Below are 58,262 nucleotides of genomic sequence, written 5' to 3'. Positions count from 1 at the left end.
AAATGAAGGTTGATGTGGATAGCTTTTTCCTCTTAAAAGAGGGTTTTGGTATTTACTCAGGTTAATCGTTTAATCATATTTGAAGAAAATTAGAATCCATATGTGATGTAGTCAAGGAATGCATCTCCACAAGCTGTCCTTTCTACTACATGGCTTTGTTTTAGTTTACCTTTCTGGGGCCTCCCTTACGTTTTACTCAGTGTTGGGCTCTTTTTTCTGTCAGACATGTCGGTGAAGGGTATTTAAAAAATGCTGCATAAGGCCTTTTATTATATTTACTAAGCTCTAATTATTCACTTTGTCAATATTTTGTTAGTGAATAGCTATTAACTAGCAATCAGCAATGGTTAACAAAGTGCATCGTTTGAAGTAGTACACACACTAAATGTCTTTTTAATGTGGCTGGTTTCAACAGGATGAAGATTCCTTTTCAATGAGGTAAACTGCTGCAAAGGCTTCATGCAGGTGCTTTGGGTTAATGAAGCAAAAATAAGGTAACAAGTGACTCTTTGTTTTGCTGATCCTAGTGGAGATGCTACTTCTCTGTGTCTAGCAGTAAAGTCTGAACAAGATAATAAACCACAGTGAACCTGAGAGATGAACTAGAAGCTTCAAAAACAGGGATAATAACTCAGATGGGGGGCTTATTTTCTGCTTGAGTAGACCCGAGGCACTCAGGCAGCACTAATAAGGGGTGAGGGAGGACTTGGATCAAGGTAGCTTAATGCTGCAATGTACTGTTATGCTGCACAGGGGGCATATGAAATCCTGCCAGTTTTAGGATGATATTTATAAAACATCAACTTCTTTCACTGCAGCTCTTTCAGACGCAGTCCTGGGACCAATCTTTCATCTCTAAAGCAAAACATTTGATTAGCTTTACTGAGGAGATAATTTCAGTTAGTAAAAATCTCTGATCATAAAAAAAATAGGAGAAAGAAGCATATGTCATATAATTTTCTGTTTGACAATAGAATGAAAAAATGTTCAACATATGCTCCATGCCATATTCTTTAGTTTTTATATTTCAAATGTCTGAGATTAATGAATCAATGCATATTAATTGTCACATATATGTTTTGGCCTTCCATTCTGCCTTGACAGCAGAAAGAGACAAGTTCTGCAAGTTGTCTTTGTGACAAAACAACAAAAGAAAACTGAATGACTGAGCTCCTTTACAGAGAGAAGCATCAGAACAATCGGAGAAGACAATGAATCACCCTTAGTGCACTTACAACAGTCAGTTCAGTGACACTGAGGTGGATGTTCTGAGAAACTAAGTGTGATGAATGTGTTTTAAAGACATTTTTACAGCTCACCATCAACATTAGGGGGCAGTATAACACTGGATCAATTTCCTGCAACAGCCACGCTTTACTTCCTCTCGTTCTTTATATTTGTCATTGTTGGATTTTAAATGAATAATAAATGAAAACTTATATAAGCCTGTAAGCATGTTGTTGCAATCAGCAAAATGTAATATTTTTTGGACGGAATCCCTTAACATGAATGTGATGAAAATGAAATGTGGTTATTCGGGAACATTGCTTATTGGCAGGGACTGTGTATTCTTAAGTAATAACTCTTTTCACATTCCTAAACTAACAAGCTGTTTTTTTTAGTTTAACTAAAGAATCTTCCAAGAAATAACATTTACATAAAAATTTCCCTGCTTTTGCCAACATAACTCAAAATTAAGCTGTTTCCACTGATTGTACTTGAGATTTTTTTAGCGATTGAATTGAGTCCACCTGTGATAAATTCTGTTGATTGGACCTGATTTGGAAAGACGCACACCTTTATATATAATGTCTCTCAGTTCATGAGAAACCCAATGCTCTGCTCTGATGAAACAAATAATGACCTCTTTGGTGTGAATGTCAGATGTCATGTGTAGAAGAAACCAGGGCAGGGCTCGTCATCTGGAGAATGGGGGCAACATCATTCTACAGACATTTTTTGCAGCAGGAACTAATTAGGACAGAGGAAAATATGAATGCAGCAATGTCCAGATACATCCTGAATAAATCCTGCTGCAGGATGTCTTCAGTCTGAGGCAATGGCTCATTTGTCAGCAGGACAACAACCCAAGATCTTAAAGGGGTGGCTTCAGAACTGCCTGTGAATGTCATGGAGTGGCCAAGCCAAGTCCATGTGAGTCTGACTCAACACATCTGGAAAGATGTGAAATTGACTGAAGGATGTCTGTCATCCCAGCATGATGGAGCTGGAGTCGAACTGCATAAAGATGGGTGTGCTAAGCTGTGACAATTTTATTTATTTATTCAATAATCATTTGACCAGTAAGTAAGTGCTGATGTTAATAATTTCAACGCTCAAATGAACAATTTCTTCTTCAAGGGAGATCAGGCAATGATAGGTAGCAGCATAAAGTATTCAAAAAATGTGGAGGTTATAATTTCTGCCAGAGGTTTAGCAAAGTGTTCGGCAAAGGCTGTGAACTCTTACTTAAATGTAATTTCTTTTCTCTATTTTTTACTTCTTATGTTGTAGAGAATAAGAGGTATTATTTATTTCAGGTATTACTGAAATAGATCAAGTGAAATGCTGCCAACAGGCAGGTGTTGACGTGATCTGCATCTGGACCTAAATCTGCAGAAAAGTTAGTGGATATCTTCAGGAAAGAAGACAGACGGAGAGTCTTTTGCCCAGACCAAGACTTCTCTTCAGGCTAAATTGCTGCTTGGTGTAGTCTGAACAGCTTCAATGCAGTGATAGTGACTGAGTGAGGGCAAGTCTGGTCTGAGAGTTGGATGTGAAATGACATCTCCATACACTGAACCCACCAGCCCGTTGCCTTCAGAATGTCTCATTTAGCACCAGAGCAGAAATGCAGAGAGAAACGTTCAGATACATTAGTGTTGTGGAAATGGTCCAAGGTTAACAGATTGAATCATCTGAGCTTTCAGGTCAACAGTAGTACTTTTTTTTAAACTGAAAGAAAGATAACAGCTCATGTTTTCTCTTGAATGTCTCGCCAATTACATTTAAACCAGTTCAGCTGCCACTTCATTTAATTGATAATCAGGATTTTTTTTTCTTTTATTACTATTTTGCTAAAATATCAAAGGGTCTGTTTTATTCAGGCCATTCAATTAATTGCACTTAGTTCTATGTTCACTATCAAGCTGAAGTATAATACCCAACACATTAAGTTTGATGGGAATAAAAACTGATTGCATAAAGTCACGTATGTAAAGAGACTTTCTTCATGTTAATAGATACAGTATGAAAACATTGCTGACTGTTTTCATATGAATGTGGTTTTACAGAAAGAGTTGAAGTGAAAGATGAAACTTCATAGTTTGCTCTGCAAACTTCATTGATTGAATCCCATTTAAAATGTTCAATATATTCCAGGAAAATTTCCTCTATCCTAAACATGTTCTTTGAAATGTGCTCGTCAGAACATCTGTCTGTTTATCTTAGTTATTGGACTCATCATTACAGACACCAAGGGTCGTTACTTAGAAGTGCTGCAATGGATGCTTATTTGGTTTTCAGTGAAGATTGTTGGACCAAATTGAGAAAACCTTGAAATAAACTCCAGTACTTCTATCAAACATCGCAGTGTCATTTTCAGGCAGATGTTTCCTGAACTGTGTTAACCATTGACTTATCAGTTATCATCAATGTGTTTGAGATTAAGTTCTTCTGATGATACACGTTATGAATAATATTACATAACTCCTGGAAATAGGATGCATATCTTTTGATGTACATTGCTGATTGTTTTCATTTGGACAGATCCTGTTAATTATTCTATTTCACTAATTGCATCAAGCACATAAAGTTGGTTCTTCAGCTTATAGCTAAAAGATTCTCTGCTAATAGGAAAATTACCCCATAAAATTGTTTCATCTCAAAGGTATGAGACTGAGAAATTGCCTCTAAAGCTGTGCATGTGTACAGAAATTATTTTTAAAAAATGGAAAGGAAAAAATATCCAATCCAAATCTATTTCCAAAATTGTTTTCACTCAGTCTTACTTATGTGCTTTGTATCATTGTCCCATGCACAATCAAATCACATTTGAGCTGCAGATCATGAATGAATGGCTAAATATTCTCCTTTAGAAATATCCGATTCAGACTCCTGAATCAGCATCACAACTATCACCATCATACTATCAACATGGAGGTGTCTTTAAAGGACAGACTCTTTTAAAAACGTCTACATTTGCTTCAAACAATTTTGACAATGATTTAAAGGTTTCGAGCACAACTTCACCTCCTTCCAAGATGCATGGAGAAGGACAAAGATATTGCAGTGAAGAATGCCTAAGCCGAACATGTTCCTCTGTTAATAATGTTGGTTCTTTAGTACGTACGGTAAAGTGTTGCTGGAATCTTGAAATTGAGCAGTAAGTTGTGCTAAATGTCTTTAGATCCTCAGGGCATGAAGTGTTTGGGGGAGAGGCAAGGTAAATCCTGGACCGGCTGACAGTCCACCACAGAGTTGCATTTCAATACTGAACCAAAAAAAATGTGGACAGTCACAGTTAGGTCATAATTTATAAAGAGGAAGTAATATACATTTTACATTGGAAAATAAAATTGTATCTCCGTTTTGAAAAGAAAATTCAAAACTGCTAACCCTCATTAAAATTTGTTTTATTTTCAACATTTTAATGTTAAAACAAGAAAAACCTGACGACACTTTAATAGGTGAATACTCTTTACTTTGCCATGTATCATCAGTTCCCACATTTTCTTACTGACTTATTCTAATTGTAGTAAAATATTTTACCTGCTATTTATACAATACCATAATATTTTCCTGATTTCTTTCTTATTTTGGTATACGAACTTGCAATCAGAAATATTAAAATATGTCCCCTTTAAAGGCATTGTGGCGATGATGTGGATGAAGTATTAAGTTCGTTAAACTTTGAAGTTTAAAGTAAAATATAAACCTCTTGTGTAACAGTGTTACATCCTCGAGTTCAAGGCATCTTTTAGCTTTACAACTTTTTAAAGAAGTGTTGAAAAGCTTCAAACACTTCAGAGTCAGATTCTGAGCTCAGACTCAGTGATGTTTGATGTTTTTCTACCTGCCCTCTTTAAATCACGCAAACTTTTTCAATCACATTTAAATCTGGTGACTGGCCAGGCTGCTCAGGTCAAGCGCTTGGCTGTTTGCAAAGCACGCATACCTGTGGTTAATAACTCCAACAAGTTCCAGGCTGGTTTCTGCAGCCCATAGAGCTCTCTCCCAAAACACTGTACTCCTCTTCAAATCCTTGTGGTCCAAAATGGTCTGGGTTTTGGAGTCCATCCACAGTGCTTTTTCTGTAGTGCATGTTTTATAGCTGCTGCAGAAGCCCGTCTATCTGCCCTTATAAAGTGTTTTCTTTTATATGGATGTTTTTCTTACTTGTCCTGATTAGGTTGCTAAGAACTCGATTAATTATTTTTTACCGCAGCCAACCAGGTTTGAATGACTTGTACATTTCCTAAAAATTGTCTCAATAGTCTTGAAATGTTTTTTTTGTCTGTTTTTTTAGCTTTGTATACAAAATGTCCTTCCATTAAGATGAATCACCATCCTCTCCCAGTTGTTTTGGCTCTTCCTTTGACCTTCATGATTTCAACTCACTTAGACTATCTGAAGTCATGAATTTGTTTGTGTACTACATTGCCACAAATTTACGTCACACATGTAAACTTCTTTTACATCTCCAGAAAATTTTATATGACATTGGCCCAAAATTCACCTCTAAAACTATAACCTGTCTTGGAAGGGACTGCTCAAGGTTTGGAATGTGTTTATGAAACTTTTTAGCCATTCTTACAGATGCACATTTGCGAGGTCAGACACAGATGCTGGACAAGAAAGCCTGGCTCAGAGTCTTTACTTTAATATAACCTTAAAATGGAGGTCAGTTAGGTATATTTAAGATTTGCCACCAAAGTGATTGTGGATTTCAGCTTTACGAGAAGTCCAATGTACCTCTATCCAGAAATGTCACCAATTTTTGCGGTTGGCTGTCTGCTTCCTGGTGCTGGATTTTATATTTATGTGAACACAGAATGATTGAAACACCTGAAATCACTGATCTGCAGGGTTGAGCAAAAATATTTTGCTTTTCAGAGTAAATTATCAATTTTCAAAATAAATTGAAGTCGCTGTCAAATTTAAACCAGTCTGTGGCATGGCAATCTTAACAACTTTGCCTTTGTTGGCTTTATGCACCCCTTAATTCTAACAGATATTAGCCAAAGAGGAATTATGTTCTTTGAAAATGAGTTGATGAGTCCCTAAAATTTTAAGGAGGAAGTTAAAGATTTCAGATTTTCTCTGCAGACTTTGGGACTGTAATGAGCTTTACTGAACTGAGATTTTACAATCCCTTCTTACTTTTATTTAGCAAATATCAAACAGATGGCTTACAAAGACTTATGATGGCCATTTATTTTTGATTGTTGTACAAGATTTAAACCAAAGTTCTGATTGAGGATGACATTTCGGAAATGTCAGAAAGGGTAAGGAGTTCAGAGCTTCGGGTTGGCTTATCTTTTGTTGGTTTCCTGTATTGCACTGTCTCAGGTAATGACTTTATTCACAGGGAGCTGTCTCAAGGTTCTTCCCGCCGGGAGTGGAAAACAAAAGCAAATTGCAAAGTCTATGGCTGTATTTGAGCTAAAACTGCATATTTATATAAACCTGCTTATATGGCAAAGCTTAACCAAGGCTGAACCTTGAAAACCGAGGGATCAGTTTCTAAAGCTGTAGTGATTGTGAGTTTTTTGGCTACTAGCTTATCTAAGCAATATTGGAAAGATTATCTTATTATACTCCATGTGCAAGGTTCTGATCTTTATCAATGAATGGAAAATATTTCCATGTTTACAGTTGAAACAAGGATGTTTCTGTTATACATAAAAGGAAAAGTCAGTAAAGTCCATACACCGTAGTTTATGTCAAAATTTATTTCCACAATATCTGCACAATGCAAAGTATTCTAATTTATGAATTCCAAATACCTTAATATCACAATATGTACGAGATAATAAAGACAGATAGATATGACAAGACATTCATTTCGTACTGATTTGTGTTTAAATTTTTCATATTTCTCTCTCAAGTTAGATCAGATGACTTGAGGAATTATTTTTTTACATTAAGTAAACTCAGTAACATTCATCTTTCAATGCCTTTTCTATAATCTCCTAATCCTTTAGATGTTGCAAGACTGAATGAGAGACTGGGGACAGCCTTCACAGGTCGTAAGGACATCTGGACTGCTCTCTTGTTCTGGCTTCTATTTCATAAGGCATTTCCAGTGACACTTGCAGAGAATGAAGATGCATAAGTTGACCAAGTGTTGGCACAAAGCACATATTTGGAAGACTATGCAGCATCAAAGGAAGAGAAGGGGAGTCTGGAGCCATGTGGTGCAGAATGATGCTACCAGAGTACTTTTCAGGTGGGCACTGATAAGACATTGGTGAGCCCTGTGGCACAGGCCCAAATTTGGATGGAACCAGCTGAATTAGCCGCTGCGATTTCCTCCGCATCAGCGAAAGAAAGGGCTGGCAAATTAAGTAAGGACGATGAAAAGGACCGGAGGAGGAGAGCCATTTTCAGAGTACTTGAATTCCAGTCACCAAAACAGGAAGTGCCACAGCCCTTTCAGATACAGCTTCCGGTTGCCCGCACCGCGCCACAGGGCCGGGGCGGTTGTGCGCATGCGCGGCTCACCGCAACAACAAATAAAGCGGATGTGGGGTTGGACAACTTCCGGTGGCTATAGCGTTAGCATTAAAAGGCTAGGAATATGGCTCAGTCTCGGCGCAGTTGGTTTTGTTCAGTCCCTGGTTGTTTATGTGGGGCAAGAAAACAGCCATATCTGTTATATCATGCGTTCCCGACGATCCCGGACCAACGGAGGCAGTGGATCCAGGCGATCCGAAGAGACGAAGGTCCGAACTTTTGCATAAAGACGGGGAGCACTTTTGTATGTAGCCGCCACTTCACAACGGAGGATTTTGTTAGCGGATCCACCACCAGCCACCTTAGAAGTGGAGCTGTTCCTTCCCTGTTTGCCTGGAATAACTTCACTGCACCGGCAATGAGAGAGTCTGCTTTCGAGAGGGCTAAGAAACGGCAGTTTGTCCTCTCAGAAAGCTAGCCAGGCTGAAGATGCTACTGCGGACCATGACTACACGACACATCCACCCGCAGGTAAACGTCTAATAAAGATAATACATTGTATATATTTTTCATGTAAGATAATTTCAATAAAAATATAACTGTTGCTATATTATTATTATTATTATTATTATTATTATTATTATTATTATTATCACATAATAATGAAATTATGAGATTATGTGGTTATGTATTTTGTGGAGAGATTAAGTCAATGGCTGTATACATACATGCTCTGACTCACATGTATTGATCTTCACAGAAGTAATGTTTCAAATATATAATTAAAACGTATTGCTAACCGTATGTTTTGCTAATTTATTTTGTGGTTTTACAGGTGCACTTGATGAAGCTCTGGATTACATCAAGGAGTTGGAGGCCAGACTTTAAAAAGTGGATTTGTCTGCCACACTTTTTAGTCGCTACTGTGCCTCTGATGACCAGATCCGGTTCTACACCAAATTTCCATCTGAATGTGTGTTCCGGATCTTCTGGGAGTCCATTGTACCCTCTGCATCTGCATCAGACCCCGACCCCACTAGGGACAAAGGTGTAAAGAGGATGGCTGGATGGAATTATCTGAAAAACTTTGATTATTCTGCTATTATATAAATAGACATAACTTTAGCAAACCTAAATGACATTATAATCTGCCTGAAATAAAAATGGTTATTGTTTTTTTTATTATTTTCTTTCATGTAAATATCTAGTAACAGGCATCTTCCATTCATTTTAAACATGTATTTAGATATATATCTTAATGAACATTGAGGAAGTTCAGATTTTAAACTTGAATTGTTGCATTGAGGTGGAATAATATGCTTGGCTAGGGAATTAGGCTTTGTTGCTTTTTGGTCAACCCCCTGTTCTTAGAAATTTAATCTAATAAAAAATAAAATTTTCTGAATGGCTGTGAGGAGGTGAAGCATTTAGAAGAGAATAACAATCTATTAAAACTTTATTGGTGTATGCTGTTAATTTATGGCTCTTGAAATGCATTTTTTTTCTCTCTTTATCTAAGAGGAAAAACATCAATATGCTCAACTCAATATGGCTTGTTCTTTTGTCCCCCCATCTCAGTCTATTAAGCTGATAAGTTATTTCAAGTTAAGCTTCACTTACTGCCAACAACAAAAAAACTTTCATTTTATCCAGATTTCAGTTACTTATGACTTTTCTAGTTATTTTAGAGCCACGTGGAAAAAAATTACTCCCCAATAAAGTTTTTGTTTTTTCCAACTTTTTACTATTGTATGTTTAGTTTTTTATTATCAACAATTAATAACATGATTGATACAGCAATGTATTATTTTAATGGAATGCACCCCTTTTAATTAAACTGAAATTTTTATAAGTTAGTTTTATATAAATTCTACAAAGAAAAATAATGGCATAAAATGTTTGTGGATGAATTTTTGAAAGATTCTACATAAATTTGTGTTATGAAGTGTTATTGCTGCACATTGTTCCTTGAATCTTTCCTTTTTTATAAGGTTATAAGAGGACAAAACAATACCTATTTGTCTAACCAAAAACTTTTAAGAAGCAGATCATAACAGAGTTCAATAGTAAAGTGGTAGACGAAAATGTATTTTAAAATTCAGAACAATCGTTCTCAATAAATTTTGTTTTCGTTTGTCCTACCTATCTTGACCCAAGCAAGCAAAAAAAACAAAAAAACACATTTGCTCATTCAGGAGCCAGGGCATTATCTTTTTTGCAAGGAGAATACACGGAATAAATTATTAAATAAATAGTGTGTTAGAATATTGTCCCCGTTGCTATTATACAAAAGTAACTTAAAATAACCAAAACAGGTGTCTGTAAGTATCTGAGAACTTTTATTTAATACAACTCTGCCTCTGTTCAGAATCCACTGCAGGTCCCCGAACACAAAACCCATAATCATCCTTTACTGTCAGATATCTAATAGGCTCCATTCTGGTGTTGGTGAAAACTAAATATGTCAAATTTGTTCACTTTCTTCTTTGGCAGAAAAAAAAAAACAGTGTGCAGCTTATAGCAATGTTCACTAACACAATGAGAAATAAAAGGGTATTACAGTCACAAACACAAAGCACAGCAGCTACAGGTAGACCTACAGCTTTTCTGGTTATTTCCCTTCAAGTCCAACAACATGTCTTTGCAGATAAAGACCACAGACCTATATATTCTATAAATAGAGGTGTTATCGCAAAAGCACAACAGGCTTGATGGAAAGTCCTGTTACTAAGCTCTACAGTCTTGACAGAGATGGCAATAACTATGCCAGAGTTGTTTATGCACTTCAGCTGGAGGCATCTTTTGTAGATCTTTCTGGACTTGAAGTCTGTGCTTTAGTTCAGGATGTGTAAACAAAATCTATTTTACTTCTACTCCAGCATTGTGAAGAAACAAAGCTCCTTATTGAGCCAACTAAAGAGAGTGGGAAAACTCCATCTTTTCCAGGACAGTTAAAGCAGACACAAAGATCACTGGTTTTCTTCAGATATTTCCCTTTTCATTTCAAAAAACAATATTTTTACAGGTATATATTTAATCACTTGGTACATTATCACACATATCTGTGTTATATGTAGCATTGTTACACAGCTGGGTTAGTCCATGAAATTGTATTTTAATTTCATTTCAGCTTGCTTAAACACAATGTACAAATGTACACACTGGTGCCTGACTGCAGAAGGTTGCCCACATGTGTGGAGGCAGACTGTTTTGACACAGAAATTAAGAAGAAAACTGTGCCACTGTTCATGTTTAGAAGAAGGAATAATAGTCCATGTCAGTTTTCTTCTGTTTCTTCCATCTGCTTAAAGGGTCCTCAGTGAGTTTCCCTGCAGCGTTTAATGTCCGTAGAGGCAATGGAGGAGCAACAACAGAATGCTGAAGGCAGCCTGAAGCATTTGGTTGAGACGTGGGGCCAAATTTGGGAGACTATTGGAGGGAAGAGTGTCATGGCCCACCAGTAGTTCATTTCCCAGAGCCTGAAATGGAGAAAAATGTAAATATAGTATAATGTTGAAGGGGACAAATTATACAAAATTCACATTTTGCATGATTTTGTACTTCCATTTGGGTCTTTGCTGCTTCTAAAAACAAGTACAAGTACTTCAAAACTACTCAGCCAATTTTTGGAAAAATGACTGGTTTCAAAAACCTCTGGGATGTAACGTCACAAATCAGCAGGAACAAAAGCCTCTGGGAAGCCCAGCTGGTTACTTAGCTACCCCAGCAAAGCTCAACCCGTCAACTAGAAACCTAATCAGACCGCCACGACATTTGGTCAGCTGGTTTTACTGCTGTATTAACAGTACAATGGCTGCTGGAAAAGAGAAGTGTGCTTTTGTTCATTTACCATCCAGAAGTCATTAATTTATACGTTATTCTTTTTCTGTATTGAAACAGAGTCCTACAACTACCTACTATGTTTTGCTTAATAGTTTATTAGATAATCATATAAAGGTTCCATAAGCTCATGAGATTATGAAGAGTAAATAAGATATTCACTGAGTCATTTTGGTTCAGCTATTTTTTTTTCTTAAAATTTCACATTTTCTTTCAAGTGTTTTGTGTGGAAACATTTTTAGTACTGTGTTATGCAACAGGAAAACCGTCACCAGTGATGCTATCGTTGCCATCTGCTCCTGAGTCTCCAATCAATATTAAGTAAAGGACTGTTTCCTAGTTTTTAATGAGTATAGACTGCATTTGATCAAGTGAACAAACACACACTGACCAGAGGTAAACTATGTAATTTAAGAGAAATTATTTTAAAGTTAGTCAAAGATTTAAGATTTATAATTTTTTTCATTTGACAGAATTTAATTTTTAGCATTTTCTTAGTTTTTTTTAAAAAAGCATAGAAGCATAAAATACAGTTCATAGACTTGTCTAACCTGCAAATGAATATTACAATATAGAGTATTTCAAAACAAATGGAGGTTATTTTAAAAACCATTTTATTATTTGTGATTTATTATGATTTTAATGCTTTTAAACTAAAATTGTACCTTCATTTTTTTTTTTCTAAAAATATTGCTAGCACCTACTATTGCATATTACCTTGTCACCAATAATGTTGTTAATGGTGATGGTTTGATTTTGAGTATTGGAAGTAATTTGAAGTACTATAAACACTAGCTTATACACACAGTTGGGGTTATCTGTGCAACTTTGGGTGCTGAAAGTATTACATCTGTAAACCTAAAAAACACAGGTCAGCAATTTTTTTTTCCAAGAATATCTTGAGGATATTCAGAGATGAAATTTATACTTTGATCAACAGATAACTTAGCAGCAATAATTTATCGTACAGCAATGCCTAACAACATCTTTGCTGTATTAGCCAGGATGAAAACAAATTTATGTAAATGCACTACAGGTATTACGTTTGTTGAAGTAGGTGTATGCTTTGTCTAGAATTGTAATTTCTAGATCAAAATCTAGAATTAATTTGTATTAATCCTAGATTTTGGTCATGACACAGTGAAGTGCTGCTGTGGTGAATATGACAGAATGTGTGTGCACACCTGTGTAGGTATTATAGGTTCCAGAATGTTTCCCATAGTTCCAGTGGTTTGTGGTTGGGAAGTGCTGCTCCATCTGTCTCCTCCACTGTGGCTCGGTGTGCTCAGAGAAGTTTGTTCCTCTGATTCTCTTCCAAACATTTTTAAAGCATTTTCTGAAACAGAATATAATAAAGCATTATCAGAGTTAATCGATTTATTGTCTTATTTACTCTTCCCCTGAAAGTTTAATTCAGTAATTTCACCTCCAAATTTCTCTGATTTTAATTGCCAAAACTTCTAGTTGCCAAAACAATTTCGGTCAGCAAAGGGGAAAAATCAGCAAGTACTCAGTCTTAAAGTATATAGACTGCATCTGCCTCGTCGCATTGACCTCATTAACTGTTAAACCATTGGGACTGGCTAAATAATGCTGAAATCCCTCTTTCTCTGTCTTTTCCAGGCAGGAGGCCGGAAAAAGAGTTCCCAAAGATTTATCATTGCAAAACAAGCAAAGAAAAAAAAAGACTCACATAGGTCAGTAAGAAGGACATTAATTATTTACACTTTAAGGAATAGGTCATAAGAGGTCTAAAGCTAAAGCAACTAAGATGGAAAATTGAGGAGATACAGCAGAAGAACCGAAAATGCCATTAATTTAAAAAAGTACTTTAAAAGTTCAATAACTAAATTAAAATAATTTATTTTGCTAACTATGACATCCTTTGAAAATTGTTTTTCAATTGTGATAGGTAATGAAATGCTAATTAAAAGTTTTATTGTCTGTCAAATGAATGTTTGTTTGATCTTATGACATTATGTGTTATTTCGCAAATTCTTTTCAGGCCTTTTCTGATCCGTCTTTTCCCCCCATGCTCTACAAAATTGTTAGTTACAGCTCAAGAACAAGTGAAAGGTCACAACAAAGAATATCACGGTCCACTCCACCTCAGTAGGTAGCTATACAGCCAAAACCACAATAAACTGTAAGAATACTGAATTGCTTGGTACAAAGCAAAAAAAGACAAGTCTGCTGAGCTCACATCATAGTCATAGTTGTTTTCAATTAGAAATGCAAACTCTGGATTTTTCTAGACTAAAAAAGACAGTTATTTTGTAAAATAGTTCTTGGTGTTGCACACTGAAGAGAGAGATTTATCTCTTTTGTCACAATTGCACAATGATGTGTTGCTCTTTAGTTAATGGTTTCCTAGTCACCTGCACTTGAATGAATAAAGGCTGCATCACCTGATGATAAAATGAGGAAAGCAGTCAAATTACTTCAGTGACATAACAATGGTTCCATCCTTCATGGGAACGTTGTATAGTTAAATCACAGGAGCACACATATAAGATGACCTTGATTGCAGGACGCTGTTAGTCATTATGAATGTTTTTTTTATGGCACATCAACTATCTGAGACTCCGAAAGGTTAACTGAGCTAATGGAACAGGTATGGCTTGAATTGCAATATAAAGATTAAAAGCAGCCCGCAAAGTTGTAATACAAGACCATATTACATTTGTTCCTTTTAAACATGTAAAATGAGACCCCCTGTTTTGAACCTAATTCAATCACACGTATCTATTAAAGTTCTGCAGCTAAGCAGAAACAGATACAAATGAAAAGAACAAAATGTTGTTTTTACACTGAATGCTTGTCATCTGTGGCTCAGTTTGGAGATGAATTACATCTCATTAGAGCACAAGATTCTTCAGCAATAAAACTTTCAACTGCACATTCACATTGATGATACTTAAAGACTGTTGCGGACAGAGTTTTCCCCAATTCCTATACCTTTGAGGCACCAGCCAGGAAATAATCTTAATTTTTTTTTTAAATTCCCAGTGCTAAACAGCAATCAGCAGCATAAAGTGAAATGACTTGTCATTTATACCAGTCATTTTCAGCCTGCAGATTAGCAAAAATAGAAACCCTGGTTTAGTCAGACAAGCTGTCTTTGACTCAATAAATGAGGGTAAAATAATGGCCCATTTGTTACTGTAATCATAAGTATTCAAATCAAGAGCAACACCAGCTTTTTCCAGTTTTCAGACAGACAAAAGATAACAAACTAACTCAATGACTGAACTTAAAAAGTATTCAAATCACCAGGGATACTCCTGTACTTTCTTTTTTCAAATGAAAAAGTAAAATCAGTACATTTGGTTGGAGAAAATATGGAGTGACCTCACATTTGCAGGGTCACTTACTTGTAATTCATAGGAACCGACTCTGTGAACTCTCGGGTAGCATTATCAAGGTAAGCAGACAAGGGGGGATACTAATAGTGAGGACAAACTGGGCATATAAATGGAAAACAGAGAGCAAACGCACGCTGATAATGCTCCTAAACCCACAAAATGCCTGATTTAAATATATCTCGTTTTGCTTCTGTTGAAGCCTGCTGGGAAACATCTGCGTAGCAGAATCCAAACAACTTCGTCCTATCACTTTTTGCAGCCACAGACGCTTTTTGATTTTCACATCAAGTTTATTTGAATCCTTCCTGTTTCAGCTTATCTGTACGATTCACTCTGATTAGTGAATATGATTTTTCTGTTTCCTTCAAAAAACGAATTTGCTCTGCAGTGCGATTATGCATTTAAAAGAATATTATACAAACAAAAATCACATGTTGCCTTTTGTTTCTATGTAGCTGCTTATCATACATAATAATAAAGTATGTCCAGAAGCTATACACCATAAACAAATTAAATGCTTCAGGCAGCTTTACATTATTTCTTTGTAAAATTTGATTAAAATAAAATCAGGAGGTTTTTGTCCTAATCAAAACAGTCACAATCTGTTTGAATTGTAGCTGGAGTTTGCTATTTTTGTCTGCCCATTCTCTGACTTAGCTGTTACTGTTGAAGGGCTAATTATGCAATGATCAGCAGCAGATTTTCAACAGGGTTGAAATAATATTGCCTCTGTAATATTCTTAATAGAACAATGTCTGTCTAACTCTCCACCAGTCACAAAAAGCTTAGTAAATCATTCAGTATGACTGTAGAGAGCTTACGATGGAGTTTCTGTAAAGCAAAGTTTGTGAGGAGAGCTTCAGATTCAAGGTCTTTTGAGTGTGGATAAACTGAAGCTTGTCAAATATTTTATTACCATAAAGTTGTAGTTAAGAAACCTGGTGCATACATAAATCAGTTCAGGGTTGTTTTATCACATTTTTCACCAAAATATATCCTATGCCATTCACTTTGTCGACTTTTGTGTCTAATTAGGTACAGTCAGTTCAAGCCAAAGGGGTTTAACCATCAAGGCCTGAGGCCAGAAAATAAACAGCAAGAGTCAGAACAAAACAGAAATAAACCATGTGCAAAAGTTCTACAATTCATGGCAGAACTAAGCAGTTTAAGATTGAAAGAAAGTGATGAAAAAAAACAGGGATGCATGACTTAAATCAAATGGCTATAATGGGTCAGTCACTAAGGCCAAAATTCTGTATTAAATATGGTGATCTAGTGGTCTGATGTAGTAATATAATATTAAATGTTATATTTTCATTAGCTGTAAGAGGAACATAATCATATTTAACAAGGTTTTCAAACATCTATGTGTGTATAATTAATACATGTTCCAGAAATAAATAGGCTTTTCTGTAATATTCTAATCTATTGAAAGTATATGTAGTCTCATTTCTCACCAAAATAGACAAAATGAGAGTATATAGTCTTACAATGTTTTCACACCCTAATAATCTTTTTTTCCAATTTTGTCATGTTACAAATACACATTATGACAGACAATAGAGATCAAAAGATCAAAATCTGAAAAGCCGACCATTCATATGTTCACTGCTCTCAAGAGTCAGTTGTTTGTGGAACCAATTTTTGCTGCTGCAGTCTTACTTTCTACTGACTTTGAACATCTCCAGATGGAAATCTTTGCCTGTGTTTCATAAAACACCTCAAGCTCAGTCAAATCGAACGGAAAACATCTGTGACAATAATTTTAACTGAATTTAGGTCTGAATACTATCAGGGTTTAGCCTTACTTTATGTAAGACTTTAAAGTCCCTATAAACCCAGTGTAATATGTGGTTGTGATGAAGAATGAAAAGGTTTCCAAAGCTCTCTGGATAGATGCTAAAAGTGTTCAGTTGCTATGGACTCACGGAGACAGCTGTTGTCTGTGAAAGATCCCAGGAAGCGATCGCATTCATCCCTCGCGCTTCCACTTGGTGAGCAGGAGCACCATGGAGCCACGTTGGATGTTGAGTTGTCAACATAGTTGGGAGTTATGGTGCTTCCTGCAGACAGACAGCACCAGAGTTCGATTACTATTAAATATTCATTATTCTCAGAATTGTTACACTGCATTCATACTGCTTTATTTTATTTTTTTTCTAAACATTAATGGACACTGCATTTCCTGTTCTGTTGGGAGGAGATAATACCATTGTAATATTAGAAGTCTAAGACCGTGTGCACTGGTTTTATACTTTAATTCCACCTTTTAAAGTCTTGATTGTGTTTTTTATCAGCATGGTGGAGGTGGATTTCCAATTGCTTTAGTACATACAAGGCAGGTTTGAAAATGCCAAGTGAGTGTTTCTGCTAAGGGGCACTATTTAAAGTTATTGAAATGCATTAGGTCAGTGTGGGAAATGAGGCAGTCGTTCTTTTCCTTTCTTATAAAAAAGATTGCATCTAACATTACATAAAAGGCCTTTCAACAAATGAATTTATATTTTCACCTAGAGAGATGCTCACAGTAAACTTTTGTTTTGTTTTAGTTTTTTTTTTAATCAAGTCTCCCACTCACTCCTAATGTGTTTTGTGTACATTAATTCCTCTTCAAGCAAGCTTCTGCTCATTCCTATCTGTTTACCTCTTTCCATCTCTCACACAACATATGGTGCACACTTCCATTCATACATCACCATTTTCTCCTGCAGCATTTCTTACATCGCTTCGTTTTGCACATGTTTTCCTTCTCCGAGTAACATCTGAAATGTCTACCCACCTATAAGCCCTGTGTAGGCGAGGAGACACGCTCCATAGTTCCCCTCCTTGCAGCCACTGGCAGATGTTTTTGAGGGTTCGCAGTCAAACTGAAACTGTGCCAGACGAGACCTGCAAAAGCACAACATGGGTACAAGTCAGCAGGAACACGACAGAAACTGGTAAAGTTCATACAGAATCTTTCCAGTTTTTTTAAAATGAATTATGTCACTCTGTCTTTAATTAATATGACATGAAAGATATATTGTTTGCAATGCTAAAGAGACTGAAACTACTGAACTGTAGACAGAAAGTGATAGAAAGAATAATATATTTCATCCCCCAGACCTGGGATCATTAGTAAAGCTCTGTGAGTGTAATGGGGCTGAGGAAAAATAATGGCCTTGCACAGGAGATAGCAATGAGCAATAACTCTGATCCATCTGCTTCTCTATCTGAACTAAATATTTAACAGGTTATTCTGACAGTCTTTCTCTAGGGTGGCTAATGGAATGGTGGCAGAAAGCTTTAAGGTAAAATAGTCGTCCATTCAACTGATTGAATTACTCTTTCTTCAGTTACCGCTTACTAAAAACAGCTGGGAATTGCAATTCTATTACAGCCTAGAATGTATGCAAAACAATAAAATGCTCCAATTTTGCTCTGCCCTAACCTGCAAACATAGTCTGCATCACACATCTTCTTCTGTGTAATGCAATTAGGTTTTTCCCCACTTTCATAGGAACAGCTTGGCACAATGGTCTGCCTCCGACGCTCCGCGCACGCCGTGTCCGTACAGGGGCAGAAGAGAAGCTCATGCGTGTAGTCGGCAGGAACACGGTCAAAAAACCTGCGTAGGGCCTTGTTGCATTTAGGCCTGTTGCACAAGCCAGATTTGGCAGTAGGTTTGATGCAAGCTGAGACGTATTCAGTGCGCAGCTTCTGGCACAAGTCATCCACGTTGCAAGCCTTGGCTGCATCCAGGCACCGATTCACAGTTGTCATGCCAACGTCCGAGTCTGTGGATGAAAGCAAGCTCAAAGTCAAGAAGTCAGTGGAAAGGTAATAGCAATATAGCAAGAAAGTTTTGTGTTTATGTAAATAAGAATGACCGGTGGCAGCTACTCAAATTACTCATCATTTGTGCTGAGATATTTTCCTTCACTTAATAATTTCATGCAAACTTTCATTAACAGAAGAAAAACCACAGCCATCTAAGACTCCTGCAGATAGTGCTGAGACATACATGGGACTTCAGTGTGAGAGCATTTGTGAGGAATTTATCATCACAAAAATAGTTGAGAAGAGCTCTGTATGAAAAGTGTCATCATGTCATCATAGCATTTTTAGGGCTGGCAAAAAGAGCAAAAAGAGTCTGGGATCCTTTCTTTGAGGGTCCCAGACATTATTGTAAAAGAAAATAAATGAGAATTAACTTTTATCTGTCTGGAATCTTTGTCTCTACCAGAAATATAATGTCCAACATTCTCTGTTTTTGTTTTGGTTTCATTAATATGTTCTGTGATTTTATTGTTTAGAAAGCCCTAGGCTATGAAGGAAACACAGGATTTAAAATACTGCATGACTAAAAGGCTGATGGTTACAGCATGCAAATTCCCCATTAGCACACTGTAACACACAAACATAAATATGTTTTTTTTCTAGACTGGAATATAAAGGAACTTTGCATCCAAAAATACTCACAATCCAAGCAAATAACTTTGAATTTGGAAGTTATACAAATATTTACACATTTTCTTAGATGACTGCAACTTTGTTTGTCTTTGGCATTTTTCCAGGGAAGTGAGTGGATTGTGTACCTTATTCCCACAACAAAATATCTTTCAAGGACGAAATGCTATAAACAACAGGAGGAAAGGTAATAAGAGGAAGCTAGCTAACCTGCTGTAATAGATGCCAAGCGAACATAATCATAATCCCTCTGCACTGTCTCGTAGGGATAACTCTCCACAAGGTTGAGTCCTGAAAGAATAACAGATGGCCTAAATTAATGATCAGAGGATGAAGAAAACATTTAGAAAATAAATATGTTTATATTTAGTCACTGAAAGATCCCAAAGGATGAATTCATAAATTAATCATGTAACTTGGTCAGTCACTCGATCTTTTATTTTTTTTAAAACATTCTTTCTAAAACAAAACAAAACAAAAATGACAGACCATGAATGATGGACTGATGAAGACTCCAGTAGATGCTGAGGCAGTTCTTTTCCTTCTTCATTCCTCGTTTGCACTGGCAGCCGCGTAATGGGCTGGACAGGAGGGCGGACACTGCGTTGGCACACTGGCTTCTGGCACCGGGGCCCAGCTTCATGCTGCCGTTGCCGGCCACACACTGCCGCAGCGTACGTAGGCGCGGACTACAAGTTTCGTCACTGGAGCACGAGTCTCCAGCCACCAAACAGTCAGTTCCAGCCAGTAAAACGTCTAGCAGAGCTGTTTCAGAGGAAGAGAAATCACAGCAGATGGATTAGGATATTTGAGGTCCGAAGTAAAACAACAAGATTAACTTCGGGAGCTGAAAAAACAAAAAGTGAAAAGCCTTTTAAGGGATAAATATGATCCCTTTCTATGGAGATGCTGAACAATGTGTTAAATAAGCCAGCAGCTTATTGTAAAAATGAGCAAATCCTGCAGTGATTATGCCACTGCTCTCATACAACATGCTGAAAATGTAATGTGTGCTGCTCATCTTTAAAAGCTGGAATATATTAAAGTTTTTAAACTTTGTGGAGCACTGAATCACCACATCCTACTGGCTTTAGGTCAACAACAAAAAAAATCCTGCAGTACTGGTGGGATGATTCATTTTTATACAAAAATACACTTGTTATATATTCTTAACAAGTGTATAATAAAATTGCTGGTTTTATCCACCTTTTCTCATGCAGTTTCAAACAACTAACTTTGGCAAAACTTGGATTGAAAACTATTCTCTTTGATTTAATTATTCACTAACTGAGACTAATTTATTCATAATTATTCTGAAAAAATGCCCATTTAGTTTTCTTAAGGACTAAACTTAGAAACAAAATGAATGGATTTGTAATGTCTGAAGTTATCCAAACTGGACATATGTAAGAAGTAATAATTTTTGTATCATTTATTTATTTTATTTAAGTTTCACTGTAACATCTTCATTTGAGGCTAGGAGCAAAAGGGTTAAGTCTTCGGCAAGGTCTTTAGTAGAAACATTAGTTTAAATGCACATTTACATGCACATGGAAAATCTGAGTGAGAAGAGTGGTGACTCCAATCCCGATGTATAGTTTTTTTTTTTTCACTTCCTATATAGTGTATGTTTGGGCAGCTGTAGTCTTTCACTAATCAAACAAAAGAGATGAATAATGGCTTTGAAGAACAGTTTAAAGAAAGACACATGGATGGTCGGTCTTTAAAGGCCTTTAAAGTTGAAAGACATTCGCCACTAATCTTTCTTTAATGAGCTGTACTACTGATTCCTGAAAACTTCATCAGTTTATTTATTTTTTTGTTAAATTTTAGGTGTTTTAGATTGGTCCTGATCAAGCCATTTTATAAATGAATCAAGTATCAGGAGACTGCCTCTGTCTCCTGATACCTGTTCATGTACAGTCTGCCAAGTTGGATTTGGGATTTTGTGGCACCCTGTGTTGAAAGACAAAATTGATAGTTAGAAACACATTAACTTCAAGGTGTTACATGCCTTGTTTACATGGTAAAATAAAAGTTATTTACATCATTCCTGGAAAAAGACTTTACCTATGCAAAACAATAACCTCATATTTTGGTACATATAGTCCTTGTGTTCTTGCATATCTATGCCCTTTCTAAAATCTGGTTCAGCCATCTGTGAATTTACGTCAACTGCACCCCCAGCAACTAATGATTTCTACCTTTATTTTGAGGTACCAGGAAAATGTGACTGTAATATACGACCATGACCTAAAACAGAGAAAATGAATTTAAAGTGTCATGTACAAATATTTAATACAAAAGACAAAAGTAACTAAATTATTACTGCGTTTAAAATGAAAATTTTGACAGACAAAACATTGTTTACTATTTAGCAGCTCATTAAAGGTAGATACATTTATATTTATAACTTTACTATATGACTCCTTTAAATTTCTTAAGACATTAATAATTCAGATGTCTGGTCTGTTCCTTGCAGTCAGTATAGCTCAACACAGAGACAGTTACCCAACACAAGCTTTAAGGGTAGGCATTAATGCATTGAGTAAAATACTTTCATTAAAAATTGATCATCTCCAAAATCTACATAAATCCTCCAAACTGATATTATGTAATTTATTACAAAAGGTCTCTTATTCATCAATATAAATAAGTAATAGAACAAAAAGACAGGTATCAGAACAAGTCAAAAAACATGCAAAAGACATGAAAAAAATCACAATACCATTAGAAAAATAAACACACAAATAAACTACTTCTGAAGCTCTAACAGTAAAGATTGTGCACATCAAAGTAAAATTAGATTACTATCACGTCACAGCAAAATAATTAATCTTTGAACAGTTTTTAGAAATTTAATCTAAGCTGTGTCTTGCATGACTCAGGTTAAAGAATAACCTTAAGTGAAATATATTTAAATAGTGTAGTGTAGTAGTGGTATTTATTTAATTTCTTTAAACATCCTTTGATGCATTTATTTCAGTTTCTGTAAGACATAGCAATATATATCACACAATAGCTTGCCATACGTCCATCACTCGTGCCAACAAGTTGCCAACTACTAACAACATCACTGTATATTTGAAACTTTTGCAAAACATACAGATGAGATTTAAATCTCCTGAGTGCAACTGTTAGCAATCTTTCATCATGAAGGTTTGCATAAATACATGTAGAACGCCTTTACATATTTTTAGTTCAAAGAGCTAGAAAGAATATTTCACTTCTAAAGTTATTTTCCCTCTGAAATTGGGATATCATACTTTTTAATTTGCTGTACATTTTTTGCCATTTCAAATCTTCAGGATTTTCTTGCATCAAGTTTAATTTATTGTTAAGGTTGATGATCAGACATTTCTCTCATGATTAAGAATATGAGGAGGCGTTTAAAGTGTTTGTTATAGTTGGTGAATTCTTGCTGTGACTTTGTTTTGTTTTAATCTATTTTGCGTAGTTTTGGTTCTCTCACTTCTTTGCCCTGAGATCCAGCTTTCCACAGTTGTCTTCATCATTTCTTGAAGTTAAAAAAAGTAATATTCCACTTATTCAAATAAGACATTAATTAACTTTACTGTTAATTATAAACCAGAAAGGCACAAATTAAGCTGACTTTATTTATTGTTACTTCTACTAGAATGTTCAACTATCCAATAAGCAGATCTTTAGTTAAGATTACTGTTGCTGAAGAAATGCAGCTTTGTGCATTACCCACACTCCTACAATTCTGAAAATCATTCTCATAACATATTCTTAGGCACGATCTCCCTAAAGCTGAGCAAATATTGAAATTGCATGTTATATTTTTGTTTACTTGAGATATTATATTTTTGCTTACCATGTCCCTGTATAAAGATTTATATTTCACACAAATCTTCCCCAAGATTACACCGTGGTTATTTCCACACAGACATTTCTCTACTGACATTGCATTGGATAAAAAATTACCTCCTTTGAAAATGTTCACATAGTGTCAAGCTACAGCTCCAAATATCAAGTATTTGTATTTTATATGATAGACCTACCCAAAATAGTCCATAATTGGGAGGTCAAAACAAAAGTTAACATACTTTTTTAAATGTTTTTTTTTTTTTACAAAAAAAATCCAAAAGGATAGCATACTTTTGTACTCATCTCCATTTACTCTAATACCCTTAAATAAAATCAGTGAAACTTAGGAAAGAAACTCCTGTGCAGAGACGTGATCGAAATACTAAATGTAGAAGGAAATCAACACTGTACACTATCCTGCACCCACCTTTCTGCCCAACAATGCATGGAGGTGGCAACATCATGCTGTGGGCTTGCTGCTCTTCAGTAAGGACATAGAAGCTGATCAGAGGTGAACTTGGATGGAGGGAGTTAAATTTCAACTTCTGACCAAAATCCAGTTGAAGCTGCAAATTACTTTTGACTGACACAAGGACTCACCTTGCAGCACCAGGATTTAGATTATAGCATATTCATGTGTTAAAATGACTTAATTTAATTGATAATCTTCAATAGAGCTTGATGTGTTTTATGGAATGGACAAACAGTTCAGTCTCTGAACAATCAGTCCACAAAACATTGTCAGGTTTGACGTCAATAAAATGTTGAATACAGCGGGGGAGGGATTGTTGGTTTTTAAGCACACAATACTTTTCAGAGTTGAATGAACAAAAAAATGTTAAAACTATGCACCACTATTTTTCTTAAACTTTATAATCATGCACTACCTATCACATAAGTTTGAATCAAATACATTTCTAGTATATGTGTATAATGGGAGGAACACACGATTGGACCTTTACCTAAACCACAGGGGTGTTTTGACTCAGTGATAACACAGGATAGTTTAGCACTGGGGTCGGCACATGTGGCTCTGGAGTCGCATACAGCTAAACTGCTAAACTTTAGCATATCCAATCCTGACAGAGAGGGAACCTATGCAAACTCAAGGGCCAGACGGTCAGATGCAAATCCATGACTGAAATCAGAGATCCTTCTTGTCTGGCTATACGTGTGTCACTTTGTGTTGCCTGGGCAGATGCTGTTATCAGCGCCATACATCATGAATGCAAATGAGTTGCTTGATTTGACATTTCCAATAAGGTCGTCTCAATCTACCAGTGGGCATAGCCTATTAAATGTGTCAGTAATCGCTGTGTTTTAAGGTTCAGTAAGTCCTCAGTCTGCCTGCCACATAAATCACTGCAAGATTAGCTGCAAGATTGTACCTCCATGCACCAACATAATGATCCACTTCACCACAGATACCGTCGAACGGTTCCTAATGAAGTCAGCTGGAATAGTACCTTCATGTACTCTTTGCCCACACAGATGTTAAGTTGTGGATAAAAATTGGGTTTATTGGTGCACATGGTATTTTTTTCTTTCTGTGCATTAGTTTGTTATTTAAAGGGGATAAATGGATCAAAGGAAACAGACACATTTTAACTGGTTAAAGCTCCTTAGTTCAAAGTCTTATGGATACTTAATACGGTGTTGCATTACCTTATAGGTAAACAGTTTCCCACATTAGGAATGTTTAACTGATTTGTACTCTTATGTCAGTGTGATAAAGCTCACAAATACCATGATTTATTTCAAAATAAATATGTTATTTATTATTTGATACACATTTAAGGACAATTATGTTAAACTACATATATATGTCATTTAAATGTGTGTGAAGAAAGTTTTTCGCGATGATGAAATCTATTTAAATGTAATGCAGTTTGACAGTCAGGTTGAATGTGTATTATCCTCAGTGATAAGTGGATGTCTTTATTTGAACATATTACAAGGTATTAACAACATTTCTTACTTAAATTATAAAATATTGTCAGTATTTTTTGCATCTGGTAAATCTAGATCTTTAACAGAACACAACTATTTATTTATTTCAAAATTAGTTTGGCGTTGCCTCTAGCATCACAGACTGACAACAGACCACAATGGAGCATGTTTTTGAAAACATTCAAAAAATAATTAGAGTCAATATTTCCATCTAAAATACTTTTATGATGTGTTTATGATGAAGAAATAAAGACTGCAGTGTAGTCAGCTTTAATAGTCTGCAGAGCTCTGAAACTAGATTCTACATCTGCTGCTATGATCCAACACTGAAAACATGCCAGAGGCAAAAAGATTTACATGTGTTGTGGATTACATGATCCTGGAATGGATGAAACACAATCTGTTTGTTTGAAATAATTAAGTTATTAAAGTTTTGTGGTTTAACCAACTCCCTGCTCCTCATTAAAAAGACTAGCAAAACTTTGCAAACAACTCTATTTGTTACATTTTTCTGTTTGGTCCTCACTCCTCACTCGATTTCATACAAAATAATTGCATAATTTTTGATGGAATTATTACTACAAACTACAATGAAAGATTTTCAGTATTTCTTAACACAATTCTATGGGATATACCAACACAAATTAGCTCTTTACTGGTAGTGGAATTGAAATCATGCAGTGATGAAGTTATTTTTGTGTGTGTGTGTTATGTGAAGGCATATGAAGTTCATGGGTTATGAATAACTACAAGGTGCTGTATTTTCCCGCTGTATACATTTTGCTTTAAAGATAATTCCTAATAACCGAAATATAGCTTCGTTTGCAAAGACATATTGCTCCTGTTCTCTGTGTAGGACAATATTACGTTTTCTGCAGCATAAATAAGCAGCTTTACAGATCAAAGTAAAGCAGATTGGGCTTGGTGAAACGAGACAATGAAATCTAGATCTGGCAACGTCAGCGCCACCTTTTCAACAAGCATCAAGCAAATAGACGACCCAGAGATCCTCTCTAATTTAACTTCAAGGTGTTTGAAAAGAAAAGCATTTGCACTTTCAGCAGAATATAAGGTAACAGCTTTTAAAATAAGTTCATTTTAATTCCTCCTCAACAGTATCTTATATAGAGGTACAATGTTCTTTGTAACACAAACAAGTGAATTATTTAAACCAAGCCTCTGACAAAACCAGCTTCCAAAATGTAAATTGAAAAATACAAATATTGTGAGCTCTAATGTAGACTGAGGTTTAATCCTCATGTATTTTAACTCACCACTCCCTGACGTGTGTAAAGAGGTGAAAATAACATATTAAAACAAACTATTTAGAGCAGGGACAGGATGTCAAAGGAATGACCACACAAGCGAATAAGGTATATGAGATACAGCATTAGTAACCTGCGGGGTTTAATGTCATATTATATCCTGAAGAAGACTGACTGGTTTCAATGGATGATTAAAGAAGTCAGACCTGTCCAAGATGACATGTCAAATACTGTCCTACTCTGACTGCTTCAACTCAAGCTGTAATTTTTGCTTTTCTTCATGTTTTCATTGACTAGCAAAAATTAAGACTTCAGCTTCATTAGCCATCAGACATTTGTGATTATTTGTTGCACATTTGGATCATTGCACATATTTATTAAATGTGCATGAGAACAGTGAGTCTGTCCTTTTCTGCTCTTTTCTAATGGATAGTCATATTTTACTTCAAAGGCAAATTACACACCTTGTCTCAATGACATACAGCATCAAATTGGATTTCAAAACAGCAGCAAATATGACAAAATAGGAGACAGTGGGACAACTGCTTTATTTCATAAAAAAGAAGGTCCCATTTCAATTCCACAATTCATTTTCAGTTTGTTACTTGTTATATTAGTTGTCTTATTAGTTTTTAAAATTCTCTTTTATTTATCTTTAGCAATAAATATGTATTATTTCATACTTCATGTGATTGTTTTTAACTGATGCTTTAAAAAAAGTGTTTTTATTTTATTGCAAAACTGTTAGACTTGCTTGTTTGTAATTACCATTGAGATTGGTTGAGCAAGAATTACATTAAAAGTCATTTGAAGAGGCTGAAAATCATTACAAATAACAATAGTGCCATCACTGTTTTCACAATGAAATCACAGCATTCTCCCAGTTATTTTTAATTAAACACTATATTTACCACAAAAATCTGATTTTCATGCTAAAATGTACAATATCCTTTTAGTTTTGTCTATATTTTTTACTAAAAAGATATGTCCCATCACTAAAATCTCAACCAGTAAACAAATAAAAATATTGTTTCCAATTTTGGTAGGAGTGATTAATTAAATGCTTCTCAAAGATTGCTACAAACCCTTTATGTTTTCTGTCTTTTAAGTATTTTTATATGTACTTGTTAATCTATTTTGGCCTCACTTTCTCCTAATTACATTGATGAAGTTACATTGAAATTAAACTGTGAATAAGCTGAGCACTGTTGCACTTTCAAACAGTAATGTCCAGTAATGTCCAGTTCTGAGCAGTTTGTTCAGAACTGCAGTTGTACATGCGCCCCATTTTGGAGACAGTGACAGATGTGCAGTAAATCTCTTAAGTGTCTTTATTTTTCTAAGATGTTAGAAGTCTCCAAGATGGCATCAAATCCTAGATAGTAACAACGCTGATAACCATCTCCCATTTTCACCCAAGACCAGCTTTTCAGAAATGTGTGGCTATTTAACAGACGTGTTCACTCAGAGGAATTGGAGACAGAAAAGAAGACATATAAACTCTCACTGAATCACTATCACTTATCTAAAAATGACCTTTAAACAGTATTATTTGAGTTAAGAACAGAGAGTATCTGCTGGGAATTCAGCTTTTCTGAATTGAACACTTCAAAGTTCTGAGGAAGAAACAAGGCAAATCATCATTTTTAAAAGATTATAAACACATGTAAAGAAGTTGGTTTTACATAAAAACAAGGGCATAATAACTTTTTAAACTGCTTTGTACTTTTTAAGTAAAACAATTTTACAATACTGGGCCCATATTTCGCCTTAAGTCTAGTCTGGTCTTTGAGAGCCAGTCTCCTGCAACATTTATTTAAAGTAAATAAATGTCTTGTTATCAGGCCTCTGCAGAACTGTATGACATGCTGAAAAGAGAATTAAGCTACTATCCAAAAGTTGCAGGAAAGTAGCTTGCAAGGACTGCATTTGAGCATCCAGTCCTTATTCATTTTATGGATTTTGTCCCAAAAAATGTATTAAATCTTCACAACTATGAGTTAAATTGTGAAGTCCAGATGTCAGTGGAAACCTAAGGTGTGTGTTTTGTGATCTTTGAGTTTTGCTTTATTTTGGTATTTCGCAGGAGTTTATATTTTGTTCCATTGTTTCTTATGTGTTCTTTCAGCTACTTCTCCAATATCCTCAGTTCTGCTTCAAATACTTGCTTTCCATCATAGTGCACCGTTTTTATAATAAATCACCTGTTCCTTGTTCAATGATAAACTCAACCATTTTAATATCACTCCTGATAACATCTTTTTTTATTTTTCTTCCCATCAGGCTGTTTCTTTGTGACAAATTACTTTGAATTCCCTTTTTGAAGTAAAGTTTTTACTCCATCTGCCTCCTCCCTGCATTTTATGTGCATGAGATTTTTACTTAGGTGTCATTGTAAAGAAGTATATAACTGATAAAGAGAACTGTCCTGGAACACAAAAGAAATTAAACATTTCCTTCTTCCTATAAAAATGCTAAACTGAGAATGAAAACCATCTTTGAACTGCAGTATACCAGCACTACCAATGTAGAAATTGGTAAAGAAATATCTGATGACAAATTGCAAATTTAGAAGCTAAAAAGGGAACCTGATTAGTATTACAGATTTTTTACTTTTCACAGTTCATTTAGAACTGTGAAAAGTACTTAACAAAAAAAAAATCATGTAAAAGTCCATAAAAGTGAAGACTCCAGCAACATTTTAAGTTATAGAAAACAACTTTATTGAAAAAGTTTCAGCTTGTGGCCATCAAGTTGTGTCAGAAAAGCTTTTAATTTATGTAAATTACCCTAAAGATCTTGTTTTATGTCTACTGTATGAACATTTTCCCATTTTTGTGCTTAATTCTTCTTTGACTTGGTTGAAATTTAGTCAAAGGCTTTTGTATTGACAAAGATGTTTACTTTCTTCCAACTGTTCTTTGCAACATGGACATGTTTCATGCTGCGCTCTTTCCCCTTTCTCACATTATTCATCTGTAAATCAAACATTCGCTAGCCCAGATCCAAACTGCAAAAACAAAGCAACATGCAAATTGATCCACAAACTCAAAAAGCTGCTGTGTGAATGGAAAGAATAGAAAACAAAAGATTATATCTGAATGAGACAAAGACTGTGGTTGGTATTCATGACTTGTTCTGCTGCTTCAGGTGAGGATCTGTGCCACTTCGATCCAAAGATCCAATGCTGTAAAACAGATTGATAGTTGTGAAGGTACCTTAGCATTAGAGTTTGTTTGGCCTCTTTGAGGTATGACTTGACTATTAACAGCTCGTTTGCCTTACCCTTTAGAAAACCAGAGTGTGGTTTAATCTCTAAAAGTGAACATTTTAGCAGTCAAGAGTTTGCTTCAGGCAAAGTTAGTCCTGAAACATTTAATTTATAAAAGCTGTAAGGTGTGAGTTCCATCAGGGTAAGTCATATTAAATCAAATTATTGAAATAATGTCACTGCTACATAGGAAATATGAAGGCTTACATTACTGTTAAACTGTTGCAGAAAGATTATGTCATCTGATCAAATCTAATCACAATGATTTTATCCTGCCAAAGCGTTTGCCATGTTTTACAACCTTCCATGTTTTAATTTGTTCTGACTGAGAAGAACTGGGGCTTGCGAATTTATACCCATTTAATTTGGTTTACATTGTATCATGGTACAACAACAACAATGTTGCATGCATTTTAGTGTGTAATTGTAAAATGAGTGGAAAATTATTCAGTATATTGATAAGTTGTGTGTGTGTTTCTTACAATTGAAGAGCTGAAAAATGTGGTGTGCATTTGTATTCAATCCCCCTGAATAAAAATTTGTGGAGCCTTTTTAATGCATGTTTGTTGAGCTAAGCCTCCAGCAGCTGAAGCTAAGTAGAGAAAACAGTTCAGTAGATATATTAAGGGTATATCACATTATTAAGCACGGTTAGCAAGTTTCATAAAGATTATCACTTTTCAGACCTCTTAAGATGGTGCTGGAGTAAATATGTTTTCGTTTTGCTTTTCAAACTGACTGGATATCAACATTTTGTTTAATTTCTATCATCCAAATTTGAACTAACATAAACTTACTTGGATGATTGGTCAGGAGAATTGTTACTGAAAATGAAAATGTAACAAAAGATTATTTTAAAAGAACTATTTGTTTTTTGCATGTCCTCTTTCAAATTGAAGTTGTTTCTGAGATGTCATGGCACAGACTGCCCTAACAACTTACTGAGAAACTTTATCATAAATACAAATACATAGCTACATATATTTGCTGTGATAGTGATGACAATGGCAAAAAATGACTTTCTAAGAAATACTAACACATTTGTTTGAAGTGTGGTAACTGCAATTATCAAGAAGTGAAAAAAGTAATGCAGACTTTATTTGTCAGTCTGCTTTTCATTTGTCAGAGCAGACTTTGGGATGTGTTCCCATATAGAGGTGTTTCTTCTGCTTTTCCAACAAACTGTTGTTTTGTTGTAAATACACTTCCATTTAAGTATCAGAAAAGTTTCTTGAAAACATAAAAGATTTTTGCATCTTTTTTATGCAACATGAGTCCTTAGAGGCTTTTACCACCCTCCATCTTTGTCCAATATTTCTGAATCCCCTGAAGCTGAATTTCAGAAAGCAAAATTGTATCACCAACAACATGCTGACACGAACAGAACTACTGACATCAAGCCTATTATCTCTAGATGAGTCAAATGAAAGGCTAGAGGACAAAGACTCTGTGGGAATATAACTTCACTGGAGATCTTAATTAAAGGCAGGATGATACCTAGGAGAGATCTTTCATATTTCGATGCAACTGTAATGTTACCCAGTGTGAGATATAATATTTTTGTCTAAGGAGGGGAAGAGAGAATAAAACCTGAACCCAAAGTAGGACAGAGAGAAATGGATGCCTGTTGAGAACAATTAAGACCAAGCTGAGGGGGGTTTATAGTAATCTTTAGATTCTGTTCACAGCTAAACAGCAATAAGTGAATGTTTCCTTCTTCAAACAGCAAATGTAGGTTTTAATGAAACTGAATCTCAGTTCATCATAAAGTCATAAATAGACTTGCTAATAGTTGTGAATTCTTAAACCTAATTTTCTGCAGAGGAGACATGTTGGTTTCAAGCTTCAAGGATTTATGTGTAGGTCTTCGGGCCACCTTGTTACCAGTAATGAGGCAAAAAGTCATGAAAGGACTCTTTTGATATGCAGAGTATTTTTGATCAGACTCACTCCGAAAAGTTAAACAGTATTAATTTTGTTAGATCTTTTCCGAAAAATATAGGCTGTGATTACTGAGAGGCAAAACTGAAGGAGTAAAAGTGTATGTGCTTGTGTATTTTTTCCAGAATTGTGACACTGGGTAAATCATCTTGTTAATGAATCCATATGTGATTCATTGGAAGTATGCAGAGAGAATCATTCATCACCTTATTCTTCCAGAGTTTAAGTGTTGCCTGACTGCAGCACTGAGCAAGACTTACCTGCCAGCGAATGCATGCAAAAAAAAAGGATCTTATCAAATAACGTGAGCAAAACGCAGCACTGGAGACAACACTAGTCTGATTCGTAATATATGTCACACTACAAGACGGCTGCCAATTAAATCTTGGCTTAACAACAAGATCAGAGAGTTTCATAAACAGCCAGCAGCAAGATAAATGTCTGTATTAATTAGTTCTCAGTGCTGCTAGATTCTCTCTATGGGTTTCACAGGAATAGATGAAACAACTAGAGATTTCTTAACTTAAAATTATGTCAGAACAGGTACAAATAAAACTCAGAAACTTGATATGTCACTTCTACAATACAAAGTTTTTTTTTTTTCTACATTGTACTTTTTGATGAGATGTGTCAAGTATTCTTCAGTATAAGTTTCTAATTCTTAAAAATCAGTAAAGAAGAAGCAAAAAACAAACTGAAAGACTGGGGTAATGTTTAACATCACATTAACACTTCTTCAAGGGTGACCCAAGATCTAGTAGACATGAATAATGTCAATGTTTAATTACTACATTCTAGTACTTCCATAACCTATGCTGTATTCATATATACAGCAGTATATGTCTTGTCTGTCAGGCAAAATAAGATTGCCTTCTGATGCCATCATAAAGTTACAACATGTTACATAATGCTGTGCTTTGGTCACAATGTCAAGATCAGTTTAGTTGAATACCTTGATGGATGTTCACTGTAGAGAACATTACCCAGTGAGCAGAATTCACACTAACGATGACAGAAAATTTCAAAGAGTGAGGAGGATTTTTCAAAATATAAATATCCTCCATTGTCCCACAATGTGGACATTTCTGCTATGGTTTCAAACTTAGTTTTAGTTTGTAGCATAAGGAGTATCTCAAGAAACTTCATAGAGCTTCATTTCTATATTTAAGCAGCATCTATCCATCTCTGTGTGTGTAAACTACAACAGGTTGGCAAACACTGCCTGCATGGCTCCATCATCTCATCCCAGCCTTACCATACAGGGTGTTTGTGTTTTCAGGATACACAGAACATAAAAGGCAGCCTATCAGCAATGTTACACTATATGTGCATAAATAATTAATCTTATTGATCAGTTAAGATCAATTTATATAGACTTACCAGAAAAGGGATACATTTATTTTCTTTGCAAAATAAAACATTTTATAAAGTTTGTCTTCACAGTGAAAAGGTAATATATTTGAATATACAATCAGTACATTTGGTTCCTGAAAAAAAATAAAATAAAATTTCTTAGCAGCTCAAGAAAATAAAGTCAGTAATCACTTCCTGTGTGTTTAGCGGTTTTCTTAAACCGTAACTAACCCCCAAGTCAAGTTTTTGTCAGTACACCTCCAATGTTTTCAGAGGCTTTTTCAAAAATTTTTTTTGAGGGGTTTGAAAAGACGCTTAGCATAGTGACAAAATGGATAAGTTGGCAACGGTGTATTTTTTGTTATAACCGCAGCCCCACTCAACCCCATCGATCACTTACAATAGTAAATACCCTCGGTATTTCTTTGAATCACCCACTTTGTGGAAATTTTTTAAAAATTTGTCAAGGGTGTTACTTTATTTTTATATATAAAAAGAAATATCTTTATATATTTGTGTTTTATAGCACTTTGCAAAAGCTATAATGTTTATGATTGTTACTGTAAGTAGCAGACAGTTACATTTTTCGCTCAGCTCTCTTTTCATCGTGTCAGACCAGCACAAGGCTTGCATCACTATGGACCGCACACCAGTCCACCAATCTAACTCAAACTCCGCCAGGAGCTAATCAATATATTGCCTTTGTTCTATAATATGCTTAAGATAATAATATGGTTTTTGACATTTTGCTTTTCAGTTTCTTTGTCATAGTATTTCTTCAATTCATTAGTGATAAGGAAATGTTATTCTCTGAAATTAGGGACTACTGGTTTAATCTCTGCATCATACAAATGTTACATGCTGTTTTTTAGGTTTTTTTTTTGTTTGTTTGTTTTTTACAACCCAGCAGCAGATTATATCACAGACTGATTTTGAGGCTATGTTTTACTTATATCTACAATACAAAACACCAAGAACTCTGTTTATGATAACATGAATTATTATTCACCTAAAGCCCACATTATGATGACAGGACGTGAAAAATGGGTCAGCATGACCCATTATTATAGACTCTGGAGCTGAGGACTCAATCATGCAAGCCCATGGGGAAGACAAGGAGATCTGCAATAGCTCAGCAACACAGCTTAAATGAAAGCCTGCAGAAGGATGTGAGACTACAAAAGGCATAGCCTAGAGATCTGAAAAGATATAAGCCTTCAGTGAACACACAAGCTAAAGATGGTACAAAACTAACATTGGTTATTCTAAGGACCTTTTTCATCCTTTGCCTCACATGTCTATATTCTACTTATTATTATTATTATTACTCATTGATAAATGAAAGAGTTTTTTCTAGAACATACTTAGGAAAGCTTCTTTAAAGTTACTATCCTTAACTTTACCCAGTGATCAACAACCTAAACTAAAAGATGCAACTGCTACAGAAATACCACACAAACAACTATTGTATAAGTTTCAAGATAAACCCATTTCACAAAATTTAAAATCAATTAATTTTTTTGTTGTTGTTGTAATTTTAAGTCAACATTTTTAATAGATTAATATTCTGGTCGCTAGCGTGAAAAATATACCCAGAGAATGACAGAAACAGACATCCATTGTTCGAATGAAAATCCTGTTCTTGCTTCATGAGCAAAACCACTTTGTATGAGATGATTAGAAATTTCTTTTTCAGCCACTTCAGTTCAACTTCCACTTGCAGTAAACCATAACAACAGTCTAATTAAATTTAGCTTTGAAATTCCTAGTTATGCTGTCAAACAGGCCGTCTGAATAGTAGCTGGCGGGGCCAATCAGCAACCAAAGCTGAAGGATAATTAAACAAGTGACTGCCAGGAGAGTATGAACAAGCAGTGCATGAGAAAAAACAGCAACATTAATAAAACAGAAAAGTGGCATTTCTAAAAGACTGGTGATCCAATAATTCACATTTTTTAAATTAATAAATTTTCTGATGTGTCATAATCATTAACTGAAACTTTAGAGATGACATATAATTTATTTATTTTATATTAAATCTTTTATCAATTTGCAAGTAATTGCATGACTAAAGCATTCAAGGCAAAGCTTAAATAAGTGAAGCTAAATCAAAAGCTGCAAATCATATGCCAAAGTCAGCTCATAAAAACAATGGCTACTTGCTAATTGTAATCAACAAAACTGAAACTTAGAAAAAATATTAGAAATGTTGGCTTTCACTTTTAGAGGTTTGCTTAATTAAGAAATGTAAGATAAATCTAAATGTTGATTAATGTAAACATTCGTCCTTGTGTTTAATGCCAACTTTAACTTTCAGATGTGGAAGACTAAGGGACCAGCAGATTCAGAGTTACTTTAACTCTCCCACAGCTCTTTATACTCACATGAATAAATGAAATGAGACAACAAAGAATTTCTAAATGTTTTATACCCCGTTAAATTTGCCTCCTTCAAGGGAGATCAAGCTATAATTAGGAGATGCAAACACAACTCGGTAATTCGTCTGGTGTTTAAGATACACTTAGAAACTTGTTAGACTTGGCAATAAAATGAGCTGTGGTTCATCCCATCACAGATGGACTTCTTTTCAGTGCATCAGTCCACATCTGGTAGTAGCAAGTCCCAAGGGACCCCTTTAACGCTTCAAATCTGAATAAACATGTGGATTATTTACATTTCTATAAACCAAATGGTGGAGTTCCTTTTTAGCAACCCCACACCAGATTACAGTCTTAACGTTTTACAGAATAACTCAAAGCATATGGATCTTGTGAGCATTTTTATTCTTTTTCATATTTACCTAGCATCTGCAAAAACCTTACAAACTTCACTTTGTTCACACATTTGCACACAATCAAAGTGAAGATTCGGACATGATGGATTTCTGAGAAGATCTAGAATTATTTTATTATTTTAGAAGTCAGTTCTACCTTGACCCAATACAAACCCCTGCATTGTACGAATGTCCACAACAGAGAAAAACTTGAAGAGACTGAGTATGAACACACTTAACTCAAAGTAAACAATCTTGTTGAGTCTTGCAACAAGAAAAATAATGTTTTTTTTAAATTTATTTATTTTTTATTTTTTTTGCTATTGTTGGGTCAGCATGGCCATAAAACTGTTTTTACCCAAAACTGTCCATAATTCTTGGTAAAACAAGAATTATGAAAACATTTTCTCGTAATAATAAAATTGTGTTATTATAACTTAGAAGTTTTTGGTGTATTCAAAAGATTTGATTCTCTTTTTTTGATTCCACATATATTTGAGTTTCAGTTTTCATGTCTAAAAGATTACAATCAAAATTTGTTTGAATTTAGCCCTGGATATAATAGCCCATAACATCATCACATTCTACCAAGAATAAGCTACAGAAAACAGTAGCAGATTAAACATGAACAATATCCTGTGGATGACATGGTGAAGGTTTCATGTATCACAAAACGTATTGTAAAGAACCTTTAATTGGTGTAGAATGATGCGGCCCAGGATTGAAATACGGATCCTCAACTTTCCCTCAACTGGTCAGAAATTTATTAGCCAAATAAAAAGAAAAACTCAGTTTGAGTTGCAGACCTGAAAGAAAATTATTATTGGGTCACAGATAAAATATTTTAATCAGAGTTGCAGTGATTTCATACTACAGACATACATGTGTTGGCGATTCCTCTTTTTCCTCTAAATGCTGGTGGTCAGCAATGATCATTATGCAGCTTAATCAAACCAATAATGGAGGTCTTTGTTCCAGTGTTCATTTGCAAACTGCAATCTGGCATTTTTATGTTTCTTTTGGAGTGATGGCTTCCTATTCATTGAATAATCTTTCAGCCCAACTCAGTACAAAACATGTTTTACTGTAGATGATGACAAATCTTCACAAAGTTTTTGGCTTTTCTTCAAAAGTTGATTTGAACCGTTTTGGACCTGAACTGCATCTGTATTAGCTTAAACTATTTTGCAATGATGACAACAAAGTTTCAGTCTCTACATTTGCAGGTTTTAAACTGACACTTCAAAAGACTTGAAGTGTCAATTAGATGGCAGCAAAATTGGGTTCTGCAAAGTATTGTCAAAGGGGGCTGAAAACAAATGCATGCCGCACTATTAATATTTCTATTTGAAGATTTAAAAGAAAGTAATTACTGAACTTGAGAAACGTACATTCTGTTGCCATATATATTTAAGAAAGAAGCCGCTTTCTCCTTCAGCCCCTAAATACAAATACTTGTTCAGTCTTTTCCTCATTCTTGTAATCTGACCTTTGAGTAAATCTACTGGAACATCAGCTGCTAAGAAGTTTGGTAAATGTCTTAAATGTTGTCCTTTAAAAAAAAAAGTCAAATTTGAAGAATGACAGGCTGTAAATCTTTGAAAATCACTGTGTGACTCTTCCCAGATTGATTGGCAGCAACAATTGTTTCACTTGGGTAATTGTCTCTCTGTCTTGGCAGCTCGAGAATGAGCATAAAAATCACGATTGTGTATCCATTTCCCTCAACTTCCAAATTATTCAATACTTTATGTTTCTCTACCACATAACATATCAATAAAATACAGTGAAGTTTGTGAATGTATCAAAATGTGAAAAAAAAAATCAAAGTGATATTTTAACACTGGCAACCAAACATAAAGTCTATTCTAAATGAATGCCTACATTGTGATAGGTGTGCCTCCAGTAAGAAAAAGGCTTTTAGTGACTCAAAGAGAAAAATTCAAGAGTTTGTCGAAGAGAACAAGGTATGCTAAATTACATGGGTAAAACCAGTGAAAGTACTCTGTAACAGTAGCTAACATTGTTGAGCTATAGTGTATGCTACATTACTATTTGTATGATAATCACATAGATTGCTTTTCCTGCTTTCTTTTGTCCCTGAATACCAAGACTGTCAAGGCTTGCTCATACTGAATGCAGTGTGTGTCACCTCCAAACAATCTGTTCAAGGTCTCCTGGTGTGTTAATCTGCTGAAAAACCGAATGCATACTCTCACATAAAGGTGTTCATTTGCATGCATAATAAAAAAGCTCTTTTCTGTGACAATAAACCAGATTCAAGGAAGGTTAGAAAATAATGTTTTTTAAAGATTGTTTTGTGTGCAAGGGCTGTTGTCTTGTGCATTGGTTTATATATTCAGTGACGACGAAGGTCACTTGACACTTTAATATTAACACACAGAACACAGAACCCCCTCAAGGCTGCAATGATTTAGAATTGGAGCTTTAATAATACATTTATTGTGAAACCTGCTCTCAGTATTTGCACTGGAGGCAAAATAATCGCATTACTCTCACATTAATTTCCAAAACATTCCTAAATACAAATAAAAACAGAGGAAGAGAAAATACAGAAGGGAAAAACTAACTTGGGTGGGGATAAAAAGAAAAACAATGATCATCTAAAAAATACAGGATTTTAACATTTTCAGGTTAATTTGTTCAACAAGAAGCTACTACATCAATGACTGACAAACTGAAAATAACATGTTTGCAGAAAAGTATTCTGTAACAGTTTTACAAGACTTTTGGAGAGGAAAATTCAGTCACAGGCACAAAAATAAAACAACTATCCACAACCCTTTTTCATACTAATATTTATTTTCAGTAAGACATTTTTTGTGACATTTTTGAGGAGAAATAGGCGCAATCTTAGTTCACTTCTTCTACACTTCTGGGATGTTTGTAGTTTCTTGGAAATAGACAATTTTGTAGCTTTACCTTTTATTGATGATCAAATCTAGGGTGGAATAAATTAGTTTACCACGAATAATCGGGTACAAACATTTTCTTACCAATTTTTTTTACACTTGCTACCAACAGCACCCATTAAGAAACAGATTCAACAGAAACGCTAACACAAGCAGCATGTAATAGCTCCTTATTGATATTCTATCTTTACATAATAACCATATTTTTAAGATAACACCAATATTACTAATTTCACTGGTGTTTGTTTCAAAAATGAGGCTCATTAATCATCATATTGCAAAAGTTATAAAATACAATTTAATGTTAGAAAATGATACTAGAGATAAGACTTCTTAATGTCATATCTTACACAAAAAGTCCAATAAGTGAATATAGGATGTTTTGTTTTGTCCAAATGCATAACGCAGAGTTCAGATTTAATCCAGCTCTTGGATTATGATTGAATCCTGAAGCATCTTCAGTTTTGAATCATGTTTATGGCCTTATAAGGAGGAACATCAGCTTTTCCTGACACATCACCACCATATCCCTTCACTGTCTATACAGGTGTTCAACCTACTTTGAAAGATACGTGTTTTAAAGTACACACACCAATCCATCCATTCTCATTCTTCCCTCCTTACACTCCCAGCTTATTAAGAAGCTTCCTTCCTTCTTCAAAGCCCTGGTGACTGATCAAGTAAGAGATTTCAAGCTGTGCCTTGTAATGATGCAAGCCATGTGAAGCGCAGAGTAATGGGTCAACATGAAAAAAGTTGAAACAATGCAGTAGATAGCATAGAACTGAAAATGAATAACTTCTTCAATGCTTCTAGCCATTAAAACAGAAAACAATGTAATTTTTCCACACATTAAATCGCCAGTTTCCATTGGCTCCTAATTTATTATCACGACTAATCAATGCATTTCAGAATACATGCTGTGATTCAGTAATCATTACAGGACGCAAAGGTGCAAAAACATCTTGTTGAGTAGAATATAAATTACTATTACCCATTAATTTAAAATGTGCAAAAAATATTTATATATATATATATATATACTATATGTTTGTTTAGTCCAGCAAATAATAGAAATACAACAGTTTTGGAGTTATTTTTAAGATGCTTTCTACAGTGACAAATTCTACAGTTTTTACACTGACAAAATAATTTTTTTTTAAGGAAAGCTTATAAAATTCAAATTATAAATAGTGCATAGCTGCTTTCCACAGGAATGCTGTTTTAGTCTCAGTTTTCACAAGGGACTTAACACCGAAAGATTTCCAGAAGAAAACATGAGTGAGGAGGTAAGCCTCTGTTTCAACTAATCAGGAGGCAGTAAGAATGCATTAAACATCCCGTAGAAACCTATACACTAAAAACCTAGTAAAGGAGAATATTAGCTTGATTTTTGAGTTAATATGAACACCAATGGATTTCCATCCACAAGAGCAAAGAGTAAGGTGATCTGAAAATTACACACAGAAGAAATTCTTGCAGTAAATGGAATGTTTTTTTTTTCTCTTCAAACATTTAGAAATGTGTGACCAGTGAAAGTGAAAATTTTCTGTCCTCTGAGGCAAATCTCACCGAAACATGGCCTGAACCTTTTTCGTCTGAATGCATCAAAATGTCAAATGTCTCAAATTATCTTCACTTATAAACTTTAATACATAAATACTAAAGTCATGAATTTTCAAACAGAGGATCTTATCTGCTGGGTAAAAGGTGCACCATCATTCGCAAGGTCAGAGCTGATTTTGATAAATTCACGAATGCCTTTTAAAATGTTTTGAACATGATCATGAGCTTTGGGTCATATCTGAAAGAATGAGCTCATGGATACAAGGGGCCGAAATTAGTTTTAGTTTTTTAGGGTGTCTGGACTGTCCTTTAGAGAGAAAAGCTCAGTCATCCAGGAGGGAATAAGGGCAGAGCTGCTGCTCTTTCATGTCAAGAGGAGCCAGTTGAGGAGGATCAGGCATCTGGTTAGGATGCCTCCTGGTCGCTTCTCTGGTGCAATGACCCACTGGAGGGAGATCAAGAGGAAGACCCAGGAAACGCCGGAGGGACTATGTTTCTCAGCTGACCAAGGAACGCCTTGTGATTTCCCCGGAGGAGCTGCAACAAGTGGCTGGGGAGAGCTAACTGTGGGCCTCACTACTTAGGCTGCTACCCCACAACCTGGATAAATGAAAGATGGATGGATGGATGGATGGACGGACGGACACTGACATTGTTCCAACATTGCTGTTGTAAACTTGCTGTTGTTGTCAATTTGTTTTAAAAATGTTCTACAAATCGTCACAAATGTTCTACAATTTCTTCTAAAAAGGCTTAAAAAGTGAAAAATGAAAATATTTCAAACATGAAATAGTACTTGTGTGAAATAAAACACAGCAGAAAGTATCACACTAAACATTATTTTGAATCAAAATGACAAAAGTAGCATAGAAACACACTGATTTAAACACGGGTCCAAAAAGACTCACTCATAGAAAACTGTATACTGTAGTCAATATGTCATGCATCATAGGTTAAAAAAATTATATCTAAGTTGTAATTCCCAAAGCTCCTTCACTGCAACTACCAAGTACTTGGCAGCCTTCCTGACCGCTTCTATATTGCATTTTCAATAAAGAAATGTCCAGTGTTAGTCATGCCACTGTTAGATATTTTTAGTGTGCCAATGCATGTACACTTTTTCATAACCTCTTTACAAACTCTAAAAATCCAAATCAAGCAAGAAATAGTTCACAAGGACAAAGTTTTGTAGAAAACTTGTGCTGTGAGTGAAAAAGGAAAAATTCTTTGAAAGGACTCAGGATTTTGCTTGACCTAAAGAGATCAGCGTAAAGCTGGTAATTTTTTTGAAAAGCAGCAAAATCAGTTCTTACATTTGTGGGATAAATGTGCTTAGGTTAGAGATTCAGATGTCTTTAAAAAAGAGTCAATTTTAAAGTAAGGGTTATGCATGGGCTGGATAATGTATGACTTGAAACATCAATTTCATTTCCAAAATGAAAAAAAAACAAATGTATGATAAAGTTGCATTTTGCTATTGCAATAAAGCTGAATTAATTTTAAGATTATTTTCACACTTCTTTATCAGGTCTGCCAAAAGAAAACAAAAAGACTGAAGTGTATTGGAATGGAAATAACTTGAAGACATAATCTCACACATACGCAACAACAGTAGTGTTGAATCCCTCAGGAACCATTGAGGCATCGAGTCAATGGACCTAATATGGAGTGCTTCCTCTCTTGGGGCACATACATGTGAAATTGGCTCAGGTTTCACAGCTATCACTCACACAGACTGTCAGATGCTTAGTGGCATTCTGTTGATCCAATTAATTAGCTCCTAATAAGACATGGAGAGGAAAGGGATTTGCTACTACTAAGTAGTGACAGAATCAAAGCTCTCTTCAAATTAAGCCAATGTTTTACCTCAAACTAACCATTAAACAGATATAATCCTTCTGAATCATCATGTACTAAGTAATTTCTCCCAAGAAGACGCATAGCTTAAGCAAAAACTCCTAAACAAGGATTTCCTAACTTTTATTGTCTTAGTCTACCTTCTAAATGAGATCTATTTGCAATTTGCAGCAATTTTGTCAGTGTCACACCCTCGTCTGAGGCGGTTAATCAAGCGGCGCTGAACGGAGGTGACATCCTATCCTGCATGAAGCAGATGTTGTAAATCTACTGCAGCTCACTCAGACAGGTGCCCTCCAGGTGGTTCCTCTCTGTTGCTTAGTGTTTCCTTCTTGAGCAACACTCGGTCCAGCTGTTATGTTCTCCTCATTATAAGGTTGTACAACAAAGCCTGATTAATGACCAAAAGAGGACTCTCTGTAGAATAACATGTTTGTAGCCTAAATGTGCTTTGAATATTTTGATGAAGTTTAGAAAAGATTTTGTCCCCTACATGTGACTTTGAGATACAACTTTACTATTGAAGACAATAAAATTTAAGATATTTCGGAAATAAAAAATCTAGATAAGAATTAGCCACTGGAAAATTAGCATTGAATTCAGCATACATGGAAAAATAAACTGAAACCAGACATGCACCCAAGTAAAATAACTAATCCATTTTGATATGAGCCATTTGTAAGCATTCTCTATTACTTGCTAACAAAAAAGTCAGTCAGAAAATCTCTTGGTAGCAACTCTGAGTATTTAGAATGGAAATATGGTGAAGGTAACTTCTGTAGTTGAATTGTGATGCAGGTCAAATCTAAAATCAGAATGCTGAAAGGACAGAGAGGCTGGTTCAAGTATTCAGACATTGAGGATCTTACCAAAAATGCATGTAATAAATTACTAAACTGACTTTTCACAAATTTAAATTATATGTGATCACATAAACCTGTTCAGGGACAATGGGTGGAAATAAAAATGTTTTGCTATAACCTATAACATCTCTCCTTTTAAAAAATTTATAAAATATCGTACACTGGCTCTGCATAGATAAATAAACAGCATAAACAGTGGAAATTTCACAAATTGTAATCTCTGGTTTACAGCAAAAAAAAGGAAAGAAAATATCCAGCATGCAGCAGTTGTGTGAAAAAGCCCTTATTATAATTAAGTTTTATGTAATGTGCGAACATCCATCACCAGTCATTTCTTTTTTTTTAACCATTGTGGTGAAGATAAAACCATAAACTGCTTCCTCTGAAGAGATCCTTCCAGACATGCCATACCAAAATGATTCATAAATCAATTTTTGTATACAAGCTGCTTGCTGCCATAACTCAGCTGACACACTTCAAAATGAGAACTATGATAACAAAATATCCAATTTGCAGTAATTCACTTCCCTGACAATGTAAATAAACAACTAAATATTAATTAAATACATTGCACTGCCATTGTTTGAATCGTGTTAATTGCAGATGTATCAAACAGTTCAGTCTGTGAGCTTCTCCTGCCTCCCCGGCTGCCAGCCAGAAAAATAAAATCAGCATCCCTCATGTAAAAGCAATGCTATCATAGCTCTTTTATGGCCTATGAGACATGCTTTTTTTTGCAATTCATGCATATGGATGTGCTGCACCACAACACTAATAAAAATGAATAGGAATGTATTTTCCTTCTGTTTCACTCACTGGAAAACAAAAAAGGGGACAGAAGATACAAGAACATATTTCCCAGCTAAGAAAGAAGCCACTGTTAATCAAAGTCAAATTCAAATTTGTCTTAAAGTATTACAAAATTAGAGCAAAATATGTCTTCGACACAACTGCTGTTTTTGGTCCAAGTTACCACAAAAATATTTCACATGGAAAAAAAAGCTTATTAAATCAACTAAATAGAGCAAATATAATAATTGGGTTAGTGCATTTCCAAAACCAGAACTCCCGTGGGATGTTACCAGTTTATAAAATGTGGCTCAAAGAGGAAAAGTGACCCACAGATATTGTCACGGGGAGAAAAGACTCACTGATGCACAAAGGGGGCAAAGCCTGGCCTGTGTGGTCTGATCCATTGGATGAACTGCTGAAGCTTAAATTGCTGAACAAGTTAATGCTGGTTCTGATAGAAAGGTGGTGTCAGAAGACACACTGAATCTCAATTTGTTGTTTCTCCAGCCCAGTCAGGCTGACCCTGAATCTAAAATGAGTATGTTATGATCACTAGGCCAAAAGTAATGGAAGAAGGTTTCCTGGATTAATAAACTGTATATTACATGAATGGTCAGGTGTGTGTGTGTGTGTGTCATTTAGCTGGACAACACTTTACACAAAGCTGGACTATTGGAAAATGGCAAAAGCAGTCTGGTAACATTCGGATAGAAAACCTTGGGCGGTGCCATTCATAGATGTTTCTTTAACACATCCCACTTATCAAAGCTTTATATTTGTTGCAAATACTTTTTGATGGAAACAATGTTTTCTGATGGCCTCTATCCAATTAGATATGAAATATGAGAGCAACTACTGTATAGTTTTAACCTCCTTTCTGAAACAATTAAAATCATCAGGCTTTGATTGGTTTGTTGGCCAATTTGAAAGATTCAAACATTAAGGGTCAGCAGTCCCTGAATTTTAAATGCTAGCATCAAATCAATGCTTCTTGGTAGAGCGAAAAATGAAGTTTCTTCTTTATAAGGAAGAGTCTCTTCCCTTCCGCTGATGCTACATGATTGCACAGGAGCGTTTGCTGCAAAATCAATGACTCAATAGAATCACAAAAATGTGATGTTCTGCATAGTAAACTAGATTCAGTTGTTTTCTAAACTGAATCAAAATAGAATGCATGTACATTAATTTACATCTTTATGATTGCATATCTGATATATTTCTGAATATTGATTTCATATATATCTAAATTAGATTTCTTTTGAACTGGTGCTGCATAAATACACTCAATTGAGAAATACAGAGAGAGATCTAAATCGCTGGCCAAAAAGCACAATTGGGTAAAGCCAGTTCTACATTTCCATGAAATGTTGCAATATGAAATATTTATTCTCAGTGTGTATGCCTGAAGTTTCACTGTTTTATTATACTAAATCTCCACTATCTCACGCTGCATAACAACTAGGAGTCCAAGGATATCAGCACGATGTAAGCTTTAAAAGGAAATCATGCAAACAAAACAGACTGTGCTTTTTCGAAGATGCATGCACAAACCGCAGAATGTTCAGTCTTTCCTACACAAACAGAACATTTCACCAGGAGCCCGACTGCTCTTCCAATTTTAACCACAGTGGCTGTTCTGGCCAAAACCTTTGTCAGTGGTTGTTGTTGCATGACCCAGACTTGATCCAACAAACTGCTGGCTTTGTTCAAAACCAGTCAAGGTTTTCAATTTTTAATTACAGAAAAATCAACATGACTGAAGATCTCACTACAGCACAATAGACAATATTAGAATATGTGGTATGCTACTTTTCTGCTTTGGTGAACCTCAAGCAGATCCTCAGAAGTGAATTTTTCAAAAGTAAAACAAAACAGTTCAAGTATCTTCAATGCTTTACAGCTTCTAATTTTATGCACATGTATCTAGGCTACCTGTTCTGTGATCAACTAAATTTAGTAACCGTAATTTATAGCTGAGCTGAACCCGAAGCCACATTTTTTGCAAGTATTCATTTACAATTACTTGTTGTCCTATTACATTCAAAATTTACAGTGACTTTTATGTGAATTTTATGTAGCAGAGAAACACACTGGTTTTGTTTTGTTTGTTATGTGCAAACAAAACAAAAATGTGCCATGCATAAAAAGTCAGGTCTCTTTACTTTGATATTCCCTAAATAAAAATATTACAGTATAAAATTTGTGAGTTAATCTGTTAGCAAAATAGGGAAGGCTTGGAAAAAATGAGGTCTTGACTTTAGATAGGCCATTCTCACCAGGGCATCATCCTTTTGGAAAGTGTACCTTAGTCTGAGTCAAGGCCTTTTACAGCTTGGAACAGGCTTTCCAGCTCCTTCAGAGGTCAAAATTGGCCTCTTGGCTTTTCTTTGATAAATGTTCTCCTTTCCTGCCGAAATATGCGTTGCAGTTGAAGGCCGTGCATTAGTAGGTTTGTCGTTGTGCCACAATCTTTTCTCTTCAAAGGGTATAAATACTTTTGGTAAGTGACTGAAAATTACACTGTTGTTAATCAAATCCCCAGTGCCTCTTACAGCAGGGTAACATTTCTGTCCCTATCTTTAATAGAAACGTAGAGGCAAATTTTTGACTCCTGAAAGAAAGAATGGGTTACAAAAGGTTACAGAAGGTTTCTCATAAAGGCTGTGAAATAACATTTGCATGAATAATAATGTGTGCATCTGTAATATTCACTGCTGTGAGGAAAATGAGCTCCTAAAACTTTCCACTGAGCCATGCTTCTGTAACTTTATTGCCTGGTTTTACAATCCCATAAGGGTTATAAATGCATTTAGTAGATACCAAAAAACAAAGTGTTTAATTTGAAGTCTAGTTTCTGTCAGTCTGTTAAACGTAAATGGAACCTCAGCATTTAAATCACCCTCAGTTCTCCTAATTTAAAGTAAATCTTCTGGTAATATCTAAAGTCCTTTATAATTAATTGTAAAATATCACCTTAGACTTTTTTCTTTCAGGGCTGGAAAATTAAAAGAGAATGAAAAACTATTAAAGTGCTAATAAAAAGCCTATAATACATGATTGTGTATGTGATAATTTTTCAGAAACAGTTCATCTGAATAAGGTTTATTTGTCCAACTAAATAAAAATATTGGTTAGAGCAGATTTAAGTAAAATTAAAAATCCTAATAAACTACGTGTTGTCCATCTTTCATACACCTTTCATTTTCTTATATTACAACATATTTGATCACATGAATCTCAAAACACTCTCACTGATTAGTGAACACTGATTTAACTGACACTATTACAATAATGGATTAGGGAAGAAACCTCTTTTTTTTTCACTGCTATGCATCACTCCCACTCAATAGCATGTCTATGACTTTCACACACACACGCACACCCACACCCAAACAGTCTATGTGTTTCATACTGAAAACAGGAAGCAGCTTCTGACTTCCAAACTTTATCTGTTTAAAGTTATATTTTAACATCACACACAGACAGGGAAGTCAGAAACTGAAAAATGTCACCATTAAAGGTCAGAGACATCAGACTGATTGATATCAGCTGAATCTCAATGTGCAGATTCAAAAATTTCAATAATTAAAGAGAAAGGTAGAAAAACATAAGGTTCTGCAGACACACTGCGGCAGCCGGGCTCTTAGACAAGACATTTTTTCGGATTTAAATTTGAGTTTTACCTTCTGTGTATGATGCATTATTTACACTTTGTAGTCAATCACTTCAAAACCTTCACCAAAATACTTGTTAGAACTGCTTAATTAAACTGTAGTTCCAAGTATTATTGCAGAAATACATTTCTACTCCTTTTTCACTCTTTTTTTTTTTTTGCAAAAAGGTCCTGGAGACAAGCTGACAAAGGCCATCAAGCTTCACCATGGGGTTTACACTCACAGCACATTTGGACACACCAATTAGCCTGGCATGCAGCTGTTTGGATGGTGGGAGACCACTAGTTCTTGGAGAAATCCCACACAGGTAGACAGAGTAACATGCATAACACACAGAAAGCCCCTCTGCCATCATAAAGTCAATTTTTCAGTCACCTCACTCCGTAGTGTAGATTCTACTTATCCACAACATGTTAAGATTGCTCTTTATTTCTGTACTGATTTGATATTACTCATCATAGTTTTTTTATTTTTTATCATTTTTTATAGACTCGCTTTTCAATGGAGAACAAGCCAGGTGTTTCCACAAATAAGAAGAACAATGCAGTTTTTGTCTTGAAATATATCCGGATACAAGGATCTAATAAAATAAGAGCAGCGATGCATAATGTGAGGTTCAGTTGCAAACATGGCCTGTAAACTGGGATAATTAAAGTAGGAAATTCATCTTGGAATAATGATACAACACAGAACAAAGACACAAAGATGAGGAACATCAGAAAAATTAACCAATTATGTAAGAGGACAAATTGGCAAAAAGGAGAAAAACAACTGGGAAAGAAATCAATAATCACTAATCAAAACAGCAAAAGAATTACAAAACAAAAGACAAAGTCAAGCTAAAAGAAATACATACTGTTCAAACCCGACAAAACAAACCAGGAACCATAATTTCTTCCATTGGTTCATAACTTCTGCTCATTTCAGTCACATAATCACTGAAATATGCCTTCAGGAAGGGAGCTGCGGCACTTATTTTTCAGAAGGTCAAAAAGGAATCTTTAGAAATAGTATTTACTGTTAACACAAGTGTGGTAAATAATGGCAGCAATAATTTATACAATGCTGAAAGAAACAAAACACATTTAAGCCTTATGTAAGATCCTGCATAATCAGTTATTATGCACAGATTTAAATTAAGCGGATTTCTGAAAATCAAATGTTTACATAATTCACTAAAATGTGGTTTGAAGGCTGAAAAGTGGTTTGAAGTTGTCATGTGTCATAGTTTTATAAAAGCAGAAATCTGTTTTTGTCCCCACACACAGCATGAGCATGTATTGGGTTGTGTGTATGAAACAAAATGCATGGTTTAGGTTTTGTAACAAATCCCCATGCAAGAGTTAGTTTATGATGAAGTACAATACCAAACAATGCATATATGTGTTTGTTAAGGGAAGAAAAAGTTTAATCCCGCAACACCAACAACATTCAGTGAAATAAGTCAGCAGCATGGCTGAAGCAGAATGCAGTGACAAAGCCTTTTGTTGTAAAAACATGGGGTTGAAAATAGTTATTCTTATATCCTTAAGAAACGCTGAAATCACGATAAAAAGCTCTGACAGGACTTCATAAAATAAATAAAAAAACACTTGATCTTGATTGAACTTAACACTAAAAGGACTAATGACGAATGCAAATACTGCTGGCAACTCCTACAAGGTATTTAATGGTTTTTGTGCCATTTAAATATGTTCGCTTTGCTTTTGGTTTAGATTATTGTGGAGTATTAATGTGATCAGCTTTGTGCTACGAATAGGTCTTGCATTGTGATGTGAAACATGATCTGACTGGTGAAAGTTCCATTAAGTTAACGTTGCACAAAAATGCTTCATCAACCATAAAAAATGAGGTACTCTGAACAGTTGAACTCGATTTCAAACAATTATTAGCTTCAGTGTGAATCTGTCAAAGTGAGTCCCAGTGTAAATTTATCATGCAGATAAGATCAAAGCCTGGGCAGTCCACTAGTTATCTCAGATTATTTGCTATTATTTCGTACAACATTGGATGCAGCATTGATTCAGTTTGACACTACAGCTTATTTAAATGGACAGGTTAACCCTTCAATGTCTTCTTGAAGACCCACAAACCTGGTCTGAGCATCACGAGTGCTAAAGTTTTCAGCTCCAACCACATCACATGAGGATGAAAACAACCATAGAGGCTCAAAGTGATGGAAATAAGATATAATTCCAGATGACTCTCACTCCTTTCTGCAGCCAATTTAGAGATTAACCTCTATAATAAAGAAGTGCAGTTTGAATGCAGGCTTAATGGATAAAACTGGCAGAGCAGCAAATTATTTTATTTGATAGCTACATTGAAATACAAATAGGTATAATCTAAGCATAGAGAATGATCTCATTAGGTGTCCTACAAGTGTTTGTAATCGACCTAAATTAGTTATGAAATTTTTATGATGAGTTGATGGTATAACAACAGTTACTGACAAACTGAAAGGAAAATTGTTCAAACATATTTTGATTCAGTGCCTACAGATGTGAAACTAATAACATAACATTTTTAGGTTATTCAATATCATTTCTTTATTGATCTTTGATTGTAAGACAAAAGCTTACAATAAATGTACCAATTACTTGGCCAGAGATAGAAACGGGATGGGAACACATTTTTTTCTGGCATCACTTTAAATTAAACAATGAGAATAGTATCATTAAAAATTAGCATGATACTATATCAAAACTGGAACTTTTTAAAGCTCTTGTATAACTTCAGGTAGTCGTTTTCCAATTTTAAGATAAATAGCAAGAAATCCCTGAAAATGTTTTCTTAATGTTAATGTTTTGGGGGTTCCTTCAGCAGCATTGTTGGCACAAGCGAACACAGTGAAGTCTGACTTTGAGCTCTCCTGAAACGCAGTATTCAATACCAACATTTATTGGACACTTTTTACAACAGCAGTCTTGATGTTTGCCTTCAGAGTTGGATCTGGAAAATTGTGGCCATTTTGTTGTGGCCTGCAGGTGACTGAAGTAGTTAAGAGAGTGGGGGAAATGTGTGATTTTATTTCATCTGTCCAGATAAAATATAGATTGCAGAGGAACTGCGCAGAAAGGTGCAAAAACAAGCTTGGTAATCCAGACAGGTTACACAAACTGACCATTAAATTTATAGTCATAGTAACTGATCCCAGTAAACAGCTAAATAAGGAGGATTATCATATCTACTGTGATTCCACAAAAATCTGCATGTTTAAAAACAAATATGTAAATGTGCCTTCCAAAGCTGTTCATAAAATGTGATTTTTTTTTTTTTTTACATTTTTGTACAGCTAGATGTTTTAACAAAGTTCAAACGTTGCCACAGTTTCTCAGTTGAACTTTAGCGTGGATTTTGGCTGACCCATAAATATGTTAGAATCTAAATTATTATGTTTTGAGATGGATCATTCTGATAGAGAAACTATCGCCCTACTTAGGGTGATGGCTAAGAGCCCCACCAACCACCAATGAAAAGAAAAAATGCAAAAAGATGGTAAATAATTACAAATCGGGATTAAATGGTGAAATGGTCATTTAAAAAGTGTTATCTTTTATTATAATTTCAGATATACTTGTCAAATTTTCAATCAGAACCAAACTAGCTGGCTAAGTGAAAATATTTTTAAATCTAAATCTGCCAAGTGTATGAATAATTTTGGGATTAACTGCATAGTAGACCTCTCGTGACTTTCTTTCAACAATCATTTTCATTTTCCATGTTCCTACGAAGATTAAATTTGTGGGAAAAGGACAAACTGATGTGATCAGCTGTGGATCACTGCAGCTCTTCCACAGGTCAGTTCAGATGGATCCCCCTGTCTCAGCAGGTTTAAAGTTGTTTCATACTCTTTTCATTTTTGGTCTTCTGGGAGACATTGCAAGTTTGGGAAATTCATTTGAAACTGTTTTCTCTGTCTTCATCTGTTTGTTTGATATGTCCAAACAAAGCTTTGAGGCATTCACAGGACATAAAAGAAATTATACGTAGGTGGGTCCTTGTAAGAAGGCCATTTATTCAAAAGTATCTGAGTAAAGGGTGTGAACACAAAGGCAGGTTCCATTTAATAATCTTAAAATGTGAATGAAGTCACGGAAAAACCTAGTGAAAGTGGTTCTCTGAAAAGGTTAACAGGTGAGAATGCATTCTGAAGGCACAGTTTCTAAGCACATCACCAGACATCATTTGTGGGTCTGTCTTTTTCAAGCTATTTGACAACAATGAAAGCATGCAAAAGTTTTTAATTTGATTTCACTTCGCACATAGCAGCTGATTCAAGTAGTACATTCTTCCATTCAGCATTTCTTGGAATATCCTTTCATTTATTCAACGAATGACTTCCACAAACAAAAAGCATTAATAATTAATGTCAAAGGTTAGAAATACATTAATGCATTTTCCAGCCTTTGTTAAGAAGGAAAGCTGGAGCCAGGTAAAGAGAGAAAAGAAGACGTCACAGTGGTCAGGCAGCAAAAACTTTATATTTCCAAACAAAACAGATGAAAATATGAACCAGTTTCTCTCCTCCCAACTGTGGTTGCCACAAAAATCAATATTCTAGCTTCATTCAGTTAGAGAGCAATATTTCACAGATGACTGATGTTCTGCTGCCAGTGGAAGCTTGTGAAGGATTTGCTAAATAATAAAGCAATTACAACATAAAATGTAAAGCTGTGCACTTGATATTTAGTTTGAGTGTAAAGAATGACAGAAAATATATTAGAACAAATATTTCTCCGAGCAACTCATTCGATTCAACAACACACAGTCAAACCATCCCTGCACACAAGCACCCGAGGCAGACTTGCTCACTCTTCAGCATATGCACTTGCAAGTCAACTATTTTGCGTGGTTTTCCATATTACACTGTGCCATGGATCAGTTTCACAGATTCCTCGTTTTAGCGACGCATTTCAACGCCGCACTTATACATTTGCATTAGTACAATTTTAAGCTTACGTTGCAAAATGTTGCAAAAATATTTTTCATTACACCCGAATGGAGCGGGTTACAAAACAGGCCAAAAAGAAGAAGTTAATACTTACCAAAAGTTAGGAGCATAGACAGATAAACTCCCCACTGATCCATCTCTGTCGGAATTTCAGGTTATACCTCAGAGCTTAAATCTACAGCGGAATATTCCTCATGCGCATTTGGGTATCCTTGTTTGCGCAAAGAGCTTTTTTTTCCCCCCTCCTCAGTCCTCAGCCACTCTAATGTAGTTTGTCGCTTGATTTTGTAAAAATCGTTTTATATCTCAGAGTCTCACCAGTTCCTTTCGAGCTGCTCTCTCAGTTTTGCGCAAAGGTACAGCCATGCGTGATGCTGCGAGAGAAAGTTGTCTTGTGCGCTGAACAGTCCGCTGGTATTGGAGAGCCTTCTGTTGCGCGTCTTCGTGGTCGCTGAAGTCCTTGAGTCCGCTGCTGAGGAGAAGCTGAGCGCAGGGAGCAGCCGGGAGGGAGGGGGCAGAGAGGCAGGGAGAGGAGGCAGGGAGAGGAGGTTGTGCTGGAGAGGCATTAGGCATTCTGGTCACACAATGATTGCTTAGCCGCGATTTTCTTTTTTGATCCAAAAAGTAGCTTATCTTAAAATTCCTGAATTTTGCAGTTCTTCATTGAAGAATACCAACCTTTGACGTGTGCTGCTACTGGGTATTCCTGAGATTCTTAAAGGACGTGGATAATTTTCCAAGGCCTTATAAGTTATCATCTACAATTAAGTATGTTCTCCTTTTTCTATTGAGAGGTATTTTTTAAATCACAGTTTAAAAAAGTACAGAAAAGCTTAAAAAGTGTGCTTTTTGTCAAGAAAGTCTGTGGCGATAGTTCTGCTTTATCTTGTGTTGTCATTAATCATCTGTTTAGTTTTCTGGGTGCCCTGTAAGACCTCTGTCAGCACAAAGTGCAACATTGGGGGTTGGGAGTCAAATAGCAAAGAAAAACAAATATGCACAAAAACTGTCATAGAATAAGTCTTTTGACAGTATGTATATCCTTATACTTACAATGAACCAAACTCTTTTTTTTATTTCTTTGGCTATTTTTCTTAGCAAAGAATCATTTTATGTAAGTGAACTGAATGACTTATGGTGGACCTTGAGTTGACAACAGAGATAAAAGAAGGAATGGCAATGATAATGAAAAGGCAAGCCTCTATTAGGGTTTCAAAACATGTCTGAGATGAGACTACAATTACAAATGTTTGTTCAAAAGCTACGGTCAGATTGTAAAGTGTTGGACAATAGTTTTTGCTCCCTTTTATGTCTTGTGCTTTTTGCTTTTTTGTCACATTTTCAGATAATCAAACACATTTTAATATCAAACAAAAATAAACCAAATAAACTGTTTACATTTTCTGTATTTATTAAAGGGGAAAAAAACATCCAAACCAACTCTAGCTCTAAAAGCAGATTTTTAGAGGCACAACCGCCTTCAGGTGTGAAAATTGGCAACGTTTTTGGGCCCCCACATTTTTGCAGAGCTGCTTCAATTCAGCCTCTTTGGGGGGGTTTCATATATAATAACCGGTTTAAAATAATGCCACATAATCTCATCCAGACTTATATTTTTATTCATTTTATTTTAAAGAACTATAATAAAAAAAAATCCAATAAAATTAATGAATAGCTTTGGTTGTAAAGTTACAAAAAAATTAACTGAGCGAAGACTTTTGCACAGAACTGTATACATAAATGAGTATTGCTCTCTGCAGGTCTCTATTGAGAAGGGGACAAATCTATTGGAGAAGCAAGAAAATCTTTTAGACACAAACATTGTTTCACACAATGGTTTTTGGTGTATTTCTTTATTGCCTCTCAAAAAGTTGATGGCCAGCGGAGTTTGTAAATATACACAAAGCTGCTGAGGAGCAGATAACAGCTGGTCTCCATGTTGGATCACCCAGGCTCAGAGTGTGTGCTTTGCTGTATGCATGTGCATGTTGCCTGCAGATCAACCCAGAGGCCCAAAAGGATGATCCAGCTTTATCCAAAGACAGACTGAAGACACCAGAAAAGCCATTTTGGCCTGTCAATTGTATTGTTATTCCCAACACCCTGCATGGCTGCTCTGCTGTACTTTTCCATTGAACAACTTTGGGGACATTAAATCAAACCAATTTACGTCTCATCATTTGAAGTTTGTGTTTTACTTTTTTGCTGAGGAATCAAATTGGGAGAATTGTAACTGTACAAACTTTTTATGCCTCAGTAGTTGTAATTTTCACGTTAACAAGCTCTCTGTAAGAATATCAGAAACAATATATTAACATCTCTGTTGGGACTTGAAGTGCTTAAACAAGGGGAGATACATTCTGAAACTGCTCTTTGAATCTTAAAAGAGCAACTCAGTCCCATTGGGAATCTCTCAGAAAAGCACATATTTGCACTGTGCATCTGTAATTTAAAACATTAAAATGTGCAAAACATTGAAAACGCACATATAGTGAAAACTAAAGAGGAAGTTTTCATTTGCCTTCAACCCGTTAAAAGACTTTGGCATCTTCCCACTGGATTTGTGTTGCAGAGAGCTGCAGAACAGACGTGGTCTGAATAACCTCCAGCTCTTTTGCAGGATATTTATCAAGCTGGAAATCTGAGGGTTTTGAAATAAACATTTTGTTATCCATATGCCAGCATATTTTCTTCCTCTCCTAATAATTTCTCAATTAAAAACAAGATGCTCTATAAAAGTTTTAATTGGACGATTCTCAGCTCTTGCTTTAGGCAAACTCACATTGATTATCTATTTCTGTGAGCCACAGCAATAAGGAGAGAGGATTAGTAATTTTACATATTTGTATGTGTTCAACCACAAGAGCAGGAAACAATAAATCTTCCTATGTTTTCATTCGTTGATACCTCTTGAAGGTTTGACAATTTCTAAAAATTAGTCACTTAAAATTGTTTTTCAAATTTATTGCTCTTTCTTGTCAGAATCCAAATATGTTCTTCTCCTTAAATGAAAGAGTCACATTTTTGTAGATGTCCTTTTTTTTTTAATCATAAATCAGGACACAGTTAGGATGACCTGATAAAGCAAATGGTTCAAGCTGTAGATCCACCTGGAAACCATCAGTATTTAAAAAAGAAAAGACAAACCCAAACATGTGGCAGATGAAACATGTTTAATAAAAGTCACTACAGGATCTAAAAATAGTATATTGGAGATAAAATCACTGAAGAGAGAAACTCTTCCAATGTGTTTTATAAATTGGCTTTTTCAATTCAGAAGTATGCCACTGACTGATTTAACAATACATTTTTACCATTTATCTTTAATCTGACTGGTATAACACCCAGCGTGTTAAATTTCAAGATGGCCAATTGTGCATAAAAAAGTCAAGGACAATTTGTTTTTGTAGAAAATGGATAATGCTACTGACCAACAGATGGTTGGTCACAAATTGCCTAACAGCTGAATAACATGCAGTACAATGGAAAACAATCTAAATCTTTTGAACTTTAGTGTATTACAGCTACAAACTATAATGTAAAGTCAAGACAAAGTTGTGCATCTTATGAAATAAATGGTAAAAATATTATGTTCAAATGTTCAAGCATATGAATATTTTGCAAATTCAAATAAAAGTAACAAAAAAGCAAAGATAAAATCAATAAAACGGCCAAATTCAAAGACGAGTATTATATTGCATCTTGATCTACTGAGTTCTTAGACAGTAGAAGAAATGGTGAAAAGTTTGAGATGGCTAACAACAGCAAACATTCTGTCAACTTTAACTTTTAGACTTAATTTCACCACAGATTAAAACACTGATCAGTTGATCAGTGATAACATACAGCTAGTACAGAAATGAATAAGAAAGCAGGACCGGGCTTTAAAACTTCAAATAAGCAAATGAAACTAAATTATGCACTGAACAGAGAGATGGTGCAGAGAAATCAGTGAAGGTGTAACATGGGAGCGCTTAAAGGGCCTCAATAAAAGTGTTTCAACTGCATTTGGACATGCTTCAATGGATTCAGAGAAGTTTTATTGTGGCAAATAAAATTTTTATTACAATAACATATGCAGGAGAAAATAAAAGCATAAATAATACTTTTACACCCCTGCATTGGCTGTTGTAACACTCATTTGACCAATATTTCCTAGCTGATAAAAACAAGAACAAAAAATACTTTGGCATATTAGTAAAATGATAAATTACAACCAAAAATCAAGCCTTAAGTTTGATTGGTAGTTGTATCTTGTGCACAAAGCAAACCTATGTTTTCGGCAATGTGTTGCTTTAGTATTCCAGAAGAAGTGACAGCTACACCCCCTGAGCTACATATAGTTTAGCCATCGTAAATGTTGCATATCATCCTTTTAATTAGTCAGACACAAGAAAGCAGCGGCTGTTGTTGTTAGCATGAAAATGTGTCTCTTGAGATAACTGCATGGAGCAGCAAGCCCACACAGTGATCCAAGAGCCACAATAGCACATCTTAAAATTAAAACACATAATACCTCTGCCTTTAACACTGCATCACTGACTAGTTCCTATTTTACAGTGTTATTCCCACCTCATCTGCAGTTTACCATGTCGTTGCATTTGCTATCAAATATATAATAACATTTGATTTTCAGTTGTAGTCAGATGTCCTAATAAGATGCAAGAATGTCATATCTATTTGGGGGTTTTAATGGTTTATTTTTTTAAGTCAGCTAGACCATTCTAAAAGATTAATTTGACCTGATGTAGTTGTTCCATCCAATGTTTTTAACATTGGATGTTAAAAACATCCAAATGTGTCCGTATTCCAACTCAGTCATCAGTTTCATAGGGAAAAAAGAAGATAGTTATTTAATCATTCAATCATCTGATGTTTTCTGGAAAAAAATTGGATATTTCAAGCTGGGAATTATGTACCAAAAAAAAAAAAATCGTTACTTCACCTTCTATTAGTTAATATTGTTATAAATAAGGCACCTCTGTTGGCTGTCAGGGAAAGGGAAAAAAGTAGCTCAAGGACCATTCTCTTAAAGATCTATAGGTGGGTAACAAGTGATTCATGCTGTAATAATGCCGCCACTGACATGTGTCCAAAACTTGGCTGTGCACTCCGAAACAGTCACAGCGCGTGCATGCAGCTCCCAGGGTGGTGACGTCTTGTCTACGCTTGACTGCAAACAGAGTGGTGGTTGTTCCCCCATTCCCCTTTCCCATTCAGCTGAGTGGCTTCATATTGGTCAGGCTTGTAAATTAATGGTTGATTTATGAAATATTCCAAAAAGTTTAATGTGGCTAAGTAGGAATTAATGTAGAATTAGGTGGAAGTAGTTGCAGCGATCATATAGGTTCCCTGCCAAGCAGAACAATGCTCAGTTGGAACCCGCCTGTGGGGTGGGTTATGTGCACAGACAGCGACTTGGTGACTTCTCACAGCAACAGATGGTGCTGCAGACTCTGTGGAAGAATGTGTCATTACCCTGTGGATTCCTAACTTAATTTGGAGCACACAGGTGCCGAGACACGCTGAAGCAGATACACAAATTGGTGCAAAAAAAAAAAGGAAATGGAAACATTTTATACATTTGCATTAATTTCTCAGAGAGATAACAAAAAAAAAACATGTTTTGTCACACCAACTGTGTGAGGTTAAACCCTCAGCCAAGTCCATAAACTCAGATCTATTGTTTCGATGGTGTGTTTACATGTTTTAAATCAAATTTTCATGTCACATTACAGTTCAAGCATTACTGTTCACTGGAGCAGAAGAATCGGCTTCCTTTGACTTCAGCAGAATTTATGTATCCATTCCCACTTTTTCAGACGAGACCATCCATCTCTGTGGTGGGTTTAAGGGGGTGATAAGGTTATCCAGGAACATCTATCACTGATTTCCTGTCACTCCCAGC

The 58,262-nt window shown here is 35.3% G+C and overlaps 1 protein-coding gene across 1 annotated transcript; it reads right to left on the bottom strand.

Annotated features, from left to right (window-relative positions):
* Positions 1–9,995: 9,995 nt before the first annotated feature.
* LOC129360245 (GDNF family receptor alpha-4-like) lies at positions 9,996–52,802 on the bottom strand. The gene is made up of 8 exons (XM_055030346.1): positions 52,449–52,802; positions 19,821–20,096; positions 19,542–19,622; positions 18,313–18,658; positions 17,662–17,771; positions 16,811–16,945; positions 12,702–12,853; positions 9,996–11,156 (listed from the first exon to the last, which is right to left on the bottom strand). Exons 1-8 carry the CDS (start codon positions 52,489–52,491, stop codon positions 11,016–11,018), a joined length of 1,284 nt encoding a protein of 427 aa, XP_054886321.1. The 5' UTR covers positions 52,492–52,802; the 3' UTR covers positions 9,996–11,015.
* Positions 52,803–58,262: the final 5,460 nt, after the last annotated feature.

This window comes from Poeciliopsis prolifica, unplaced genomic scaffold (genome assembly GCF_027474105.1).
Source record: "Poeciliopsis prolifica strain line A6 unplaced genomic scaffold, Auburn_PproV2 SCAFFOLD006, whole genome shotgun sequence".
In the NCBI taxonomy this organism is placed as follows: Eukaryota; Metazoa; Chordata; class Actinopteri; order Cyprinodontiformes; family Poeciliidae; genus Poeciliopsis; species Poeciliopsis prolifica.
The sequence above is the reverse complement of the archived record's forward strand: the minus strand, read 5'-3'. Positions and strand labels throughout refer to the sequence as shown.

What these genes read in the sequence shown, in the direction of transcription:
- LOC129360245 (XM_055030346.1), bottom strand. Translation starts at nt 52,491, where the DNA reads ATGGATCAGTGGGGAGTTTATCTGTCTATGCTCCTAACTTTTG. An exon ending in TCATCAGTCCATCATTCATG is followed by an intron (nt 19,623 to 19,820) that starts GTCTGTCATTTT and finishes TTATTCTTTCAG; the next exon opens with GACTCAACCTTGTGGAGAGT. An exon ending in AACCTATAATACCTACACAG is followed by an intron (nt 11,157 to 12,701) that starts GTGTGCACACAC and finishes TCTCCATTTCAG; the next exon opens with GCTCTGGGAAATGAACTACT.